The 72,089-nt window shown below is 38.2% G+C and overlaps 1 long non-coding RNA gene across 1 annotated transcript; it reads left to right on the top strand.

Moving 5' to 3' along the window:
* Positions 1-19,881: 19,881 nt before the first annotated feature.
* On the top strand, positions 19,882-52,404 carry LOC113908761. Its single transcript, XR_003515585.1, has 3 exons — positions 19,882-19,950; positions 51,237-51,342; positions 52,306-52,404. It is a non-coding gene; the product is annotated as an uncharacterized LOC113908761 (long non-coding RNA).
* The last annotated feature ends 19,685 nt before the right edge of the window (positions 52,405-72,089 follow it).

Genomic DNA, 72,089 nt, shown 5'->3' with positions numbered 1-72,089 from the left:
AGCAGGAAGCAAAAAGGGGCAAATCCCTCCTTCCTCTACCTTTTGTGCTCTTCAAACCCTCAATAGATTTGATGATGCCCACCCACCCACCTCAATAGTTTTGATGATGAGAGCTATCTACTTTATGGAGCCCACCAATTCAAATGCTAATCTCATCTAAAAACACTCTCTAAGACATACCCCACATAATGTCCAATCTGGGCACCCCAGGGCCAGTCAAGTTGACACATAAAATTAACCATCAGAGATTTCATCCTCTCCACCACTTGTGATTGATTCTATTACTATTGCTATTTCATAAATGAGGACATAAAAGTTAGAGACATTGGATAAGTTTACCCAATGTCACCTAATGAGTAAATGATGGTGGTGGGATTCAAACCCAGGGAGTCTGATCTAAAGACAAATGCTTAATCACTACACAGTACTCTCTCTGTCAGGGAAACAGAGATAAATTTTTATTGTGGATGATTAGCAAAGAGAACTATGTATTCAGTGAATCGTCAGGAAAATTGTTGAATTGGCATGATGTCAATTCAAATAGATAATGTTCCCAGAACTGTTCACCTGACATCATCTTCCCTCCCCATATCCTGCATTCATTGAAAAGATTTTATTCACATTTTCACACTGTCTTACCTCCCTCCCACCACCCACTCCATGATAAAGTCAGGGCAAGAAATAGTTCATGTTTCTTTGAAACGGTACATTGCTTGACACAAGAATTTCTGACACATCTCATTTCTTTGTTTGTTGTGGCTGTTAGGAAACTCAGAAGTAAGTTTTGTGGCCATTTCCTATATTTTTTTTTCTTAGACAGCTCTTAATAAATGATAATGTGTGTTTTGGGGACTTTTAATATCTATGTGTGCCCTTTTGTTTTTCTATCTCCAGTCTTGTGCGGAAAGAAGATAGGGTTGAAGGAATATTTGAACAAATGAACCTCAAATATCCAGAAAAATCTTCCAAGAAGTGAGTTGGGAAACTATTTTTAAGCCACTTCTTTCTGAGGATAGCTAGCTAATGAATCTATAAAATATAAATGACACATTATGTTTTCTAATTATAATAATACATGTCCCTGGTAGAAAGTCTCACCATACAGAAAGAACCACCGCTAGTGTGGCTATCCTATCGTGAATCCATGGTGAATAAATGTCAGTAACTCTATATAACTGTGTGTGAGTGTGTGTGTGTCTGTGTGTACAACCTACATTTTGGCAAATTTTGGGTCATGCTCCATACTCTTTCAGAACTTGTTTTCTCCATGTGACAATATATTTTGAGTATTCCCCACATCGTTATGTATTCTCCCAATTATTTTCAAACAATCTCACAACAGGATTCACTTCGCTGCTGACCTCCTATAAGTAAGAGTTCATCTTGTGCATTTAAATGTTTATTTACATGTAGCACCATAATCCATGCAATCTTGCAAAAATCCAGCTATGTAATTACATTCATGGACTATTATTGAGGGGATTATTTCCCTTTTCCAGCAAATCTAAGCATATCTTGAATATGGAACGTGCATTCTTATAACAAAATTATATCAATAATTTCAAACTCAGTTTATAAAACTCTTTTTCCTTACCTTCCACACCTTTGGCCATGGGGCCACCTGAGACAAGAGCTATGATTTTTTCCTAGGTTTTCATGGGACTCCAAAAGAAACTGAATCTCAGAGATGAAGAGAAACTCTTTATCTGAACTGTGGTCAAAACCCACTTCCTCCCTACCCCCTGCTGCCAGTTCTAAAGGCACACGCTTCAGTGTTCTCACTTCTCAGTCCTCAGAGAACAGGTGCTACATTCATAGCAGTGGTAACTCGTCTAGTCTTTCGGCCCAGCCACAACATATAATCAGCTTAGCAGCCCACTCTTATGTTCCTGGGCAGGAGAACCTTTATTCACTTTACTATCCACTAACTTTAGGACTCTGTTCTCTTTTTAGGTCTCCCTATCCTTTCTAGAAAGTTGCTTCTTATTCCAATTGAGCTTTCCAGTGGTCTCTTAGCCCACACAGATTTCCTATACCACTCCTTCCTAAAGTAAATTCTTGTTCTACACTCTCATTCCTTTATTAGGAAGTATTTATGTTGGTGAAAAGATGCTTAACATCATTCATCATCAGAGAAATACAAATCAAAACCACAATGAGATATTACTTCATACCTTTAAGAACGACTAAAATTAACAACTTAGAAAACAATAGGTGTTGTTTGGTGAAGTGAGGATGTCAGGAAAGGGGAACCCTCTTACACTGTTGGTGGGAATGCAAACTGGTGCAACCACTCTGGAAAACAGTATGGAGCTTCCTCAAAAAGTTAAAAATAGGGGCGCCTGGGTGGCTCTGTCAGTTAAGCATCTGCCTTTGGCTCAGGTCATGATCCCAGGGTCCTGGAATCAAGTCCTTCATTGTACTCCCCGCCCAGAAGGAAGTTTGCTTCTCCCTCTCCCTCTGCCTGCCACTCCCCCTGCTTGTGCGCTCTCTCTCTCTCTGTCAAATAAATAAATAAAAATATTTTTTTAAAGTTAAAAATAGAACTACTCTACAACCCAGCAATTAATTGCACTACTAGGTATTTACCCAAAGGACACAAAAATACTGATTTGAAGGGGCACATGCACCCTGATGTTTATAGCAGCATTATCAACAATAGCCAAATTATGGAAAGAGCCCAAATGTCCATCAACTGATGAATGGATAAAGAAAATGTGGTATATATATATATATATATATATATATATATATATATATATATATATATATACACACACACACACATACAATGGAATATTTTATATATATATATGTATATACATACATACAATGGAATATTATTCAACCATCAAAAAGAATGAAATCTTGCCATTTGCAACAATGTGGATGGAGCCAGAATGTATTATGCTAAGCAAAATAAGTCACTCAGAGAAAGATAAATACCATATGATTTCACTCATACATGGAATTTAAGAAACAAAACAGATGAACATAGGGGAAGGGGGAGAGGAAGAGAGGGATGCAAACCATAAGAGACTCTTAACTATAGAGAACAAACAGGGTTGCTGGAGGGGAGGTTGGTGGGTGGATGGGCTAAATGGGTGATGGACATTAAGGAGGGCACTTGTTGGGATGAGTACTGGGTGTTATATGTGAGTGATGAGTCACTAAATTCTACTCCCCAAACTAATATTACCCTGTATGTTAACTAACTGGAATTTAAATAAAAACTTGAAACACACAAACAAAGAGGAAGTATTTACGTTGGGAAGCTAGATTGACAGAGTTACTTCAACACCACCCAGTTGAAGAAGAATCAGAGTTGAAGCCAGTGTATCACTGAGAACAACTGAGAAGTATGATTAAAATAAGATAATTCGTCCACAATATTTCCAAACGCAGCTATTATCTTAGACTATTTACATCGGCCTGATACAGCCAATGATTTTCTAAGAAAACCTCAAAGTAGGTCTTATGGTATTTTTGGAAAGTATTGGACGTAATGAGAAGTGGGTGGGGGAGTCCATTTTGACTTGTAAAGGAATCTTGATATTGGGAAGAAGGACACAGCCTCATAAAAACTTAAATAAAAAATTGGAATGCTGCAATAATTGTCATTCTAAGGAAAAAATATCCAGTTGAGTATATTTAACACTTACTTCACAGCCAGAGTCTTTAAAAAGCTTCACCATCTCATCATTAATTCCTTGGTTTCTTCCATTTCAGGTCAAGATCTGTCAACACCAAAAGGTGGTTCTGATGCCTGGTGCTCACTCCCATGGTCCTGTTTTTCACAGATCCTTCTGATTAATTGACTTTGTTCTTGAAGAACAGGACTGTGCTTCATCTTCCATAATCGTGTCTACAGGAACACGCCCACTTGTGCCTATACCCGGGGACTAGAGAAATTTTATCCTTAAATATCATCTAAGTCTGGGTAATGCATTTTTTTTTAGTACTGGAATCCAATTTTCAAATGGCATCTGACACTGAACCTCGAAATAAATGCTGATAAAAGAAGGTCAGTGAGGGATTTTTCCACCCACACTTATTCAGGTTCCCCCTTGACCCATTCCCTTGTTTTTGGCAACTCTAGAGAGACAGGAATAGAATCATATGCATTCTGCTGATAACAGTATGAGAATGAGTCATCTCATATAACCTCCTAATTTTTCTTGGGAAACTGAGGGTTCAAGAGATGAAGCCACAGAGCTAGAGTAAAACAACAAGTATTAGATAAAGCTGAGTCTAGAAGTCAGATCTCCTGACAATACCCATTATGCCTTTCCTTTTAGCAGGGGCAAAAAAAAAAAAAAAAAAAAAAAAAAGAGTCTAAATAGGAAAAATAGAAAACCTTGCTGCAAGCTGCAACTTTGAGAAGAGTTTACATAACTTTTTAAGATTTTATTTATTTATTTGAGAAAGCAAGAGAGAGAACATGAGTAGGGGGAGGGGCAGAAGGAGAGGGAGAAGCAGACTGCCTGCTGAGCAGGGAGCCTGACGTGGGGCTTGATCCCAGGACCCTGAGATCATGACTTGAGCCAAAGGCAGACGCTAAACCAACTGAGCCACCCAGGCACCCCAAGAGTTTATATGTTTTAAAGTCCATGTAGACATAAGAATGTTTGGTGCTGAGGGTTTTAGCTATGAGTCCACGTTTCTTAATTTCTCTATTTTACTTAATACTCCTTGAATATACCCATGAATTATATTAGTGGTACTTGAGATCCATAGGTAGATGACTCTGTTGGATACTCAATACTATCAGCATTCTTTTAGGACTCTGCTATTGATATCATTGTGATGATAGACACTAGATTGATAAAGATATAGAACAAATGGATTAGATTTTTTTAAGCATTCTGAAAATGAGAATAGCATTAAATCTCAGAATGTTGCCAAATGTTGTTGTGGACTATATGATATCTCTTCTTTGAACCCCTCTCCTCATGGCAGAGGGAAGCCAACAGAAGAAGAGCGGCCCTCTTCTGAAATACTCTATGAAATGTTGAGAGGAGCATAAACAATTTGAAGTGGAAGAGGTTCTGATACACAGCAGCTTGCTAGGGCTAAATGCTACTTCTGTTTGGGTAAAACTGTGGAGTTCACAAAGATTTCTGGAGTTTCTCATCGTGGTCCATTGTGTCTTTTGCAAGGTGGATAATTAATACTAGTATGTAACAGAATGAGGGTGGCAGGCCATATTCTGCCCCTGACTGCCTGATTATTACTTTTGGGGGTGGAGATTGGTGGCCTGCTTTTTGATAGTTCTATTCGAAGCTAACTATGATTTACTTCTGCTTTACGTGGGCAGGAAAAATCATGTTAGAGAGAGACACACAGTAGAAATATTGAATCATGGAGTATTGCACATGGGCAAAGTCCTAGATTACAGGGGACTGTTGGTGAGGGGAGTAAGCACAGAAGGCATAGGCCTGGCTATAGTTCCTGGTTTCTCTTGAGCTGGAACAGAAGGGAGACATTTAACAATTATTTGTTGTGAGAGAAAATAATCTCTGATTGGTTGTGGGGTAGAGGAGTAGAGTTTAGCAGATACAGACAATCTCAAATGAGAAAGCTTGACCCATGTTTCATGGGGCCATGTGTCCCTGATGAACCTGTTATAACTCCACCCACCCTTACTCCAAGGGAATGCTTTTTCCAATCAAGAAACTAAAATAAAAATTAGAACTAAGTCCTAGCAAATTTAGAGGCGGTGTAACTAGACAGATCTGTAGGAAGGGTCCTTTCTTTAAAAAAAATTTCTTAAAAATCGCTGTTTAAAAGCAAGAAACTTGCTTTCTTCCTGCCTCATCTTTATACCCCAAGAAAAGCTGGGAGACCAATCTTATTAGTACAAATGTGTCATATTCAGCAATGGGTGGAACAAGCTCTCTGATGTGTTGATGACCCTGTTGTTCATTGTGGAACTGTAAATAGGACACATATGAGGCATGGCAGAGACCTTCAATGTCATAGACCTTGGCATCATGGAGACCTGGGTCCAGGTCCTCTCTTACGTCCCTTGTAAGCTGTGTGCCTTTAAGTAGGTTACTCAGTTTTTCTCTGCTTCAGTTTCTTTAGCTGTAAGCAGGGGTAATTGTATCAAGTTCATAGAGCTGCCCTGGTGAGTACAAGGCATAAGGGAAATAAATACAATATGAAGCTTTCCGGAATGATAGCTGTGGTTCCATATCACTTAACCCCCAAATCACCTTTCTCATGATGGCTTTCACCTATAGCCCTATTTCTAAGTTTGTATATTGAGAATCACTTTGTCCCTTTAGACAACTATTTGGAGATTTTTCTCCCCCAAAACTCGGTGAAGAATAACCTACCGTACCTAGATGCCATACGAGTCCTTTCTTGTATCTGCTCTGACAATCTGCAGATTCTGCACCAAAGAGAATTTTGGAAAGGAAAGAGCCACTGCGGGCTCTCCAACCAACTGGGAACCTAAGAGAATTTTGTAGCTTACTGAGGCATCTCTAGGCATCACTAATTTGTAAAATGAGTAACTTCTAGGGCCCAGCCCCTAAGCTGAAGTCTTCAGCTATAATTAAGAAAATATAATAATGAACAATCTCTTATCCTGTTAGGTTATCTATATGGAATCAAGTTTTCTCCTCCATAATTACATCATGTCTAAGTATGGTACACCACTTTATTTCGATGTAGCCTGGGGCTTTAGAAAATTTTAAACATGTATTTTTAACGTGCGCCCTTACATCCAATTTACCAGAAGTTAGTTCTGTCAAGACTTTCTTCAACATACATCCCAAATCTACCCACTTCTCCCCAGCAGCATAGACGATGTCTCTCTGGAGTAGGAGAGGTGTCTTTCACTTGGGCTTCATATTTTCACTCTTCCTACAGTCTTACTACCTCCGAGAAGTGGGAGATCTTTAAAATGGAAATTAGATTTTGTCACTTGCAGACATAAAGACTTCAGGTGATTTTTCATGGCTTTTAATGACATCTACTCCCCTTATTGCATCTAGAGCTTCACATGATCATCCTTTCTACTCACCTTCATTTCCAGTTCTTCCACCACTGACCTTCTTCCCTAGCTGTAGTGAACTCTTGGATTTCTCTCGCACACCAAGCTCTTTTTGGCTTCAGAACTTTGTCTCATACCTCCCTATCTCTGAAAAGGGCTTGCATGTTCTCATCTCTCTAAACATCATACCCCAGAGATGGGTTTCTGGAATATTCTACCAAAAGTAAGCATCTTATTACTCTCTTTTGGTTTCACTATATGACATATCACATCTAAAATTATATTAAAGTAATAAAAATTTTAATAATTCATTAACCATTGAAGAAACTGAGTTGGTCATAGAAAGCCTCTAGGTTCAGATTGATATGTAGGTAATTTTTCTCCAGCTTTATTGAGATATAATTGACATATAACAGTGTGTAAGTTTAAGATATACATTGATGATTTGGCCAACATATATAGTGTGAAATGTTTATCCCAACCAGGTTAGTTAACACGTCCTTCACTTCACATAATTACCATTTTGTTGTATTTCCTGGTATGATGAGAACATTAAAGCTCTACTCTCATAGCAACTTTCAAGTATATGATTACAGTAGTGCTAATCTAGTTACCATACTGTGCATTAGAACCCAGGAACTTACTCGTTTTGTGACTGGAAGTTTGTACCTTTTGACTATCGTCTTCCCATTTTCCCCACAACTCAGTCCATGGAAACTACCATTCTGTTCTCTGTTTCAATAAGTTTGATTTTAGATTCCACCTATAAGTGAGACCCTATAATATTTATCTTTGTCTGTTTGACTTATTGCACTCAGTAAAAATGTCCTCAAAGTTGTCCCACTGTTGCTGCAAATAGCATAATTTTCTTTCTTTTTCATGGCTGAGTAATGTTCCATTCCAATAAAATATATATATTCCATTTAATGTATGTATATCCCATATATATGTATATGTGTATATTTATATCTATCATCTCTCTCTCTCTCTCTCTCTCTCTCTCTGTCATCTATCTATCTACAGATTTCCCTTGCTATCTGAAAGTAGAGTTCTCCTATAAAATCTTTAGTAAGCCGAAAGGTATAAAGGGAAAAGCATCCCCAGCTTTCAAAAAGTTTGCATTATACCATTTCCCTTTTACGAAAGACCTACATTAGTGCCTATTTTCACTAACTGAAAAAAAATTTGAAGAGGATTCTTGCTTTAACAAGAAAAGCTGTTGTCACACTAATATGGGTCATTCATAAAAGTAAGGGGGCATAATGAGAACTTTCTGCTGGGGATAGTTGCATACCACATTTTCTTTATCCATTTATCTGTCCACAGACATTTAGCTTATTTCTGGGACCTGGCTATTGCGAATAATGCTGCAATGAACACAGAAGCACAGAAAACTATTCTTGATACTGCTTTCATCTCCTTTGGATACACACCCAAGAATGGATTTGCTGGATCTATGGTGGTGCTATTTTTAATTTTTTAAAGAATCTCCATACTGTTTTCCCTAATGTCTGTACCAGCTTATGTTCCCATGAACAGTGATGAGGGTTTCCTTTTCCCCACATCCTCCCCAACATTTGTTACATCTTGTCTTTTTGATAACAGCCCTTTTAACAGATGTGAGGAGATATCTCATGTGGTTTTGTTTTGCAGTTCGCTGATGATTAGTAATGTTGAGCACCTTTCCATATACCTCCTGATTATTTGCATATCTTTTTTTGGAATAAAATGTCTATTCAAGTCCTCTATCCATTTTTCAATCTGAATATTTTTTTAAAGATTTTATTTATTCATTTGAGACAGAGAGAGAGAGAGTACATGAGCAGGGGGAGAGGCAGAGGGAGAGGGAGAAGCAGGCTCCCCGCTGAGTCAGGAGCCTGATGTGGGACTCGATCCCAGGACCCCGGGACCATGACCTGAGCAGAAGGCAGACGCTCAACCATTTGAGCCACCCAGGTGCTCCCTCAATCTGAATATTTTTTGCTATTGAGTTTTATGAGTTCCTTACATAGCTTGGATATTAACCCCTTATCAGAGATATAATTGGAAAATATTTTCTCCTATTCTGTCGGTGGCCTTTTCCCTTTTTTGATTGTTCTTTTGCTTTGCAGAAGAAGCTAAGTTTAATACAGTCCCGCTTGTTGATTTCTGCTTTTGTTGCTTGTATTTTTGGTGTCATATACAAAAAAATCATTACCCACACTGATGTGAAGCAGCTTTCCCTCTATGTTTTCTTCTAGGAGTTCCATGGTTTCAGATCTTACTTTTAAATCCCTGGTCCATTTTGAGTTAACTTTTGTGAGTGATGTAAGATAGGAGGTCAGTTTTATTCTTCCAATTTTCCTAACGCCATTTATTGAAGAGACCATTCTTTCCGCATTAGTATTCTTAGCTCCCTTGTCAAATATTAGCTCTTGATTTTGTTTCATTGGCCTATGTGTCAGTTTTTATCCCAATACCATACTGTTTTCATAAGTTATAGCTTTATAATATAGCTTGAAATTAGGAAGTGTGATTCCTCCAGCTTTGTTCTTTCTCTGGACTACTTTGGATACTCAGTGTCTTTTGTGGTTCCATGGAAATTTTAGGATTGTTTTTCTATTTCTGTAAAACATTCCACTGGAATTTTGATAGGGATTTCATTGAATCTATAGATGGCTTTGGGGAGTATGGATGTTTTAACAATACTAATTCTTCCAAACCACTAATACAGGATATCTTTCCATTTATCTGTGCTTCAATTTCTTTCCTCAATATCTTACAGGTTTTTGGTGGATAGATCTTTTACTTCCCTGGTTAAGTTAATCCCTAAGCACTTTATTGTTTTTGAAACCATTACAAATGGGATTGTTTTCTTTGTCTAGTGAAGATGAATTCCTTCAATTTTTGTTTCTTTGGGAAAGTCTTTATCTCACCTTCATTTATGGAGGACAACTTTGCTGGATAAAGCGTTCTTGGTTCGCCATCTTTTAACACTTTGAGTATATCATCTTATTTTCTCTTGGTCTACAAGGTTTCTGCTGAGAAATCTACTGATAGCCTTATGAGGGTTTGCTTGTATGAGGGACACTTTTTTAAAAAAATTGCTACATTTAAAATTCCCTCTTTGTTTTAGGAAATCTTATTATAATGTGTCTTGGAGAAGATTGTTTTTGATTGAGATTTTGGAGTAACTGGTTAGTGCCATGAACTTGGTTGCCCAAATCTCGCTCCAGATTTAGAAAGTTCTTAGCCATTATGTCTTTAAAGAAGCTTTCTACCCTCTTTCCCTCTCTTCTCTTTCTGAGACTTCAGTGATATGTAAATTGTTTCTTGTAATGGTGTCTCATAAGTACTGAAGGCTTTCTTCATTCTTTCTCATTCTTTTTTCTTTTGTATGTTCTCACTGGATAATTTCAAATTCTCTGTCTTTGAGCTTATTCTTTCTTCTGCTTGCTCCAGCCAGCTTTTGAAGGTCCCTATTGAATTCTTCAGTGTAGTCATTGTATTCTTCAGCTGCAAAATTTGTTTGGTTCTTTTATATGTTTTCTCTCTTGTTGAACTTCTCATTTTGTTTTTTTGTATTGTTTTCCTGATTTTGTTAAATTGTTTTATGTGTTCTTTTGTAGCTCTCTGAGACTTATTTAAAATTCTTTGTTGAGCAATTCCTGTATCTCCACTTCTTTTGGGTCAGTTTCTGGAGGTTTGCTGTGTTCTTTTGGTGGAATCATGCCATGTTTCCCTCCTTCTTCATGATCTCTGTAGCCTTATGTAGGTGTCTATACATCTGAAGAAGTTGCCATTTCTTCCAGACTTTATGGATTGACTTCAGTAAGGGAAAATCTTCACTTGCAGGTAGAGGCATGCTAAAGTGTGCCATGACCCTAGGTCTAGCAGTGTAAGGTACTGAGTGGGGATGTATGGCAGCTGGAGATCCAGGGGGGTGTGGTGACTCACTGGCTCAGGCCACAGGGGTACAAAGCCCTGACAACTTCATGGCCTTTGGGGAGTACTGAAGGGATCTGCAGAGACCACAAAGACCCTTGGGGTCCTCAACAGCACCTCCAAGTCCAGTGGCTAGGGACTGGGGCAGGCAGTGGTGGTAGCTGGAATCAGTGGTGTGCATACACTCGGCTGTGGGGGTCAGCTATATGTGTCTGTGTAGTGGCAGAGGCCAGTTGCAAACACACACAGCATTTGGGGGCTAGAGTAAGTAGTTAGTCCTGAAGCTAACCGCAAGCACACAAAATTGTGGGGGCCCAGGCTTTTGGTGTTCATAACTGTGATTACTGTTTCTTGCCATGGCCACATAGCAGTGGAGACCAGAACTGGGAATCAAGTTGAGGGCATGCAGGTGTACAGCTGGAGGGGCTAGCAGCTGCTAATCCCAGTGGTAGAAACCAATGACAATACCTAGTGCTGCATTCACTTGCATGAACAGCTGTGTGGGCCCTGGGTGTCAGCATATCCTCCTGTACCTCCGGAGGGCACGGTCTTCTCTCAGATGTATGCATTGCAGTGGAGACGAGTTTTGATGGGCAGGCTGGGGGCATGCTATTGGATAGCTGGGAGAGGCTAGTTGCAAGTGAGCCCAGTGGTACAGGCCAGTGACAGGAGATAGGGTCAAATCCAGGCCCATCAGCAGCTGTGAGGGCCTTGGTGTCTTGGAGTGGCAAAGCTGCCTGGACTGGCTGCTCCTGCAGGTCACGGGTTCCTACAAGGATGGGGGCAGAGAGGAAGGAAGAACTCAGGCAGCTGGTATCAGGGAAAACATACTTGTGGGACAAAAAAATAAAACTAGTGAAATCTACATGCTGTCCATAGTAGCTATGCTGGCCATTGGTTTCTTAGAGGTAAAAGCTGCTCGGGTCATCTGCAGGACAAGGGTCACTAGGAACTGCAGTTACTCCCGCTGCACACTGATATGGGTAGGCCCTGATTTCCTTCCTTTTACCTAGCCACCTCTATGGGGTTCCTCTTTGTGATTTCTGGTGGAACCAAAAGTGAGACCTTTGTGCTGAGACCCCAAAGATGGGGGAAGCTGGTTGTTCATCCTTTTCAAATTTTTTGTTCTACTATACTGCTGAGGTTTTCAAAGGGTACTCTCCTGGAGCTGTTTTAGTGTGTGGATCATGGTCTCATTGTTGATCTTGGTGGGAGGACCAAGGCTGGGGTTTCCTACTCCACCATCTTGGTGATATCACCCTTACGGGTAACTTTTTATCGTATCACCTAAAATATAGATAATTTCTATAGTACAAAAACCACTAAAAGAATAAAGTGGAGAAGTTACAATAATTATTTTATGAAGTTAACACACACAAAGAATTTGCCAAGTAGTGCATAAGGAAAAAATCACAAACCAATCTCATATATGAGCATAAAAGTAAAAATTCTAAATAAATACTAGCCAATGGAATTTATCTGTGTGTGTACTGATAAATGTGCATCTATTACCTATAGTTCTATCTACTTACTTATCTATCTATCTATCTATCTATCTATCTATCTATCTATCATCAAAACATCATAAGGGTGTTTGGGTAACATAATCCTAAACTAATATTAAAAACCCCCAAAATATGGGGTTTAAAGATGGAAGTTTATATGTCTTACAAGACAGTCAAAGTGGAAGTGGTGTTTTTAGACAGGTGGGGGGTATGCTATTGGATAGCTGGGAGAGGCTAGTTGCAAGTGAGCCCAGTGGTACAGGCCAGTGACAGGAGATAGGGTCCTAGGGATCATTAGGGAACTAGGTTCTCCCCTTCTCCCATAGGCCAGTGGTTCTCAGACTGTGGTCTATGGACTAGCATGGACTAGCATCAGCATCCTCTAGGAACTTGTCAGAAATGTAAAATCTCAGGGCTCACGCCAGACGTACTGAATTGCATGTATTGGTGGGGACACAACTCACTTAAATAAATTCTTCTGGTGATCCTGCCACCCAGTAAAGTTTGAGAATCCATGTTGTAGGGTGGGAACCCACAATCTTCTTTTGTCAAAGACCAAATAGTAAATATTTCAGTCTTTGTGTAGTAAATGCTCTTCGTCACAGCTACTTAATTTTGCTGTTGCAGAATGAAAATAGACATAGACAATGTATAAGCAAATGGAAATTATTGTATTCCAATAAAACTTTATTAATAAAAATCATTGGAGGGCCAAATTTGGCCCTCACCATAGTTTGCTGAATCGACCCTTTGGGCATTGCCTTTAGCTACATGGTCAAAGGTGGGATTTGTTCTTGCTTGTTGAAAGGGATAAGAAAGGAGTTTCAAGAAAATGGTTTGTCTTTTAAGCTGATTTACATGTTGCATATATCACTCATTCTTCCCTTTGGTTGACCTGAATTTAGTTACATAGATCTATCTAGCTGCAATTGCACTGGGAAATGATTCTCTAATGTGAAAGCATGTATCAGTTTATATTCTATTACTACAGAAGAAGGGGAAAACAAGATTTCTTGGAAAAGTAGCCAAATTTGTCCTGATAGACTAGTGGTTGCTCCCCACCCCAGGAGTTCAATGATGGTTTAATATTAGAAAGTCTATGAATATACCTTTCCATAGGACCTGGTACATGACGAAACTCCAAGACACCCCACCCACACTGTAGTTTGTGAGGAAGTAGTTTATAGGGATGATGCTATTTTAAATTCAAGCGGAGCATGGTTTGCACAACCAAACATGGCAGCCCTGATCTTGGATTAACAGATTGAAGGTGAAACTCCACAGGATCAAATCAATAAATGAAGAAAAGGCATTTGATAGAGTTCAACACTTATTCATGTTAAAAAACTGACAGTAAATTTCAGAGAGAAGGTTAGTTTCCTTAACCTGATACAGGATACAGTTCAGAAATCTATAGAAAACATTAGATTTGGTGGTAGAAATTTCAAAACACTCTCATTAAATTCAGTAATAAGATAAGACTGTCCATTATCAATATGTCTATCAAAACTTGAAATTGGATGCTTTAACCAATGATGAGGAGAAAATGAGATAAAAATCAAAAAGAAAGAGAAAAAATTACATTTACTTCTAGGAGATGTAAATTAACTACATAGAAAAACCAACAGACTCTACAAATATTAGAAAAAGTATAAAATTTCACTGTTCACTAGAAAGAATATAATTGTAAACAATAAATTCCTATTTACCAGATGTAACTCCCTACACAATGCAATTCAAAAATGTTCCATTTATAATTGGCATCTGTATGGAAAAATTATAGAATATTAGTATGGGATATAAAAGCAAAAATAAATAAGTGGAGATATATAATATATCCACATAATGTCAACATTATAAAGATTTCCATTTTCTTCAACTAATCAACAAATGCATTTCTCATAAGAATCCCAATTAATTTTTTGTCAGACTGAACAAGCTGATTCTCAAATTTACATAGAGTAGCTAAGGCAATTTTTAAGAGCCAATAGGAGTCTTTCTTGACAAGATTTTAATCTCTTATTATAATGATTACAAACGTAAAACATTGTTACAAAAATAGTATATAGAATGATAGAGTAGAACAGTGAGCTTAGAAACAGATTCACCCATATATAGAAATATGATCAATGATACAGATGATATTATAAATAAATGGTAAAAAGATGGCAACAAATAAATTATTTTAGGACATCAGTTTACCCATAAAATATTGTATCCCTTTTATAATCCATGTATGTATATTCAGAAAGCAAAAGTAAGAAGCAAAAATTTTAAAATGTTAGAAAAAATTTAGGAGTCTAGCTTTATGATATTGGAGTGTGAGAAGTTTTTTAATACAGTGAAAATATACAAATCGTAGATAAATTTGACTATAATAAAATACAAAAAATCCTACCACTTTTTAAAAAAAAGATTTTATTTATTTATTTCTCAGAGAGAGAAAGCACAAGCAGGGGGAGTGTCAGACAGAGGGAAAAGCAAGCTCCCCACTGAGCAAGGAACCCTTGCGGGATTCAATCCCAGGACCCTGGGATCATGACCTGAGCCGAAGTCAGATGCTTAACCAACTGAGCCACCCAGGCATTCCAAAAAAAAATTCTACTACTTTTCAACAAAAAAACATTTTATATATAAAGTTAAGAGGTACAGTTCACAGCCCAGGAGAGCTCATATTAGTATCAGGAATTGACAAAGAACATCTAAAGCTTAATAAGGAAAAGACAAGCAACCAGATAGACACTTGATCAAAAGAAATGAACATGTACACATGCTCATACACATACATAACCAATAATTAGCAGAATCGATTTTTAAACTTACTAACAAACAGGAAAATGCAAGGTAAAACCATTAGATACTATTTCATGGTTTGGAAATATTTCAAAATCTTATAATAAGAATTGGTGAGAATGTGGGGAAATAAATTCATAGATTTCCAGCAAATGAGTAAATTGGTAGTACCACTTTCGAGAGCAGTCTTACAATATCTAGTGAAATTGAAGATGTCCATACACTTTAATTCATGATTTCCAGTTCTACCAGAAACTTGAGTATTTATGTGCAAGGAGACATATATACTAAGGTTCACTGCAACATGGTTGTACAAAGAAAAATTGAAAAATACCTAAATGGTCATCAAAGGCAATCGACAAATATATCTATAAGAAGGAATAAGGAATACAACAGCAGTTATAATTAGTAATTTAGAACTACACTGATCAATGCAGATTTCTTAAAAGAAACAACAATTTTAAACCCAAAGAGAGAAAAAAATACACAATGATAAAAAAGTTAATAATCGGGCGCCTGGGTGGCTCAGTTGGTTAAGCGACTGCCTTTGGCTCAGGTCATGATCCTGGAGTCCCGGGATCGAGTCCCACATCGGGCTCCCTGCTCGGCGGAGAGTCTGCTTCTCCCTCTGACCCTCTTCCCTCTCATGCTCTCTGTTTCTCATTCTCTCTCTCTCAAATAAATAAATAAAATCTTTTTAAAAAAGTTAATAATCACACAATGAAATAGTATATATATATATATTATATTGATATTTACATATGTAAATATGAGGATTATAAATACAGAATTCAGGATAAGAGCTAACATCCCAAGTAAGGAATAAGAGGCTAATGTGTTTAGAAAGAAAACATACAGAGTTTCAACTTTATTTGCAATGTTTTATAATTTAAGACCAGAAACAAATGTAGCAAATGTTAACGAGTGTTAAAGTAAAAGCTGGGAGCTACACACACAAATATTCATTATATTAATATTTATAACATTCTAATGAAGTATTTTATAATACAAATATTTAAAGGTTTTTTTTTTAAGTTTTTATTTAAATTCCAGTTAGTTCACATAACAGTGTAATTTTAGTTTCAGGTGTACAATACAGTGATTCAATGTTTCCATCCGTCACTGGGTGCTCATCACAAGTGCACTCCTAGAAGAAGTAACTTCTCATATTCTCACTTCTATCCCAAGCTGCCTCTTCCCAGGAGATCAGAATTAGTCTGTCAGGCTGAGGTGCAGAGGGGGAAATTGTGGAATGGGGCAAGCACCATGTTATCAGTTTCATGCTCAAGCTTTCTACATTCATCAGCTTAGCCCTGCAAACATACACATACCACCAAGTTTCTTCCTTCCCCTTCAATAAAAAACAGAAGGCTCTTTGAGTTTGGAGAAAGAGAGCTCTCTTTCCTGAAGGAGCCAAATTATAGTTTCAGCCCAACCATGGCAACTAGTATACACATGGTATTTAATTTGTCCACAATGTGACTGTTATTAGTGAAGCCAAAAAAAAAAAAAAAAAGTAGAATCTTCTGATGCATTGAATCTTCATTTACTTGACATTTCATTCTTATCAAAATGACAGCATTTTTATTCTGAAAATCAGAGCAAATGTGAGAGAAAACAAACAAGAGAATACATAATCTTCACAGGTGGGAGCATAGGTCAAAAGAGAGGGTCGCACCACTACCCTCATGTCACGCTGACCCTTGATCAGGGTCAACTTATCAGTTCCCTCTCTAGTTGCTCAACCAACACTCACCAGGCTCTCTGTTGGCACTTTTCATGCCCACATTTATAGCTTGCAGGAACTAAAATGTCTCCTTCCTTTAGGAGGATGAGGCGGGCAGTAGAGAAAATTATAGAGAAGCATGCATGGGTACAATCATAGGAAAATTTTCCTTAACTTTTTCATTAAGATTTGATTGCAGAAAATCTTACTCTGCAAGGACTGTAAGAATAATTGACTAGTAATTCCATGGAATAATTCCACTCCCCAGAAAACATCTTGAACAAACACACTGCCATATTTCATTAACAAGACTATTGGGGAAAATGCAAATATACATCGCTACAGGGACAGATAATATCTTACGAGCAGGGTATTGCTCATCTTTCATTCTGTTCCACCATTGTATAGCTCTATGATCTGTCTCTAATATAATTTTTTTCCCCAGGAAAATACTTTAGTACCTTAAACTGTCCAAAACCCATTTGATGTCTAGACATTCTTTTTCAATCATCAAATAACGAGTCTCTGGGGAAAGACTTTTCCTACTGATGTGCTCAATAGGTTGTTCCTGACTGGCTGGTTTCTGTCCTGGTAGTGCACTCCATCTCACCTGCTCTTTAAAAGACTTCTCAAAGTCACATCTAATTAACACTGGTTCTGGATGTAAAAAGGCTTTGTTACGACTTCTTATACTCAATGCAGGCAATTTCTTTAGATCTTTCCAATCTATTAAATACATTGTAAAAATGACAGAGCCTAATGTCTAAAATACTCACATTACTTAAGTGTCTCTTAAGTGTTCCTTAAGTGTCCCTTTGTCTTGTGTTGTTGTGGTGGTTTTTGTTGTTGTTGTTTTTGTTGTTTTGGTATTTTGCACCACTTACTTGCAGTCCGGGCTCTCTGTGACCAGCTCTTCCCGATTTAAAAATTATACATACAGAGAACAGAACAGTGGTTGCCAGACGGAAGAGGATTGGGGGGGGGTGGGGAAAATGGGTGAAGGGGGTCAGAAAGTAAACTTCCATTTATAAAATCAATAAATTATGAGGGCTAATGTACAGCATGACGACTATAATCAAGAATATTGTAGTATATACTTGAAAGTTGCCAAGAGAATAAATTCTAAATTTTTTATTCCAGCAGAAGAAAAAAACTATCTGTAACTTTGTATGGTGATAGATGGCAACTAGGCTTATTGTGGTGATTGCCTTATAGTGTATACAAATATCAAATCATTATGTGGTATACCCAAAACTAATAGAATGTTATATGTCAATTATACCCCAATGAAAAAAATCAAATACTTATTACAACATAAATTTTCATCACAGGGAGCATATTTTTTAAGTCAGAATCCAATATTAAGGAACCAGATTATATCAGTTTAATATCTTCCTCAGAGTTCTTGTTGAAATGTTTTCTTTATGTATCTGAAAATGTCATTACAGTTCTAAAGAAAACTCTGCAGATGTTTGAATTTGAATAGGTTTCTGAGCAAAACTTGGTGAAATGAAATGAGAAAAAACAATTTAAAAGCTTCCTCTGAGGAACTCCTTATCCAATCGATTGCATGAATAAACCTGGATTCCTTAAGTATCTTATTAACTATTCCTCATTAACCAGATCTTCAAATCTGTCATTCACATGGCTGCCCTAGTTATCTTTCTAAAACCTAAGTAAGTTGACCTTTCTCCCGTTCATCACAGTCTTCAGGGGATGGCAGCCGAAAGAATAAGGCTGAAATGCTTTAAAATGACATTGGAGACCTTCCACCATATTGTCCCAAGCTCTTGTGGCCTCATCGCCCACCAAATATTATCTTACCACTTACACTCTCATTTTTACTCAATAGCGTGCATACTTATAACTCCGTGCCTGTCCTCACGGTGTTCATAAAATTCCCATATGCAAATGCCACTGATTTATAGTCTTCTGACTGCTGGGGTCACAGTCAGCTCTTCCTTATTCTGCTTCCACTGTGAAGATGCGTGATCTCTTTGGAGACAAATTTTATTTTACCTCCTGTTTTAGCTACTGGCTTGTGGTTTCCTCTTTGCAAAGTAAGTGCTGTGAGAGAAATTAGTCTCTTATTCAGCTTTGTATTCTCCCGGTAGCTGGGACAGTGATGTTCAGTTAATAGGTCCTCAGTGCACGTTTGTTGAATCATTCAGAAATGAGACCCCTTACTCAGGTGGAGGGCTGCTTGAAATAGACACCATTTTTTAAAGTGGCATTTTATTTTCATGCCTACGCTCTTTCTTCCTCTGTGTGGAAGAATTTGGTATAATAAACTGTCCAGTTATTTACTGGAACGTTACTGGACTTGACCAAAACTGGGCTAGCATTGACACAATGACTGAAGCACAGAAATGGGTCTAACAGATGGGAATGGGTGTAAGATAAATGTATTAAATACAAAGTTTAACTGTGGTCTCCAAATCAACAGGTATGAGAAGGTGAAAGTGTCCTTCAAATTTTAAGAAACTGAGGGACTAGCTGGTTATCCTTAGGTGCTAGTCAAAAAAACTAATTCTCATAATCTACCTTTTATTTCTAAGACTCAATTCCAAGATTACCGCTCGGGTTATGGATGATTTTTTTCACAGCTTCCTTCCCACCAGTGGAAATGGAGTGAGCCCACTCCAGGCTGTTAAACAGAGGGCTGTCTGCTGAGCTTAGAGAGCCATAAGAATCCTCCTCTGGGAGGGTCCCTACTGATCCGATGGAGATTCACCTCTGATTGGTGAGGAAGACGCTGTTCACCTGCCATTACAACCTGGGATCACTGGGCTCCCCGACGCTATGAACACGGGAAAACACAACGCTCACCAGTGAATGGGGAGAACATGGTGACTGGCCACATTCTCTGGTTCTAGATCAAATGAGTCTGTTCTCTGGTTCCCACAACCACCCACGAAAGCAAACAAACAAAAACACCAACATATCCATAATTTGGCGAGTTTTCTCCTTTCACCTGCTGGGACAATCAATGTTAGCAGGTACTTTTTTTCTTTCATTCTTTTTTAGCATCTTCTATTCCATTTAATGGAAGAACCTGCTAAGGTGAGAAAATGAATTCACAGGGGCTAAGTTTATATATACCTAGGTGTGGAATCTGGGCCACAAGCCATGTAGACGTCCAGCTTTTAAGAGGTTAGTGAAAACTCTTTATCAAAGTGATGGTACATTTTATGCTCCCACGAGCAGGGTGTAACAATGACCATTTCTGAACATCCTTGCAAAAACTTGGAACTTTCAGATTTTTAATCTAATGCCAATAAAGCAAATAAAGTGCTATTTCATTATTTTTGTTATGATTTTAATTTGCTTTTCTCTGATTACAGATGAAGCTGAGTATGAAATACCTGTTCATGTTTTTTGCCTTTTGCTTTTGGAATTTGGGGATATATCTCTATCTCTCTCTCTCTCTCTATCTATCTATAACCATACATAGTATAATATGTAATTTAAATATATGTAATATATATATTATATACATAATAAATTATGTATTAAATAAACATATTAATATATTAAATATACTTATTTATATATTTAAACTACATATTGTACTGTATATGATGTTATTCGCTTGAAATTTGTTAATACTTTTTAATACCTTATCACCTGGTAATATTTTCTATGTTTTAGGTATGATGGAAAGTATTGTGCATTTTTAACATTTTGGAACACATTTGATATGTTAATTAGATTATGGTGCTATTACATCTTTTATCTTCTTGCTGGTTTTATCTGTTTAAACTATCATTTATTGGGGGTGGTATATTACTATGGTGAATTTTCCAAATTCTCATGACAGTTCTGTCATTTCCCCCTCCCCCCATGTCCTGAAGTTATATTGCTAGGTGCTTATGTTATATTCTCTTGTTGAAGATATTATTATATTAGTATTCTTACTACACTTTTTATCTCTAGTCAAACATTTCTTTTAAAGTTCAACTTTCTGGGGTGCCTGGGTGGCTCAGTCAATTAAGCATCTGACTCTTGATTTCAGCTCAGGTTATAATCTCAGGGTTGTGAGCTCAAGCCCCAAGTCAGGCTCCATGCTGGGCATAGAGTTTGCTTAAGACTCTCTCTCTCTCCCTCTGCCCCTCTCCCACTAAAAAAATAAATAAATGAAATAAAGTTCAATTTTCTGATTTTAATATATTCCCATCAGCTGATTTTTTGGCTTTCATTTGCCTGGGACATTTCTCTCAATCCTTTACTTTCATTCTCTCTTTGTCCTTCTTATTTTTATTTTTAAATCTAGACTGTCAATATGTAATTTTTTTTAAGATTTTATTTATTTCTTTGACAGAGGCAGACACAGCGAGAGAGGGAACACAAGCAGGAGGAGTGGGAGAGGGAGAAGCAGGCCTCCTGCTGAGCAGGGAGTCAGATGCCGGGCTCGATCCCAGGACCCTGGGATCATGACCTGAGCTGAAGGCAGATGCCCAACGACTGAGCCACCAAGGCGCCCCTCTCAATATGTAATTTTTAAAGGAAAAGTCCATCAATCACATTTACTATGATTATTGATTATTTGGATTTATTTTGTGCTTTGTATTTATCTCACCTTTTCAGTGGTCCACTTTTTTCCCCTGTCTTAGGCTTTTCTGAATCAATATATATCAATATATATTCTTTTATCTCTCCTTCCACTGGTTTAGATAATATAAATCCACCCCCCGTTTTTTTCCCTTACTGGTCCTACTTAATTTTTAACCTGTAAATGTCATTAACAAAGGCCAATTAAGTATTATCAGCCTTCTCACCAAATGCCTCAGAATATTTTAAATTCAATAACCCTCTCTCTTTACTTACAATATCCATTCATAATCTTTGTGGTTTCTTTTAATACACACATCAACAATTGTTATCATTATTAAATACCAATTTTTAAAATTCACACACATGTTAATATGTTATATCATTATATATTGTATATAATTATATATTTATATAATTACATATAATTATTATTATATAATTATATAATTATATTATATATTGTAATATTCCCACACATGCTATGCTATTCTCTTTTATATCTCTGAATGTCCTTTAGGGCTTACTTTGCTTCATGGGAATTACAACTTTGGTGGCGAATATTTCCAGTTTTTGTGGGATTTTTATATTTTTTGAAGATTATTTCACTAGATTGAATAATTCCAAATTACAGTTATTTACTCCCTGATCTCTAAAATGTAATTCTACATTCTTCAGTCTTTCATTTTTATGTTGGAAAGTTGTCAGCAAAAATGTCACTTTTAAAAGTAATCCATTGTATTTTTTTTCTCTCTGACAGATATTCAATTCACTCCTTTTTCTGAGGGCTTCTCTAGTTTTACTACAATGTATCTGGGTGTGGAATTTTATCGATCTTGCTTGGGATTCCCTGAGATTCCAAAATCTGAGGATTCATGTGTTTAAATTACTGTGGAAAACCCTCAGACATAATATCTTCAAATATTGCCTTCCTCTCATTTTCTGTATTTTCTCCTTCTAGAACTATAATTAGGCATGTATTTGTCTAGACTCTAGCCACCATTATCTCTTTAACATGACTTTTATATTTTCTGTCTTTTTGGAAAATATTACTGACGATTTCTTCAGATCTGACTTTCCTTCTTTATTGTATCTAAACTAATATATAAGCAAATCACTGATTTTCTAATTTCAATAATTACACTTCTCAGTTCTGGAAATTTTCTTTCTTTTTTCCTGCTTGGTCATGCCATGATAGTCATTTGCTCCAAATTCACATTTTGTTAATTTTTTCTTGCTTTTAAAATGTGTTAAATCTGGTAATTCCAATAATTGAAATTATTACAGATCTCATTTTGTTCTCAGTTGCTTCTGCTGACTTCCACTAATTGTGCCTCATTTTCTTTTGCATATTAGGATTTTATTCTGGTTTTGTGTTTTGTTGAACCCACTATGCGTTTTTGACCCCTGCTTTGAGGATGTATTCCTCCAGGGAAGCTGTATATTTATTTCTGCCACGTGTGTAAGGGAACTAGAGATCTGGTTCATTTTGCATTATAGTTTATTTTTAAAGCCATGAAACAAAATTGTAAACCCAGTCTCCAACCAGACATGAAGGGAGGGCATTGGTCATGTTGCTGATGTTGCTGTTTTTTAAATCTTCCAACCAGAGGCAAGACACATTGCTTTGTTGATGGTTCTAAATGGTTGTTTCCTCTGGTTGAATCTTTTTCTGAGGTTGAGGCCTATGTGGAGTTCCACATATAAGTAGAATATTTGAATAAATAATTTCAGGATATTGTCTGCAGTTACCTCTTGCCACTGGTACTCTAACATCTTTGTATTTCCTCAGGATAACAAGCTGCTTTATTGCTAGCTTTTCTCCTAGGTTTATGTTCCTTTTTCACTTGTGACCTCAGATTTCCCTTACTTTCTGTTAGGTACATCCAATCATTTCTTTAAGTTTAAAATATTTTATTTAACCTGTAATGGATTTTTTAGGTGGAGAGTGATTTATATCAGTATCTCTACTGATACCATTCCTTCTCAAAATGGAAGTTTGATTTTTTTTCTTCCCAGAGTAATGGGAGGAGTACCAAACCAGGAAGCTTTCCTTTGGTCTTCCAGGAGGAAAAGATTTTAACGAGTTTAGTTCAGAAGAAGGAACTGTTTTGTTAGGTCTCAACATTGTCAAAATCAAGTGATATAATAAAATGTAGTTCCTTAAATCAACTGGAAAGTCTAAAGTTTCGGTAGTTGTCATCAAAAGGGAGAATTGTCTGCAGGTTGTTATAGAAGCTCACAGCTGGGTATAATGTGGAGTCTACTTTTGGAGGGGTGCCGGGGGGCTCAGTTGGTGGGCTCAGGTCATGATCTCAGGGTCCTGAGATCAAGCCCGGTGTTGGGCTCCTCACTCAGTGCAGAGTCTGCTTGGGATTCTCGTTCCTTCTCCCTCCTCCTGTGCCCTTCTCCCTGCTCATGTGGGCTTTCTCTCTCAAATAAATAAAATCTGTAAAAAAAAAAAAGTCTATTTTTGGAGATAAAAGTGAAAAATAGAGTTGGCAGAGACAGTTTTCCTGGTCACATCCAACTTGGAGAGAGAAACATGGCTGGAAGGGCAAGAATGGACTTTGTGTGTCCAGACTTGGACTTGAATGATGCACTACCAAAGAATTCTATGTATTAGTCATATCATTTAACCTAAGATCCTATTTTTTGTCAATATAATGAGGTCAATAATAAATTGGTTATAAACTTTAAAAGAACCCACCTATGGAAACTGGCAAGTAGGGTATGTATCTGGCACAAAATGGGCACCCAACAACTATTATCTGCTCGTTATTTTGACCAAGAACTTCACCAATGCTCTGCTTGTGAGGGCTTGGAAATGAGCAACAGAGTCACACTTGGGATTTTTTAAATATATTTTATATTTTTGTTTAAACTAATTACTATTAACTATGTTGTATTTGCACCATAGTATTAGTTAAGCCACTCTCAACATTTTTTAATTGAAGTAGAATTCACATAACATAAAATTCACCATATTAAAGTGAACAATTCAATGGCTTTTAGTACATTTACAAATAGTATGTTGTTATTACCACTGTCTAATCCCAGGCTTTGTGTCAACTCAGAGAAACTCTGTACCCCTTAGCAGTCATTTCCCATTTTCCCCTCTTCTGCAACCCTTTTCAATCACTAATCTATTTTCTGTTTTTATGAATTTACCTATTCTGGGCATTTTATGTAAATTCATACAAATAAAACCAGGCACTATGTGGCCTTCCATGCCCTGTTTCTTTCACTTAGCATAATGTTTTCAAGATTCATCCATGTTGTAGCATGTGTCACTACTTCATTTCCTTTTGGGACATAATTTTCCATTCTGTGGATATGCTACATTTTGTTTTTGCCTTCGTCCGTTGATCGGCATTTGAGTTGTACCTGCATTTTAGCCGTTATGAATAATGCTAAAATGTACAAGTTTTTTGTATGAACACCTGTTTTCAATTCTTTTTGGTCTGTAATTTGAAATGGAATTTCTGATTCACATGGTAGTTTATGTTTAACTTTTCGAGAAATTGCCAAATTATTTCCCACAGCAGCTGCATCGTTTTTACATTCACGTTAACAATATTCAAGGGTTCCACTCTTCCATATTCTCACCACCACTTGTTATTTTCCTTTTGAATTAAGTTTTATGTGTGGTGTGAGGTAAGGGACCAACTTCATTCTTTTGCATGTGGATATCTAGCTGTCTGAACTCCATTTGTTGAAAAGTCCTTTTTTCCCCCATGTATTAGTATGGCACCCTTGTTGAACATGAATTAACAATAGACATATGAATTTATTTATGACCTCTCAATTCTATTTTATGGGTCAATATGTTTATCCTTATATCAGTACTATACAGTTTTTCCCTATTTCTAATTTTTTTTATCATGAAGGTGTTTTCAAATGCTTTTTCTGCATCAATGGAGACAAATGTCTGATTTATTTCCTTCATCTTATTAATGTGGTTATTACATTGAATAATTTTTATACATTACTGTTGTATCCCTGGGATAAATCTCCCTTGGTGATAGTGCATGTTTTTAAAGGTGTTGTTGGATTCATTTTGCTGGTATTTCACTGGGGATTTTTGCATGTGTATTGAAAGGAATAATATTGGTATATAGTTTATTTTCTTGCAATATTTTTATTTGGCTTTATTATCAGAGTAATATTGGCCTTATAAGATGAGTTATGAAGTATTCCCCTCTCTTGTATGTTTTGGAAGAGTTTGAGAAGTATTCATATAAATTATTTAAAAAATCTTTGGTAAAATTCACCAGTGAAAACGTATAATGCTGGGCTTTTCTTTGTTGGATGTTTTGATTTTTGTTCAATGTATTTACTTGCTTTAAGTCTATTAAGATTTTCTATTTTTTTTAATACTGAGAAAAGTTAACAGTTTATTATAATTTGTTTTACTTAACAATTTAGGAAGTTTGTAACCATCAGCAATTCCACCGCAACTTCAAGTGCAGTTGGGAATTCAGTTTTGGTAGATTGTATCTAGAAATTTGGAAATTTGATCTATATATATAATATATATATAATATATAATTTTTGGTGTATATTTGTCTACAGTACTTCCTTATAATAGTTTTTTTATTTCTATAAGGCTGTTAGTGATGTGTCCACTTTCACTCCTGATTTTAATACTTTGGTCAATCTTGCTAAGATTTGTCAAATTGTTGATCTGTTCAAAGAACGAAATTTTGGTGTCATTAATTCTATTACTTTTGTACTCTCTATTTTTCTCCATCCTAATCTTTATTTTTTTTTAAGATTTTATTTATTTATTTGACAGAGAGAGACACAGAGAGAGAGGGAACACAAGCAGGGAGAGTGGGAGAGGGAGAAGCAGGCTTCCCGCGGAGCACAGAGCCCGATGCGGGGCTCGATCTCAGGACCCTGGGATCATGACCTGAGCCGAAGGCAGATGCTTGACAACTGAGCTACCCAGGCGCCCCTCCATTCTAATCTTTATTAATCCCTTTCATCAACTTGATTTGTATTTAATTTACTATTATTTTTCTCATTTCTTAAAGTGTGAGGTTAAGTCATTGATATATTGACATAACTTGCTTTCTTTATTATTGTGTTTATAGTTATAAATTTTCCTCTGAACACCACTCTCATTGCAGCCCAGAAGTTTCTTTTTTTTTATTAGTAAAATTTTACTGATTGTCTCAGTGAGCTATTCTTTCTTTTTAATTTTTATTGTTATGTTAATCACCATATATCACATCATTAGTTTTTGATGTAGTGTTCCATGATTCATTGTTTGTGCATAACACCCAGTGCTCCATGCAGAATGTGCCCTCTTTAATACCCATCACCAGGCTAACCCATCCCCCAACACCCCTCCCCTCTAGAACCCTCAGTTTGTTTCTCAGAGTCCATCGCTCTCATGGTTTGTCTCCCCCTCCGACTTACTCCCCTTCATTCTTCCCCTCCTGCTATCTTCTTCTTTTTCTTTTTTCTTAACATATGTTGCATTATTTGTTTCAGAAGTACAGATCTGTGATTCAACAGTCGTGCACAATTCACAGCGCTCACCATAGCACATACCTTCCCCAATGTCTATCACCCAGCCACCCCATCCCTCCCACCCCCCACCACTCCAGCAAAACTCAGTTTGTTTCCTGAGATTAAGAATTCCTCATATCAGTGAGGTCACATGATACATGTCTTTCTCTGATTGACTTATTTCACTCAGCATAACACCCTCCAGTTCCATCGACGTCATTGCAAATGGCAAGATCTCATTCATTTTATGGCTGCATAATATTCCATTGTGTATATATACCACCTCTTCTTTATCCATTCATCTGTCGATGGACATCTCGGCTCTTTCCACAGTTTGGCTGTTGTGGACATTGCTGCTATAAACATTGGGGTGCGCGTACCCCTTCGGATCCCTACATTTGTATCTTTGTGGTAAATACCCAGTAGTGCAATTGCCGGATAGTATGGTAGCTCTATTTTCAACTGTTTGAGGAACCTCCATACTGTTTTCCAGAGGGGTTGCACCAGCTTGCATTCCCACCAACAGTGTAGGAGGGTTCCCCTTTCTCCGCATCCCCGCCAACATCTGTCGTTTCCTGACTTGTTAATTTTAGCCATTCTGACTGGTGTGAGGTGGTATCTCATTGAGATTTTGATTTGGATTTCCCTGATGCCGAGCGATGTTGAGCACTTTTTCATGTGTCTCTTGGCCATTTGGATGTCTTCTTTGGAAAAATGTCTTTTCATGTCTTCTGCCCATTTCTTGATTGGATTATTTGTTCTTTGGGTGTTGAGTTTGAGAAGTTCTTTAGATTTTGGATTCTAGCCCTTTATGTGATATGTCATTTGCAAATATTTTCTCCCATTCTGTCGGTTGTCTTTTGGTTTTGTGGACTGTTTCTTTTGCTGTGCAAAAGCTTTTTATCTTGATGACATCCCAATAGTTCATTTTTGCCCTGGCTTCCCTTGCCTTTGGTGATGTTTCTAGGAAGAAGTTGCTGCAGCTGAGGTCGAAGAGGTTGCTGCCTGTGTTCTCCCTTAGGATTTTGATGGACTCCTGACTCACGTTTAGGTCTTTCAAACATTTGGAATCTATTTTGGGGTGTGGTGTAAGGAAATGGTCCAGTGTTATTCTGCGTGTGGCTGTCCAATTTTCCCAACACCATTTGTTGAAGAGACTGTCTTTTTTCCATTGGACATTCGTTCCTGCTTTGTCAACGATGAGTTGACCATAGAGTTGAGGGTCCATTTCTGGGCTCTCGATTCTGTTCCATTGATCTATGTGTCTGTTTTTGCGCCAGTACGATACTGTCTTGATGATGACAGCTTTGTAATAGAGCTGGAAGTCCGGAATTGTGATGCCGCCAGCTTTGCTTTTCTTTTTCAATATTCCTATGGCTATTTGGGGTCTCTTCTGGTTCCATACAAATTTTAGGATTATTTGTTCCATTTCTTTGAAAAAAGTGGATGGTGTTTTGATGGGGATTGCATTGAATGTGTAGATTGTTCTAGGTAGCATTGACATCTTCACAATGTTTGTTCTTCCAATCCATGAGCATGGAACGTTGTTCCATTTCTTTGTGTCTTCGTCAATTTCTTTCATGAGTATTTTATAGTTTTCTGAGTACAGATCCTTTACCTCTTTGACTAAATTTATTCCTAGGTATCTTATGGTTTTGGGTGCAATTGTAAATGGGATCGACTCCTTGATTTGTCTCTCTTCTGTCTTGTTGGTGTATAGGAATGCCACTGATTTCTGTGCATTGATTTTATAGCCTGCTACTTGTCTGAATTCCTGTATGAGTTCTAGCAGTTTTGGGGTAGAGTCCTTTGGGTTTGTCACATAAATTATCATATCTGCAAAGAGTGAGAGTTTGACTTCCTCTTTGCTGATTTGGATGCCTTTGATTTCTTTTTGTTGTCTGATAGCTGTGGCTAGGACTTCTAATACTATGTTGAATAGCAGTGGTGACAGTGGACATCCCTGCTGCGTTCCTGACCTTAGTGGGAAAGCTCTCAGCTTTTCCCCATTGAGAATGATATTCACTGTAGGTTTTTCATAGATGGCTTTTATGATATTGAGGTATGTACCCTCTATCCCTATACTCTGAAGAGTTTTGTTCAAGAACGGATGCTGTACTTTGTCAAATGCTTTTTCTGCATCTATTGAGAGGATCATATGATTCTTGTTCTTTCTTTTGTTAATGTATTGTAACACGTTGATTGATTTGCGGATGTTGAACCAACCTTGCAGCCCAGGGATAAATCCCACTTGGTCGTGGTGAATAATCCTTTTAATGTACTGTTGGATCCTATTGGCTAGTATTTTGGTGAGAATTTTTGCATCCATGTTCATCAAGGATATTGGTCTGTAATTCTCCTTTTTGATGGGGTCTTCGCCTGGTTTTGGGAGCAAGGTAATGCTGGCCTCATAAAATGATTTTGGAAGTTTTCCTTCCATTTCTATTTTTTGGAACACTTTCAGGAGAATAGGTATTAATTCTTCTTTAAATGTCTCATAGAATTCCCCTGGGAAGCCATCCGGCCCTGGGCTTTTGTTTCTTGGGAGATTTTGGATGACTGCTTCAATTTCCTTAGTGGTTATAGATCTGTTCAGGATTTCTATTTCTTCCTGGTTCAATTTTGGTAGTTGGTACATCTCTAGGAATGCACCCATTTCTTTCAGGTGATCTAATTTGCTGGCATAGAGTTGCTCATAATATGTTCTTATAATTGTTTGTATTTCTTTGGTGTTGGTTGTGATCTCTCCTCTTTCATTAATTTATGTTGATTTGGGTCATTTCTCTTTTCTTTTTGATCAGTCTGGCCAGGGGTTTATCCATCTTGTGAATTCTTTCAAAGAACCAGCTCCTAGTTTCGTTGATCTGTTCTACTGTTCTTTTGGTTTCTAGTTCATTGATTTCTGCTCTGATCTTGATTTTTTCTCTTCTCCTACTGGGTTTTGGCTTTATTTGCTGTTCTTTCTCCAGCTCCTTTAGGTGTAGGGTTAGGTTGTGTATTTGAGACCTTTTTTGTTTCTTGAGGAAGGCTTGTATTGCTATACACTTTCCTCGCAGGACTGCCTTTGCTTATATCCCAAAGATTTTGAACAGTTGTGTTTTCATTTTCATTGGTTTCCATGAATATTTTTAATTCTTCTTTAATTTCCTGGTTGACCCATTCATTCTTTAGTAGGATGCTCTTTAGCCTCCATGTATTTGAGTTCTTTCTTACTTTCCTCTTGTGATTGAATTCTAGTTTCAAACCACTCTGGTCTGAAAATATACACGGAATAATCCCAATTTTTTGGTACCGGTTGAGACCTGATTTGTGACCAAGATGTGATCAATTCTGGAGAATGTTCCATGGGCACTAGAGAAGAATGTGTATTCTGTTGCATTGCGATGGAATGTTCTGAATATGTCTGTGAAGTCCATTTGGTCCAGTGTGTCATTTAAAGTCTTTATTTCCTTGTCGATCTTTTGCTGAGATGATCTGTCCATTTCAGTCAGGGGGGTGTTAAAGTCCCCCACTATTATTGTATTGTTGTCAATGTGTTTCTCTGCTTTTGTTATTAATCGCCTTATATGATTGGCTCCTCCCATGTTAGGGGCATAGATATTTACAATTGTTAGATCTTCTTGTTGGATACACCCTTTAAGTAGCATATAGTGTCCTTCCTCATCTCTTATTACAGTCTTTGCTTTAAAATCTAATTTGTCTGATATAAGGATTGCTACCCCAACTTTCTTTTGGTGGCCACTAGCATGGTTTATGGTTTTCCACCCCCTCACTTTCAATCTGGGGGTGTCTTTGGGTCTCAAATGAGTCTCTTGCAGACGGCATATTGATGGGTCTTGTTTTTTAATCCAATGTGATAGCCCGTGTCTTTTGATTGGGGCATTTAGGCCATTTACATTCAGGGTAACTATTGAAAGGTATGAATTTAGTGCCATTGTTTTGCCTGTAAGGTGACTGTTACTGTATATTGTTTGTGTTCCTTTCTGGTCTATGCTGCTTTTAGGCTCTCTCTTTGCTTAGAGGAGCCCTTTCAATATTTCTTGGAGGGCTGGTTTCGTGTTTGTGAATTCCTTTAGTTTTTGTTTGTCCTGGAAGCTTTTTATCTCTCCTATTTTCAATGACAGCTTAGCTGGATATAGTATTCTTGGCTGCATATTTTTCCTGTTTAGTGCTCTGAGGGTATCATGCCAGTCCTTTCTGGCCTGCCAGGTCTTTGTGGATAGGTCTGTTGGCAATCTATGGTTTCTACCATTGTAGGTTACATATCTCTTCTCCTGAGCTGCTTTCAGGATTTTCTCTTTGTCTCTGAGACTCGTAAGTTTTACTATTAGATGTCAGGGTGTTGACCTATTTTTATTGATTTTTGAGAGGGGTTCTCTGTGCCTCCTGGATTTTGATGCCTGTTTCTTTCCCCACATTAGGGAAGTTCTCTGCTATTATTTGCTCCAATATACCTTCTGCCCCTCTCTCTCTTTCTTCTTCTTCTGGGATCCCAATTATTCTAATGTTGTTTCGTCTTATCATATCGCTTATCTCTCGAATTCTGCCCTCGTGATCCTGTAGTTGTTTCTCTCTCTTTATCTCAGCCTCTTTATTTTCCATCATTTGGTCTTCTATATCACTGATTCTCTCTTCTGCCTCATTTATCCTAGCAGTTAGTGCCCCCATTTTTGATTGCACCTTATCAATAGCCTTTTTGATTTCGACTTGGTTAGATTTTAGTTCTTTTATTTCTCCAGAAAGGGTTTCTCTAATAACTTCCACGCTTTTTTCAAGCCCAGCTAGTATCTTTAAAGTCATGATTCTGAACTCTAGGTCCGACATCATACTAATGTCCGTATTGAGTATGTCCCTGGCTGAGGGTACTACCTCTTGTTCTTTTTGCTGAGTTGATTTTTTCCTCTTGTCATGTTGTCCAGAGGAGAATAGATGAATGAGAGAACAAAATGCTAACAGGTTAACAAAATCCCCAGAAAATATACTCTATACAAATCAGAAAAGACTTGAAACCAGGGGAAAAGAAAGGGAAAGATAGAAAAAAGAAAGAAAAAGAAAAGAAAAAGGTAAAAACAAACAAAAACAGAACAAAACAAAAAAAAAACAGAATATGATCAAATATGATCAGGCTAGTGCATTGATCAGTGCCACACACTACATTTTGGGCGTATTTTGGTCTGTTAGAAAAAAGTGCCTCCTAACATTTTAAAGGGAGAAAGACATATATACAAAATAAGGGTTGATACAATGAAGGGATGGAAGATGACTGTAAAGATGAAAATTATAAAGATTTTATAAAAGGAATTGATAAGATAAGAGATTGTTTGAAAAAAGAAAGAAGAAGATCTAAAAAGAAAAAAAAAAGGGAGAGAATGTGATCAGGCAGGAGCCTAGAACAAAGCCATACACTACTGATTTAGGGTATATTTTGATCTGTTAGAAGAAACTGTATCTCAAAATTTTAAAAAGAGAACAACTTATCTATATATGCCAAAAATAAGTGTAACTACCATGAAGGGATAAAATATGACTCTAAAAATGAAAAATAAAAAATGTTTTTTTTAAAAAGGGATTCATAAGATGTTGGTTGAAAAAGGGAAAAAGAAAAATTAAAAAAAAACAGTTAAAAAATTAACTTTGAAAAACTAATGAATCATGGTAAAAAAAAAAAAAAAAGCCATGAATTCTATGTGCAGTATTCCCCTAGTGCTGGAGTTCTCCCATTCTCCTTGATCGGTAAACTTGGTCTTGGCTTGCTGGTTGTTCTGCTGATCTTCTGGGGGAGGGGTCTGTTGCCGTGGTTCCCACATGTCTTTGCCAGAGGCGGAATTGCCCCGCCCTTGTCGGTCCGGGCTAAGCAAGCTGCTTGGGTTTGCTCTCAGGAGCTTTTGTTCCCTGCACCTCAGCTTTGGAGGACCAGGGTGAAAATGGTGGCCTCCCAGTCTCCACCCGGAGGAGCTGAGAACTCAGGGCCCCACTCCTCAGTGCGCCCCCAGAGAAAAGCAGTCACTCCCGTCTCCCTGGTCTCCGGTCGCACTCCGTGCTCACCCGGCCTGTGACCGCGCATTTCTATCTCTGGCACCCGATCCTGTGTGGAGTCTCCAAACCCAGCAGATCCCTGTGGTGCGCTCCCGTGCCGCTCCTCCCGGGGAGGAAGGGGAGTCTCCCCGGCTCTGCCGCTTGTTAGGTCCCTGCTGGAGGAGCAGTGGCCCGACTGGGCCGCGGATCACAGTTTATGGCCACCCCGAGCTGAGAGCCCGCGCCTCCGCTCTGTCTCTGCAGCCGGCTTCCCCGCTCCGATACCCGGGAGCTCTGCCACACTCAGGCACCCCCGGTCTTTCTGTGACCCCAAGGGTCCTGAGACCACACTGTCCCGTGAGGGTTCCACCCCCCGCTTAGCCACTGGAGCGACGTCCCTCGGCGGAGCCGACTTCTCAAAGTTCCGATTTTGTGCTCCGCGGCTCTAACACTTGCCAGAAGCGGCCGACGGAGGCCCCCTCCCCCGCCTTCTATCCTCCCGAATATCACCTCGGATTCACTTCTCCGCACGTCCTACCTTCCAGAAAGTGGTCGCTTTTCTGTTCAGAGAGTTGTTGCTATTCTTCTCTTCGATCTCCTGTTGAGTTTGTAGGTGTTCAGAATGTTTTCATCCCTATTCAGCTGAATTCCTGAGACCAGATGAAATCCAGGTCTCCTACTCCTCCGCCATCCTGCTCCGCCCCAGCCCAGAAGTTTCTTTATGTTGTCCTTTCCTTTTTATTCATCTCAAAATATTTTCTAATTTCCTTTGTGATTGCTTTTTGACCCATTGCCTATTTAAGAGTATGTTATTTAACATTCACAAATTTGTGAATTTTCATTTTAAGTTTTCCTTTTGTTATTGATTTCTAACTTTATCCCATTGTGGTTGGAGAAGATATTTTGTATTACTTTGATCATTTTAAATTCATCAAGACTTATTTTGTGGCCTAAACATGGTCTTTCTTGGAAATCATTCCATGTACACTTAAAAAGAATGTATATACTGCTCTTATTGGGTGGAACATTCTGCATATGTCTTTTAGGTCTACTTAGGATTTTTCAAATCTTCTATTTTCTTGTTGATTTTCTATTTGGTTGTTCTACCCATTATCAAAAGCCAGTAAATAAAACCCTCAGCTATTATTGGCAAACTGTCTGTTTCTCCCTTCAATTATAATTTTTTGCTTTATGTATTTGGGACTTTACTGTTGTGTGCATATAGGCTAATAATTGTTATATATTCTTAATGGACTGATCCATTTATGTGATGTCCTTCTTTTTCTCTTGTAAGAGTGTTTATCTTGAAGATTCTTTTTCTATTAGCATAGCTACACCAGTTCTCTTATTTTATTTGGATGGAATATCTTTTTTTGCCCTTTTGAACAGCAAACAGCCTCTGCTGTTCATCTGCTGTTTTCTCTTCATGGTTTTGAATGTAAAGTGACTTTCTTATAGATAACCTATAGTTAGATCATGTTTCAAAAATCTATTCTGCTAATCTCTGCCTTTATATTGAACAGTTTTGTCCATTTCTATTTAATAAACAGATAAGGAAGAAATTACTTCTATCATTTTAGTATTTGTTTCTGTAATGCTAAGACATTATTCCATGGTTTCATTTAGTTCTTTGTTTATGATTTCTTTTAGCTCTGCGTGTATTGTACATTGTTGAGTTGAAGTCTTTATCCGATAAAGCCAATCACTGGACTTCCTTAGGGACTGTTTCTATTGCTTTTTCCCTGCTGTGCATGGACCATACTTTCTTCTTTCTTTCCATGCCTCATTATTTTTTGTTCTTGTTGAAAATTAGACATTTGAGAAATTATAATTTGGCAACTCTGGAAATTAGATTCTCTCCTCCTCACAGGGTTTGTTGTTACTGTTTGTCATAGTCATTGTTATTTGTTTACTGATTCTTTTGAACTAATTTTGTGACGTCTATATTTCTTGTTGTGCCATTGATATCTCTGTTTCGTGGTCAGCTAGTAATTTGAAAGAGATTTCCTTAAACACCTGGAGCCAAAGAATCCCACAAATAAAACTAAACATACAAAAGCTCTCAGTCTTTGCAGATCAGCTGTGTGTGTGTTGGAGCATCCTTCAATGCTCAGCCAGGCAGTTTACCACTTTGCCTTAGCCTTCAATTTCTGCTTATACAGATTTCAAAGATTAGCCAGAGATGAGAATTTAGAGCCTTCTCAAATCTTTTCAGAACATGTACACAGCCCCAAGCATGCACAAAACCATTTGGATTACTAGGAATATATGAAAGCTTTTCAAAGTCCTATTCTACAAAGCATCTCATTACCTAGTCTTTCTTCCCAGTCCTTTTGGTTTGTCCACCATTTGCCCAACTGTTCTCCCTTGTTCCAGGTGATAGTGGTTAATGTATCTGTGTGCAGTTTTTCTTCAACAAATAATCCATGGATAATTGCCCTAGGCCTGAGAGAGTTCTGAGTTAGGCGTAATGAAGGCAAGCCCTTTGACCTGGTTCTTCAGGGAGCCACCAGACAGGTCAAAACAACCATAATTCATTGAGAATAAGGTCAATACCGCTTTCTCACATGCTAGGAAACCCTATCAAGAAATTGTGGATTATTATCTTCAAGGCTGACACTGAGCTGTGTACTGGGGGATGGTACTGAGGTAAATTAAAATGTCAAAAGCTCTAAGAACAAGATTTGGCTGATTTTCTTTCTTCTTTCTTCCTTTCTTTTCTTCCTTCCTTCTTTCCTTCCTTTTCTTTCTTTCTTTCTTTCTTTCTTTCTTTCTTTCTTTCTTTCTTTCTTTCTTTCTTTCTTTCTTTCTTTCTTTCTTTCTCTCTCTCTCTCTCTCTCTCTCTCTCTCTCTCTCTTTCTTTCTTTCTTTCTTTTCTTTTCTTTTCTTTCCCTCTCCTGATTAAATGTTTCCATGATCATTTTAAGCTTTTGATTGGATTCCAAAGTTCCCCTTCCCCCTCAGTGGATTCTGACAGTTGTTACCAGGTTTTGGTTGCTTCTGTGGAGGTACAGATTTTGAGGGCCCCTTCTCCACTGTTCTTTGCTGATATCTCAATGAATGTTTTTTTATTTTTTGGCTGTTTTAAAAAACTCCTCAGTGAAAGAATCCTTTCTGGGTTATTTTGTTAATAAGAAAAGCCTGCACCAGACATTTGACAAGATTCAGTTGCATGGAGTGAATAAATTAGGCAAGGACTTCTCCTGACAGAAAAAGGAATCTATAAGACTTAGAAGCAGGCTTAGAAACACTCCAAACTGTCTCTTCAACTAGAAAGACAGACATTAAGTATATGATTTTCATTAACCAATCAAGTATAATAATCCTAATAAAGAAAAACAGTGTTTTTGTGTTTATTATGCTTTGAGTGACTTATGAATTTACCTGTTTAAGTCAGTGCACTTGATGAGAATTTTCTACCAAAGAAATTGCAGTGTGTTCTAATAATTATTTTCCTAGAGTGCATTACAATTTTATCATGTGCTTATGCAGTATTAAGTCAATAGTAAATGTAGAAGAACCATTAAATTTTTATGTTTCAGGCATTTATTTTTCTTTAGGATACATTTAAGTGATAAATTATTTATTGTAAATGGATATTTGGGGAGCTAAGTGCTAATTAGGAAATTTTTGCCCATTGTTCCTCAATTAGTAGATTAGCATTAATAGAAGTATATTTGAATGATATAAATTTAATGGTTTAATTTCATTAATGTGGTTAAAATAATAAATGCATCAGTTCAAAATACAAAAGGAATTTGCTTCCAATAGTGGACATTATTTCACTGGTGGAAGGAACACTAAGGATTTGAACCTATTTATTCCTTTGATTGATAAATCCACCATATCAGAGTAAGTAAAATGGAAGGCCTCACCTCCGACCACAGAGTTTCACACTGCTAGATTCTGTTTCTGTCCATTCCCTGGAAGGTAAGGTTAAGTCAGACATGCAAGATGTTGTTTATTAGGCTGAATGCTCTGATGAGCGTTTTGTATCATAATGGAAGTGTGGTCAACAGAATTCCAAAGATATTCTTCAAGATTCCAATCCCAAGATTATTTACCAAACACTAATCTAGATACTACTGTGAGGGCCTTCACAGAAAAATAAGGTTACTAATCAGCTGAATTTATATTATAGAGATTATTCTGGATTATAGATTACCTCAATGTAATCATATGAATCCATAAAAACAGAAGAAGGCAGAAAAGTTAAAGAGATGAGGCAAAGTGAGGTAGAAGGGGAGGTCAGAGAGATTCTAAGCATGAGAAGAACTCTACTTGCCATTATTGGCTTTAATGATGGAAGAACAGGGCTATGAACTAGAGAATGGGGGGTGACTTCTAAGAAACTAAGAGACATGTCACTGGCCAACATGAAAATGAGAACCCTAGTTCTGTAATCAAATGGACCTGATTTCTGCCAACAACCTGGGAAAACTTGGAAGAGGATCCATCTTTAAAATCTGTAGACGGGAATGCAGCCCTACTAACATCTTGATATCCATCTTGTGAAATCCAGAAGAGAGAACCAGCTCAGCCATGCTGTGCCTAGATTTCTGACCTATAGAACTATGAGATTTTAAACTGTTAAGCTTGTAATCATTTATGATGACAGCAATAGAAAACCAATACAAAAAAACAATGTAAAACAGACACCATTTAGAAAATATTCATGGCAGGGCACCTGGATGACTCAGTTGGTTAAGTGTACAACTCTTGATTTCAGCCCTGCTCATGATCTTGGAGTCGTGAGACAGAGCCCCATGTTGGGCTTTGTGCTCAGTGGGGAGTCTGCTTGAGGTTCTCTTTCTCCCTCTTTTTCTCCTCTGCCCCTCCTCCTGCTCTCTCTGTTTCAAGTAAATAAATAAATCTTTTTCAAAAAAGAAAATATTCATGGCAAGAGGCAATGGTGTTGAAAGTGGAAATGGCATCAAATGTCCAGATGCAGCAGCATCCAGGAGTAGTATCCTACTGAGATCATTCCTGTGCTTTAACTTCTTATGTATTTCTGCTGCACAACTTCCTTTGGTCTCTGACCATTTTTTATAACTAGTTTTGCCACAGACTAGGTCCTAGAAATTCCTATTCTGCTTAAGGCTGGACAGAGTTGGTTTCTGATGCTTGTGATCAAGAAACTTGAAGTGTATAGACATTGAAAATAGAGAATAGTGTAAGCAATGGAACTCAATGGTTAATACCGGTATTTGGAAGGATTTATATTAACTATTTGGAGCTAATATAGTCTTCTAGGTACGGGGATAAGTCCATTGCATATAATGGAATACCTCCAGTGATCACCTGTAGTCACCTACACCACTCAGAAGTGCTTTCTGAGGCAAATATTGAATGACCATTTTGCTGTTGGTATGAACGAAAGAGAGGAGTATGTCAAGGTGGCTGCTGAAAAAGAATGACAACCATAAATCCTGAAAGATTGTTCAAGGCACTAATTGAAATGCAGATATATATATATATATATATATATATATATATATATATATATATATATATTTTTTTTTTTTTTTTTAGATGAGGGGAAGGGCAGAGGGAGAGGGAGAGAGAGAGTGAAACTTAAGCAGGCTCCATGCTGGGCTCAGTCTCACAACCCTGAGACCATGACCTGAGCCAAAATCAAGAGTCAGTCACTTAACTGAATGAGTCACCCACGTGCCCTGAAATCCAGATACTTCCTTGATCTCATCTCATGCTTCAGTAGAGAAGAAGCAGTCAAAGTCTAAGCTTAATGTTTGACTTAAATTACAATATCTACTGAAATCAAAGCTTCTCCATATTTTTTATGTCAAAGATAGAAAACTTATTTGGGAAATATTAGAACCCTAATAATTAAATGGAGGATATATGAGAAAATACAGATTTCTTAAACTTCTCTTGTGGGCCAGAAGAACCTCCACTGAATGATATTATCAGTTAAATTCAAACCTTCACCAGATTTTAGATCAATAGGCAATCATTAGGAAAATATAGAATTTAAAGACGGATATATAGGGGATATTCAGAGGTCTTGTCATTTCCTTGGAAGCTAGAGTAGCCTTCTTTCCTTTTGATGAGACTCTCTCACTGTTGCATGAAAATGTTTTCTTTTCATTTTATTTATTTATTTATTTATTTGTTTGTTTACTTACTTATTTATTTTTGATGTAGTGTTTCATGCTTCATTGTTTGTGTATAACACCCAGTGCTCCATTCAATACATACCCTCTTTAATACCCATCACCAGGCTAACCCATCCCCCCATACCGCTCCCCTCTAGAACCCTCAGTTTGTTTCTCAGAGTCCACAGTCTCTCATGGTTCTTCTCCCCCTCCGATTTCCTCCCCTTCATTTTCCCTTCCTATTATCTTCTTTTTTTTTTTAAACATATAATGTATTATTTGTTTCAGAGATACAGGTCTGTGATTCATCAGTCCTACACAATTCACGGCACTCACCATAGCACATACCCTCCCCAATGTCTATCACCCAGCCACCCCAACCTTCCCACCCCCCACCACTCCAGCAACCCTCAGTTCGTTTCCTGAGTTTAAGAATTCCTCATATCAGTGAGATCATATGATACATGTTTTTCTTTCATGGACTTATTTCACTTAGCATAATACCCTCTAGTTCCATCCACGTTGTTGCAAATGGAAAGATTTCATTTTTTTGATGGCTGCATAAGATTCCATTGTATATATATACCACTTCTTCTTTATCCTTTCATCTGTTGATTGACATCTTGGTTCTTTCCATAGTTTGGCTATTGTGGACATTGCTGCTATAAACATTGGGGTGCACGTGCCCCTTCAGATCACTACACTTGTATCTTTGGGGTAAATACCCAGTAGTGCAATTGCTGGGTCATGCAGTAGCTCTATTTTCAACTTTTTGAGGAACCTCCATACTGTTTTCCAGAGTGGCTGCACCAGCTTGCATTCCCACCAACAGTCTAGGAGGGTTCCCCTTTCTCCACATACACCCCAACATCTGTCGTTCCTGAATTGTTAATTTTAGCCATTCTGACTAGTGTAAGGTGGTATCTCATTGAGGTTTTGATTTGGATTTCCCTGATACCAAGTGATGTTGAGCACTTTTTCATATGTCTGTTGGCCATTTGGATGTCTTCTTTGGAGGTCTTCTTCTGTTCATGTCTTCTGCCCATTTCTTGATTGGACTCTTGTTGAGTTTGATAAGTTCTTTATAGATTTTGGATACTAGCCCTTTATCTGATATGTCATTTGCAAATATCTTCTCCCATTCTGTCAGTTGTCTTTTGGTTTTGTTGACTGTTTGCTATGCAAAAGCTTTTTATCTTAATGAAGTCCCAATTGTTCATTTTTGCCCTTACTTCCCTTGCCTTTGGCGTTGTTTCTAAGAAGAAGTTGCTGCAACTGATGTCGAAGAGGTTGCTGCCTGTGTTCTCCTCTAGGATGTTGATGGATTCCTGTCTCACATTAAGGTCTTTCATCCATTTGGAGTCTATTTTTGGGTGTGGTGTAAGGAAATGGTCCAGGTTCATTCTTCTGCATGTGGCTGTCCAATTTTCCCAACACCATTTGTTGAAGAGACTGTCTGTTTGCCATTGGACATTCTTTCGTGCTTTGTCAAAGTTTAGTTGACCATAGAGTTGAGGGTCCATTTCTGGGCTCTCTATTCTGTTCCATTGATCTATGTGTCTGTTTTTGTGCCAGTACCAAACTGTCCTGATGATGACAGCTTTGTGATAGAGCTGGAAGTCCGGGATTGTGATGCCACCAGCTTTGCTTTGCTTTTTCAACATTCCTCTGGCTATTCGGGGTCTCTTCTGGTTCCATACAAATTTTGGGTTTACTTGTTCCATTTCTTTGAAAAAAGTGGATAGTATTTTCATAGGGATGGCATTGAATGTGTAGATTGCTCTAGGTAGCATTGACATCTTCACAATGTTTGTTCTTCCAATCCATGAGTATGGAACGCTTTTCCATTTGTTTGTGTCTTCCTCAATTACTTTCATGAGTATTTTATAGTTTTCTGAGTACAGATACTTTGCCTCTTTGGTTACCTATTCCTAGGTATCTTATGGTTTTGGGTGCAATTGTAAATGGGATTGACTCCTTAATTTCTCTTTCTTCGGTCTTTTTGTTGGTGTATAGGAATGCCACTGATTTCTGTGCATTGATTTTATATCCTGCCACTTTACTGAATTCTTGTATGAGTTCTAGCAGTTTTGGGGTGGAGTCTTTTGGGTTTTCCACATAAAATATCATATCATCTGCAAAGAGTGAGAGTTTGACTTCTTTGCCAATTTGGATGCCTTTCTTTTTTTTTTGTGGTCCGATTGCTGTGGCTAGGACTTCTAATATTATGTTGAATAGCAGTGGTGATAGTGGACATCCCTGCCGCGTTCCTGACCTTAGGGGGAAAGTTCTCGGTTTTTGCCCATTGAGAATGATATTTGCTGTGGGTTATTCATAGATGGCATTTATGATATTGAGGTATGTACCCTCTATCCCTATACTCTGAAGAGTTTTGATCAAGAACGGATGCTCTACTTTGTCAAATGCTTTTTCTGCATCTATTGAGAGGATCATATGATTCTTGATCTTTCTTTTATTGATGTTTTGTATCACATTGATTTGTGGATGTTGAACCAATCTTGCAGCCCAGGGATAAATCCCACTTGGTCGTGGTGAATAACACTTTTAATGTACTGTTGCATCCTACTGGCTAGTATTTTGGTGAGAATTTTTGCATCCATGTTCATCAAGGATATTGGCCTGTAATTCTCCTTTTTGATGGGGTCTTTGTCTGATTTTTGGATAAAGGTAATGGTGGCCTCATAAAACAAGATTGGAAGTTTTCCTTCCATTTCTATTTTTTGGAACAGTTTCAGAGGAATAGGTATTATGTTTTCTTTAAATGTTTGGTAGAATTCCCCTGGGAAGCCATCAGCCGTGGGCTTTTGTTTGTAGGGAGATTTTTTGATTACTGCTTCAATTTCCTTAGTGGTTATAGGTCTGTTCAGGTTTTCTGAAGGAAAACCTAGGAATGCACCCATTTCTCCTAGATTATCTAATTTTCTGGTATACGGTTGCTCACAATATGTTCCTACAATTGTTTTTATTTCTTTGGTTTTGGTTGTGATCTCTTTCATTCATGATTTTATCTATTTGGGTCATCTCTCTTTTCTTTTTGATAAATCTGGCCAGGGGTTTATCAATCTTAATAATGCTCTCAAAGAACGAGCTCCTAGTTTCGTTGATCTGTTCTACTGTTTTTTGGTTTCTATTTCATTGATTTTTACTCTGAATCTTTATTATTTCTCTTCTCCTGCTGGGTTTAGGCTATATTTGCTCTTCTTTCTCCAGCTCCTTTAAGTCTAGGGTTAGGTTGTGTATTTGAGACCTTTCTTGTTTCTTGAGAAAGGCTTGTATTGCTATATACTTTCTTCTTAGGACTGCCTTTGCAACATCCCAAAGATTTTGAACAGTTGTGTTTTCATTTTCATTGGTTTCCATGAATTTTTTAAATTATTTTTTTAAAGATTATTTATTTATTTATTTATTTGAGAGAGAGAGAATGAGAGACAGAGAGCACCAGAGGGAAGTGGGTCAGAGGGAGAAGCAGACTCCCTGCTGAGCAGGGAGCCCGATGCGGGACTCGATCCTGGGACTCCAGGGTCATGACCTGAGCCGAAGGCAGTCGCTTAACCAACTGAGCCACCCAGGCGCCCTTTTTAATTATTTTTTTATTTTCCTGGTTGACTCATTCATTTTATAGTAGGATGCTATTTAGCCTCCATGCATTTGAGTTCTTTCTGTCTTTCCTCTTGTGATTGAGTTCTAGTTTCAAAGCATTGTGGTCTGAAAATATGCAGGGAATGATCCCAATCTTTTGGTACCAGTTGAGACCTGATTTGTGACCTAGGATGTGATCTATTCTGGAGAATGTTCCATGGGCACTAGAGAAGAATGTGTCTTCTGTTGCTTTGGGATGGAATGTTCTGAATATATCTGTGAAGTCCATTTGGTCCAGTGTGTCATTTAACGTCTTTATTTCCTTGTTGATATTTTGCTTAGATGATCTGTCCATTTCAGTCAGGGAGGTGTTAAAGTCCCCCACTATTAGTGTATTGTTGTCAATGTGTTTCTTTGCTTTTGTTATTAATTGCCTTATATAATTGGCTCCTCCCATGTTAGGGGCATAGATATTTACAATTGTTAGATCTTCTTGTTGGATAGACCCTTTAAGTATGATGTAGTGTCCTTCCTCGTCTCTTATTATAGTCTTTGGTTTGATTTCTAATTTGTCTGATATAAGGATTGCCACCCCAGCTTTCTTTTGGTGTCCATTAACATGGTAAATTGTTTTCCACCCCCTCACTTTCAATCTGGAGGTGTCTTTACGTCTAAAATGAATCTTGCAGACAGCATATCGATGGGTCTTGTTTTTTTATCCAATCCGATAGCCTGTGTCTTTTGATTGGGGCATTTAGGCCATTTACATTCAGGGTAACTATTGAAAGATATGAATTTAGTGCCATTGTATTGCCCGTAAGGTGACTGTTACTGTATATTGTCTGTGTTCCTTTCTGGTCTATGCTGCTTTCAGGCTCTCTCTTTGCTTAGAGGACCCCTTTCAATATTTCTTGTAGGGCTGGTTTCATGTTTGCAAATTCCTTTAGTTTTTGTTTGTCTTGGAAACTTTAATTTCTCCTTCTATTTTCAATGATAGCCTAGCTGGATATAGTATTCTTGGCTGCATATTTTTCTCATTTAGTGCTCTGACTATATCATGCCAGTCCTTTCCTACCTGCCAGGTCTCTGTAGATAAGTCTGTTGCCAATCTAATGTTTCTACAATTGTAGGTTTTAGATCTCTTGTCCTGAGCTGCTTTCAGGATTTTCTCTTTATCTCTGAGACTCATAAGTTTTACTATTAGATGTCTGGGTGTTGACCTATTTTAATTCATTTTGAGGGGGGTTCTCTGTGCCTCTTAGATTTTGATGCCTGTTTCCTTCCCCCAAATTAGGGAAGTTTTCTGCTATAACTTGCTGCAATATACCTTCTGCCCCTCTCTCTCTTTCTTCTTCTGGGATCCCAATTTTCCTAATATTTTTTTTGTCTTATGGTATCACTTATATCTCGAATTATGCCCTTGTGATCCAGTAGTTGTTTATCTCTCTTTTTCTCAGCTTCTTTATTTCCCATCATTTGGCCTTCTATATCACTAATTCTCTCTTCTGCCTCATTTATCCTAGCAGTTAGAGCCTCCATTTTTGATTGCACCTCATTAATAGCCTTTTTGATTTTGACTTGGTTTGATTTTAGTTCTTTTATTTCTCCAGAAAGGGTTTCTCTAATATCTTCCATGCTTTTTTCAAGCCCAGCTAATATCTTTAAAATCATCATTCTGAACTCTAGTTCTGACGTCTTAGTAATCTACGTATTGATTAGGTCCTTGGTAGTCAGTACTGCCTCTTGTTCTTTTTTTTTGAGCTGATTTTTTCCACTTTGTCATTTTGTCCGGGGGACGATAGGTGAATGAGAAAACAAAATGCTAACAGCGTAACAATGACCCCAGAAAAATATACACTGAACAAATCAGAAGAGACCTGTAACTGGGAGGAAAGAATGGGAAAGAAAGAAAAAAGAAAAAAAAAGATAAAAAAAAAAAGAGTATGATCAAATATGATCAGGCTGGTGCATAGATCAGTGCCACACACTACATTTTGGGCGTATATTGATGTATTAGAAGAAAGTGCCTCCCCAATTTTTTAAAGAAAGAAAAACTTATATACGTACAAAAATAAGGGTGAATATGATGAAGGGATGGAATATGACTGTAAAGATGAAAATTATAGAAGATTTTATAAAAGGAATTTAAGATAAGAAGTTGGCTGGAAAAAGAAAGAAGAGAAATTTAAAAAAAAGGAGGGGGAGAGAATGTGATCAGGCAAGAGACCAGAACGAAGCCATACATTAGAGATTTAGGGTATATTTTGGTCTGTTAGAAGAAACTGTATTCCAAAATTTTAAAGAGAGAACAACATATATATATATATATATATATATATATATATACCAAAAATGAGGTTAACTACTATGAAGGGATTGAATATGACTCTAAAAATGAAAAATAAAAAAGATTTTTTAAAAAAGGCATTGAGAAGATGTTGGTTGAAAAAGGGAAAAAGAAAAAGTCAAAAAAAAGAAAAAGAAAAAGAAAAAAAATTTAAAAAACTCTGAATGACTAAAGAATCATGGTAAAAAAGCCATGAATTCTATGTGCAGTATTCCCCTAGCCCTGGAGTTCTGCTGTTCTCATTGATCGGTAAACTTGGTCTTGGCTGGCTGTTCTTGCAGATCTTCTGGGGGAGGGGCCTGTTGCCGTGGTTCCCAAATGTCTTTGCCGGAGGTGGAATTGCCCCGCCCTTGTCAGTCTGGGCTAAGTAATCTGCTCAGGTTTGCCTCGGGAACTTTTGTTCCCTGCAAGCTTTCTGTACAGCGTTGGAGGACGACAGTGAAAATGGTGGCCTCACAATCTCCGCCAGGGAGGAGCTGAGAACTCGGGGCCCCGCTCCTCAGTGCGCCCCCAGAGAAAAGCAGTCACTCCCGTGTCTCCGGTCTCCGGCCGCACTCCGTGCTCACCTGGCCTGTGACCAAGCGTTTCTATCTCTGGCACCCGACCCCCTGTGAAGTCTCCAAACCCAGCAAATCCCTGCGGTGCGCTCCCGCGCCGCTCCTCCCGGGGAAGGAAGGGGAGTCTCCCCGGATCTGCCGCTTGTTGGGTCCCTGCTGGAGGCGCAGTGGCCCGACTGGGCCGCAGATCACAGTTTATGGCAACCCCGAGCTGAGAGCCCGCGCCTCGGCTCCATCTCTGCAGCCGGCTTCCCTGCTCCGATACTTGGGAGCTCTGCCGCACTCAGGCACCCCTGGTCTTTCTGTGACCCCAAGGGTCCTGAGACCACACTGTCCCGTGAGGTTTCCACCCCCCGCTTGGCCACTGGAGCGATGTCCCTCAACGGAGCCGGCTTCTAAAAGTTCCGATTTTGTGCTCTGCGGCTCTAGCACTTGCCAGAAGCGGCCGACGGAGGCCCCCACCCCCGCCGTCTATCCTCCCGAATATCGCCTCGGATTCACTTCTCCGCACGTCTTACCTTCCAGAAAGTCGTCGCTTTTCTGTTCAGTTGTTGCTATTCTTTTCTTCGATCTCCTGTTGAGTTCGTAGGTGTTCAGATGTTTTGATCCGTATTCAGCTGAATTCCTGAGACCAGACCAAATCCAGGTCTCCTACTCCTCCGCCATCTTGCTCCTCCCCCCCAGCATGAAAGTGTTTTAAGTAACTTTCTTGCCAAAACTATTTGCTTTAAATATTAAGTATTTCTTTTCTTCTTAGCCTCTTATCTGAGCATTCCTAAATCCTACTTACCTCCCCAAAGGTCACAAACACTATAATCTACAATACTTCTGGAAAAAATTATAAACTCACCTTCATAAAAATGTTTTCATATTAAAAAATACACTAACAAATTACTAATTCATGTTGACAAAAATCTGGGAAACATGTATAGGGATGGATCTGAGCTTTTTTTTTTAAGATTTTATTTATTTATTTGAGAGAGAGAGAATGAGGGATAGAGAGCACGAGAGGGATGAGGGTCAGAGGGAGAAGCAGACTCTCTGCTGAGCAGGGAGCCCGATGTGGGACTCGATCCTCGGACACCAGAGCTTTTTTTTAATGAGTGATCATTACTTTTGATTTGATCAAATTAATATGATTCCAGTATGCAAGTCAGATTCCCTGGAAGTGATTTTAATTGTTTTCTTGGATGGATGCTGAAAATCTGAAACGTGGAACTCAAAGGTGATAAAAGAACAGAAAAGCCTTGTCATAATACATAGAGGAAGCCCCTAAGACTTTGGGATCAGAAGACCGCAGTGCATTGGTCATGTGTTATTCTAGAGCATTTCTTAATTGTATTTCCTGAGAAATACCAAAAATACTCTAAGACTTTGAGAAAAATATTGTGTCACGAGAGCACCAACATCTATGAAACATGCTTATTAGTAATTTGTTTAGGATTCAAGATGCTTTTGAGAGACTGTACTTGAAATAGGTTTCTGGTTTTGGTGGGCAGCAGGATTGCAGAGGAGGAGAAGACAGGTGGTTGCATTTAATCTCCAGAATAAAAAGGCCAGCATGGTAAACAGACTTTTGAGGGTCTTTGACCTTGGTTAATGATTATGAGATCCTCTAGGACAAAGCAGATTCAGAATTGCTAGACGTTTCCAAATTTCTAAATGGAACAATAGGTTGTATATGTTAGGAGAGAATAGAGCTTCATGTGTGGTAAGCTTAGGCTAATTCTGAGGAATCATGATATGTATTTGCCATCCTAATACCAACACCTGAATCAGTTCCTGGATCTAGTTGTCCTAACTTATTTATTTATTTATTTATTTATTTATTTATTTATTTATTTATTATTTAAGTTTTACTTAGTTAACATACAGTGCAATATTGGTTTCTGGATCCAATTATCCTCAAATTAAATGGAGGCAGATAGCATCAACACCTGACCTTGTAATGATATCAAAGTATGTAACATGATTCTCTCTCCAAGTCCTTCTTTAAGGGATATGAAGCTATTTACCACAAAAGAGGGGAAATATTTAGACATTTTGTGGATTAATAGATACTAACTCAATCCTAAGACTATTGCTCAAAAAACCCTGAAATACCACTGTGCTCCATTAAAGTGGCAGCTTATGGAATATCAGATAATCAGTAGATATTTGGCTTAATGGACTCCAAAATCATTCTCTTTCCCTTTCCTAGTTATATAGTATATATTTGAAATGAAAAATTCTATATTTGAAATACATTACACACACACACACACACACACACAGGGAAATTCCCCACACATTTTTGTGACCCAGAAATAAAGGTTATTTTGGTACCATTGTGTCCCTTGGAACTTCTTTCTCTAAATGAAATGGTAAATGAAAAGTAATACCCCATCCCTAGGGGAATATTTTCCTCCCAAAAGAGATTATTGCTGCCATCAAAGACTCGAAACATGCAGGAGTGGTGATTCTTTTTTTTTTTTTTTAAGATTTATTTATTTATTTTAGAAAGAGAGAGCAGGGAGAGGGAGAGAAAGAGAGAATACTCAAGCAGACTCCCTCCTGAGCATGGAGCCCTGTATGGGGCTTGATCCCAGGACCTGGGGTCATGACCTGAGCTGAAATCAAGAGTCAGATGTTTAACTGACTGTACCACCCAGGTGTCCCAGGGGTGGTGATTCTTAATGTAACTCTACTTATCTCTCTCATTGTGGAGTTGCAGAAAGTGAGGAACCTCATAGAATGAGCATGAATTATCTTAAATGGTATAGATTTAACTCCAACTGTAACGGCTGTTCTGGATGTGATTTCTTTGCTGGAGCAACTCAGCACACTCACTGGCACCTGGACTGCATGTGGATTTGGAAATGCTTCTCCTCTCTCTCCTAATAAATAGAAAAAATAGCAGAAGTTTGCCTGAACAAACAAGAAGAGCAACATGCCCTCTCTGTCTTGTCTCATGGTTTCAACCATGTCCAAATTAGTTTCCAGGACCCTTGACTGCCTCATCAATTGTGGCAATTTGTTTTTCCATGTGGTCAGGACATTGGAGGGGCAAGTTTGGAAAACTGTAACAGAGATTTACAGAGGAGGCATGCAACTTTTCAGAAGACACAGACTGTGAGGCTATTTTGGGTTGCTTACCAAAGGGTCATACCCACGGTGGAGGAGGCTCTTAATAGTCAGTACTGGTTTTCCTGAAGTATCTTTGTGCTAGTTATATATTTCAAGTGGCCATGGAAAAAGGTTAAATGCTCAGGGTGGCTTAAAAACATGGACTTCCCCTTTACCAAGATCGTTTATGCTACTCCCACTAAAGGATGTCCAATTTGCCATCCATATAAGTAACATTAAAATACAGATATATATGACATCTTAGGAGGAGCAGCCAGATGTTTTGTAACAAGATAATAACATTGAAACCTTTCTAAGATAAGTTGCTACTTTTCCTCATTGGAAGACATATTTAATATGGATTTGGATGTGTTGTCTTTGTCCATCAAGCATCTGGAAGGAGTGCTATAAAGGGACTTACTTATTACTCTAACATTGTTGGGTTTCTGCATAACATCACTTCTAAGGGGGGTGGAACTTGAAAGAAAACAAGAAAGGAAAAGAATTGCTTTATTTTGATTCATTAGCCTTACCAATATTTGCCGTAACCCAGAAGTATCTGTCATTATAAGATCTTTGAATGGTCTACTGAAGTCTCAGTTACAGTGCTACTTTTAAAAGTTTTGCTTCTTATTTCCATAAGTCTGGGGTCTGCTAGTTTAGAGATATTAGTCCACCAGGGAAGAATATTTCCATCAGGACATACAACAACGTTTCCATTGCATTGAAAGCTAATGCCACCCGGTCATTTTCAGCATCTATGACTCTCAGAAAAATGGAAACAACAGACATTTTAGCATTGGTTGGTGTTATTGATCCTGACTGTAAAGGAAAAATAAGATGATTAATTCATAATGGAGAAGGAAGATTATGGGTGGAACCCATGTGGTCTCTTAAGACACCTTTTTATCTTACCACTTAGGATAGTAAAATTCGATGAAAAAATAAATAAAACCATACACTGAAAAGACTATGAAAGGCCTGTCTCCAACAACAATAAAAGTTTGAGCAATCAGTTAGGTTAAAAACAGCAACAACCTCCTTGATCAGCTGGGGTGCTAGTTGTAGGCAGATGCAGAATGGGCAACGAGGGAGAGAAGTCCTAAACAGCAACTCTGTTTCATGCATATTTGTCCCGGTGAGGGCAATAACCACTGCGCATGTCTATTTTTGTTGTGTGGTGAGTACATTTACACGCCTCAATTTCTGATTTATTTTCTTCCCCCTTCAGCAGTATTTGGGGTATGCTACTTACCATTTGCTTCAGGAAAGATGAATTTCAATGTGTGATGATGGTGTCTGCATATGAAGAATGAATCCTGGACTTTGATCAGGTTCAAATTAATTGACAAGACTCTGAGTTGCCTCCCTTTGGGGAAAGAGTGAGCACGTTTATTGTGGCATGACTGTCTGATGTGCTGAGTATCCATTTTCTCTTTCCCTTCTGGAGGTGTGAGCAGAGGAAGAATAATTGACATAGATGTCAAATAGTGGTGGACCCTTCTGTAGTCTTGCCTTCTTGTCTATATGCCTTTTGTAGTTTAGCAAGGTCCCCACTGTGTCAGTTTTGGTGGGATTCCATTTTGGAAGTGAGAAGGACCATGTTTTCTCTTTTCTCATTTCATAGTAGCTGGAATGGGATTGTTTTTTAAGATTTATTTTATTTATTCAAAAGAGGGGCGGGCAGAGAGAGAATCCTCAAGCAGATTTCCCACTGAGCACAGAGCCTGATGTGGGGCTCGATCCCAGGACCCCAAGATCATGACCTGACATGAAATCAAGAACTGGCCGCTCAACTCACTGAGCCACCCAGGTGCCCCTGGAATGAGATTTATGTCCTAGGCTCAGCTAACTGGGACTCTATGTTGAAGGAGTGATGCTGAGATACAGGAGCATTTTAGAAATGATTTAATTTGGCTTTAGAACAGTCGAGACCCATGGTGGGGTGTTGCCGTTCCGGAAGCTGAGTGCCAGAGGGGGTAGGGACAGTGGAGCTGGGTTAGGTTCCCATTCAGAGCCTTCCTGTGCCTAGTTCTCATGCCTGTTTCCCACTTGACAACCCCCACATGACACAAAGACCTTGAGCTCTCTGATGTCCTCTGTGGTCGAGTTAATAGAATTGGTTTGTGTACCTCTGACTCCAGCTAATATAATAATACTACTTGTATTTTGTTAATACTTGTGTAGTTTTATTTTATTTATTTATTTATTAAAGATTTTCTTTTTAAGTAATCTTTACACCCAATGTGGGGCTCGAACTTACAACCCTGAGATCAAGAGTCGCATGCTCCACTGACAGCCAGCCAGGCGCCCCACTTGTATAGTTTTATATGTGTGCATGTTTGTATGTATGTATAGTTACATGTGTATATACTTATACATATAGATTTATATGTACATATTCTACATACGAAAATACCAACTTATTGCTAAGTCATCATAATATTTTTTTCATTTTCCTTTCCATTCTTTAGCCTGACATTCACTGTTGATATTCATGAGAAGATAATGGCAAGATATTTTTCCTGTAACCGTATTCTTCCCCTGAATGAGGAGCTACTGTTTATTTCACTTAAACAAGTATAAAATTCATTTTAATTCTACCTTTTACAATTAGATTTCTGATATTGATCACAGAGCACCTTTCTGCATGTGACACTGTGTTAAGTACGATGTAGACTGAATGGACAGCCCTGGGGACCTCCTCGGCAAGGCAGCTCACAGCCCAAGAGAACCAGCGTGATTATAAATAAACATGAACATCCATAGACCAGGACAGACATGGGGGAAATTAATATTTTTATCTATTTATTTGATATGGAGTACAATGGTTGGGTGTCACAAGGAAGATTTGGGAAAGAAATCATATTTTTAAATGAGAAAGAAACACAGAACATTTGGGGACTTTTTTTTTTTTTTCACCAATAGTCAGTATAATTATTCAACTTGCTGGTAAACTTTACAGATTCAAAATGAGTTCTTCCTCTATTCATTAAGATAGCATCACAAATGCTTGGCATAGACAGCATATGTCTGTGCAGGACAATGTGCTATGTCTGACTGCTAATAAGTCCCTTATGAAGTTGAGTCTTCTGTCTTTATGACATTTGAGCTCCTGGCATACTAATTTTATCTGACACAATACAGTCAGATCCTCCGGATGTGTCTTCGTATTGATCAGTGTCATATAAATAGTTAGTCTTTGTTCCTTTTAAGACGTGATCCTAGAAATAGCTGTCGGGCGAATAATGACAGAGAACTGCATTTATTCTCACATTGTTTAACAGATACAGTTTGGGTTGATATTAGAAAATGTTTAGCAATCGAGTGTATTGTACCAGCAATTTAAGACTTCAAAAGGAAGTTGAAATGTTATCACTACAGCTTTGTGTAAAATTTGACAAAAGTGAGAAATAATTAATATTATCTCTGTTAAATACCAATTAGGCGATTACCTGATCTTTATTTAAAAATTTAAAGTAAAAGTGGGCACTGTTTGTTGCTCACGGATGTTAACTCCTTCATATTTGCCTTTTTTCCCAGTAAGCCATCTACTTCAAGAGAAGCTGGGTCCTTCTCCAAAGGAAGGAAGAAAATGCTGATCAGTCTGAGTTAGCCATGGTGATACAATGACCCTTTTGTCAGCAATTAGTTCAGAAATGAACTTGTGACACAGTTCCGGCCAGTGAGACTTAAGTAGAGATTCTAAGAAAGTTTCTCTTGCCGTTAAAATGGGAAGAGACTTTTCTCCCCTACCACCACTGGAAGTATTTTTGTGAGAATACAGTGCTTGGAACTGTTGCAGACGTATTACAACCAACAACAACAACAAGTCACAAGGGCAAAGGCCAGTGTGTCAAGATTTGCAGAGCAGGAAGACAAGAAGAACCTGCCTCATGAATTACATCATTAAGCCAGTGAATTATCGCTCAAATTGCCCTACCCTTAGGCTTATTATTATGTGACATTTCAAAGTCATCATTATGTAAACCACTTTTCTGTTAGGTTTTCTGTACTTGCCACTAAAGCATCCTAACTGATTTAATAAATACCTTTATTATCCAAAGAAGACTAAAATTGCTATTCAAGTATATGTAAGTTAGCGTGACACAGTTATAGGGATAGCATTGATTAGATTCTCTTAGGAAAGCAAAACCTCTACACACTTGAGTATTTTATTATTGGTGTGTTGTTACACCACTGCTGAGAATCACAGAGAACATGCTGGAGTGGATAAGGGAAATTGCACATCGTGGTGGAGTCTGCCATGGATGGAGATGGCTTGGATATTGTCATTATTATCATCATCATCATTAGTACAAGCTCTAGTAAGAATCACCGGTGCTCCCTGGACCTCAGTTTTCTTATCAGTAAGGTGAAGTGATTATATAATTTAGTTTCTTAAAACATTCCTTCCAGTTCTACATTTTTATCTGGTTTATTTATGTTAAAATCAGATTATGTTTCTTGTAAGAAGTAATTTATAAAATTTCCTAGAACACAGGGAAGATTTTTTTTTTTTTTTTTTTTTTTTTGGTGATTTCCTTTCCTTTCTATGAGATGAAAAGTTATGTACTTTGATAAAAGCACTGCACCAGGTACTGGGAACGAAACACCACGATAACAAAGATGTGACCCAAGCCTTCACTGATCAATGGAAGAGAATCATTTAAAAATAATTACCAATATGAATATGCAGTGGAATCTAAAGAGTCTGAGAATATAGAGAGATGAACTTGAAGGTGGGCTTGAGGGATATGTAGGATTTAGGCATTTGAGGGGTTTGGGGATTTAGAGAGGGGAACAGCATGGGTGAATGGCCAGTGTAGAGTGAAAGCTGAATACATCTGAGAAACAGAAAGGATTCCAATGGAGTTGGGGCCATGGGGAGACATGTGTAAGATGAAGCTGGATAGGAAGGCAGGGACTGGTCTTGGAACACTGTTAAAGATTATGTAACTTCATCACAAAGGCAATGGTGATTGTGATTTGGGATATAAAAGGCAAAGTTGGAGGGATCCATGCTTTCATTTTTCCGGACACACTTGCTTTCCTCTGTACTCCAAACATGATTCAGCTACTCTCTGGGCATACCCTATCTTTGTGAAATCTGTATTGTCAGGACCTTCACTTCCAGGGCTAGGGGGCATTACACAGGAAGTTCATCATTTTGGTGGAAGAAACTAAAGTGGAATGAAGAAGAATAGTCGAAGATAAATATTTTCTAGGCGACTGAGTGCCCATCATCTGCTTTTAGTGTGGTAATGACTAGACAACCAGATGGTACAAGAAAAGCTGATTGGAGGAGGGAGCAGTATACTGATGTATAGGCTTTTAACACACTTGAAGACTGTTAATAAGTTGAGATAACTACTCACACCCCTACTAAGCAGCCATCGCCTGTCTTAGGAATTGGAATCAGTGCAATCAATAAGAACATCAAAATGCTTTCTTATACTAGTCATGTTGACTTATTATTATCCCAGATGACACCTCATTAAATTTGAATGTAGATGCATCTATTAAAACAATGTTTATATGGATAAAACATAATTTCTCATATTTTAGAGCATTCAGAAATCAAGTCGTAATAAGATTCCAGTATTCTTTCCTTACTTGGAGAGATTTCCTATAATAACTTATTTTTATTTTTGAGACTATATTTTTTTTCTTAAGATTTACTTTAGGAAGTCTGACTAAAGGGTATTTATAGTCTTCATGGAAAGCATCTATTATTCAAGCCTTGCAATTCACTTATTCTCATTTGTGTAGTGAATTTTTGAGTGTGATATCTTTCCCTTAAGTGTAAGTGTGTGTTTTGATAACTATTGGTTCTGTGGCATATACTTTGGTATCTGTATATTTTACACCAGGGCATCATGTTTTTCAAGGAAAGAATGAGGAGCATGACAATTTTTCAAGTTGTAAAAATTGATATAAGGAATACCTGTGACATTCCAAACTACGGTATAATTTTTTTTTTTTTCTGTACTAACCATGACATATTTGGATCTATTTTAAAAATCAGCAGCATAGATTAAAAAATTGGGATGTCATGGAGCATTACCTTGATGCAGACCAAACCTGATTCCAAATATAACTAGAAGAGCTGAACAAAATAAAACAATAACAAAACCTCTACTGAAGCACTGGAGGGCTACCAAAGTGGGCAGCACTTGGATGCCAGGATGCGGTTAAAGAGGGAAGTACATAGCAGTGAGCCTGAAATTCTGTGCTGCTTTTCCACTTAAGTCATATGACGATTAATAAGTGACACAGGTCCAAGAAACTACAAAGTGAAGTGGCAAGTGGCAAGAAGAAACAAGGACTCTGAACGGAGATTTGGCAGTCATATAGGATAAGGGAGACAGAATCTTGGCATTCCATGCTACCCAGGCAGCCAGGACTTGAGAGACCAAGATGCCAGAAAGAATTAAATCTGTTTAGGTGGGCTCTTTATTCTGTTCCATGTTTCCCATGAAGGTATTTGCTGATTCAGAACTAAGAAGATAAGAAGTCAAATAAGAAGTACCAGTTAATAGTCTAGAAATCCAAACAGAGATTAAGGAAGTCTCATTAAATTGAGAAGATAAAATTGAAGTTAGAAATCTTTAGGAAAAGAGGACATGATAAATACCCCAGAGTTCCAGTTAGGAACATCGGAGGGCTGTAACTTAGGAGTAAGAACTTCATTGTCTAATACAGTAACCCACAAGCTCTAATGAGGCTACTAGGCATGTAAAGTGTCCCAGGCCAAATGTAGATCTACTCTAAGTGTAAAATACACAGCAGATATTGAAGCTTTGTTACAAAAAGAATGCTAATATCTCACTAATAAATTTATAATGATAGCACTTTGAGACAATTATATTTTGGTATATTGGGTTAAATAAAGTAACAATAAAATTACTGTCCTCTTTTGCTTTCTACTTTTTAAATGTGCTATTAGATAATTTGAAATGATAAAGTGGCTCAAGTTACATTTCTATTGAATAGCATTTTGAAAAACTGATTCAGAAATAGACAGGCTCTCAAAAAGACTAAAAGTGAGGTTTTAGTTTGATTATTGCCAGGCAGATTTAAGATGATCTTCACTTTTGCTAACTGCCTACAAAATAGCAAAAGAAAATATTCTCTGGAGAGAGGTGACTATGGCCAAAACCTTAGAAAACTGTTGTATATGTTTTTTTTAATTTGATATTTAACTAACAAGTATCAGGCCTACTAGAAGGTAGGACTAAATAATTATAAAGCATCAGAAAAAGAAAAAAAACAGACAGTAAATATAGAACCATAGGGGATTCAGGTACTGACATTATCAGATGTAGACTTTAAAATAAATGTGATTAATATGTTTAAGAAAATAGATGCCAAAATGGATAATTTTATCCAGTGAGTTACAATGAAAAAAAAAAGAGAAAGCCTAGCATTGAAAAATAAAATAAACAAATTTAAGAAATGAATAGATGGGCTTAACAACATATAAGACACAAAAAAAGAACAGTTAACTGAAAGACAACTTACTAGAAGAGATCCATACTAAAGCAGAGACAGGAAAAGTACAAAATACGTAAAAGAACATAAGCATATTTGTAATGCATTGAAAAGTTAGAATATTCACATAATTTAAATACCTTGAAGGGAGGAGAGAGAGAATGTCTAGAAGTGATATTTGACATGGTATTGGATAAGAATTTTCTAGACATGGTGAAAAGCATCAAGCCCCTGATGTTAAGATTTATAAACATAGATCAGGATAAATACAAAGAAAATTGCATAGAAGCATATCAAAGGTAAAATATTAACAATCAAAAACTTGGAGAAATATCTCAAAATCTCAAAAGCAGCTAAAGAACTTGAGAATATAAACAGTAAGGCTGACAGTTAACTTTACACCAGAAATTATGGGAAAGAGAAGAAAATGGAATGGCATATTTAAAGTGTTTAACTGCTAACTTAGAATTCCATCCACTAAAAATAGTCTTCTAAGATGAAGGTGATAGATATGTTGGCACATACATGCACCAGACAGAATTTATTTCCAGCTGCACACACACACACAAACTATTAAAGGGAGCAATTTAGGAAAGAATAGATTAAGACAAGAAAATGAAGGAAAAACTGAAGAGCAATAAAAGTAGATACTAATAGTACAAATATGTACATATATTTAAATATACTTTGAATATAATAATGATAATAATGATAATAATGTATTCTTTGAAGGATCTTGAACTCTCCAGAAAGTGATGAGGATTAATTTATATTAGACACCCAAATCAAGGATGTATGTGGTTATCTCTATGGTAAAAAAATGAAAGAAAGGAAAATACGTAACTAACAAATGAATAGGGAAGAAAAATGGGATGAAAATCGAAAAAAAATAATAAGATGAGAAATTTAAACTCGAATATATCAGTAGTAAAAACTACATCAAATATAAACAGATGAAAAGATTGGATAAATATAATAAATATAGTGAAAAGATTGGATAACTCTTAAAAGATAGGATAATTTTTTACAAAGATTATCAGACTGCATAAAACTAGCAGAAAATTATACATATATATGAAAAATATAGATGATGTATATGACTTGATGTGTCATATATGTATAAGATATAAAAGCATATATATTTTAGAAAGTTTAGGAAACTAAAATGGAAAATTTAAGCCATGCAAAACCTAACACAAGAATGTGTATAATGTCCACTTATAATAGCAGGCAATGTAGACTTTAAGTCAAAAGAGTTTTATAATGATAAAAGGTTCAATCTAACAGGATGACATAAAAATTCTAAATTTATATGCACCTAAAACTATAGTCTTAAAAGAGAAAGAGAGAGAGAGATTGACAAGACAAATAGGAGAAATAGATAAGGTGCAATTATCATGTGATTTTAACCACACTGTTCAGCAACCAGAAGAAGGAACAGACAAAAATTAGTAAGAGTATAGAGGATTTCAATCACATGATTATCAAACTTGACCTTATTTACGTACATAGAAAGCTGCACTCAATAACTTGTTGAGCCATATGGTTTTGAAAAATTTCTAGGGATTGAAATCACAAAAAGTATATACTCTAGCCACAGTGTAATTACAGTAACAATCAATAGAAACAGAAAACAGAAAAGCTCTGATATTTGAAATTTATCAATACATTTCTAAAGCACTCAGGATGGGTATTAGGATATACTTTCTGCCAATTGACCATGAAAATGCAACTTTTCAAGACACATGGGATGCAACATAAGGAGTGTAGAGGGAAGTGACAGTCTTGAAAGCATATATGAGACAAAAAGAATGGCTGAAAAATTACTGACCTATGTGGCCTCCAAAGAAATTGGGAACATAAGTGCAAATTAAAATTTCAAAAAAGTAAATGACAGAAGCAATGAGTCACAGCAGAATTATATTCACATAATTTAAAAACTATACTATAGAGAAAATAGTAAAGTTAAAAGCTCACTTTTCAAAAGACTGCTAAAATAAAAAGTAAGGACAAACAAATTACTATCATCAGGATGTGGGGAGAGGAGGGAGAAACACCACCCGTAAGATAATAGAATATTATAAACAACTTTATGCCAATGATTTTGAAGAGTTAGATTAAATGCCCAAATTCCTATGAAAATAGTTTTGCAAGACTGATACAAGAAGAATTACAAGCCACACTTATTTCTATATTTATTAAACACATCAAATATATTATTAAAGGCTATTCCCGGGGGATGAGGCAAGATGGCGGAGGAGTAGGAAACCTGGATTTCGTCTGGTCTCAGGAATTCAGCTGAATAGGGATCAAACCATTCTCAACACCTACAAACTCAACAGGAGATTGAAGAAGAGAGTAGCAGCAACGCTCTGAACAGAAAAGCGACCACTTACTGGAAGGTAGGGCGTGTGGAGAAGTGAATCCGAGGCGATATTCGGGAGGATAGACGGCGGGGGAGGGGCCTCCATCGGCCGCTTCTGGCAAGTGCTAGAGCCGCGGAGCACAAAATCGGACCTTTTAGAAGTTGGCTCCGCGGAGGGACGTCGCTCCAGTGGCTAAGCGGGGGGTGGAACCCTTGTAGGACAGTGTGGTCTCAGGACTCTCGGGGTCACAGAAAGACCGGGGGAGCCTGAGTGCGGCAGAGCTCCCAGGTATTAGAACGGGGAAGCCAGCCGCAGAGACGGAGCCGAGGCGCGGGCTCTCAGCTCGGGGTTGCCATAAACTGTGATCGTGACAGTCGGGCCACTGCTCCTGCAGCAGGGACCCAACAAGTGGCAGAGCCGGGGAGACTCCCCTTCCTCCCCCGGGAGGAGCGGTGCGGGAGTGCACCGCAGGGATCTGCTGGGTTTGGAGACTCCACACGGGGTCGGGTGCCAGACATAGAAACGCTCGGTCACAGGCCGGGTGAGCACGGAGTGCGGCCGGAGACCAGGGACACGGGAGTGACTGCTTTTCTCTGGGGGCGCACTAAGGGGCGGGGCCCCGAGTTCTCAGCTCCTCCGGGCGGAGATTGGGAGGCCACCATTTTCACCTTGGTCCTCCAAAGCTCTACCGAGAGCTTGCAGGGAACAAAAGCTCCCGAGAGCAAACCCGAGCAGATTGCGTAGCCCGGACTCACAAGGGCGGGGCAATTCCACCTCCGGCAAAGACATTTGGGAACCACGGCAACAGGCCCCTCCCCCAGAAGATCAGCACGAACAGCCAGCCAGCCAAGACCAAGTTTACCCATCAAGGAGAACGGGAGAACTCCAGCGCTAGGGGAATACTGCACATAGAATTCATGGCTTTTTTAACATGATTCATTAGTCTTTCAAAGTTAATTTTTTTAACTGTTTTTTTTAATTTTTCTTTTTCCCTTTTTCAAACAACATCTTATCAATCCCTTTTTAAATTTTTTTTTTATTTTTCATTTTTAGAGTCATATTTTATCCCTTCATAGTAGTTACCCTTATTTTTGGCATATATATAAGTTGTTCTCTCCTTAAAATTTTGAGATACAGTTTCTTCTAACAGATCAAAATATACCCTAAATCTCTAGTGTATGGCTTTGTTCTAGTCTCCTGCCTGATCACATTCTCTCCCTTTTTTTTTTAAATTTTCTACTTTCTTTTTCCAAACAACTCCTTATCAATTCCTTTTATAAAATCTTTTATAACTTTCATCTTTACAGTCATCTTCTATCCCTTCATTGTATCAACCTTTATTTTGTACATATATAAGTCTTTCTTTCTTTACAATTTTAGGAGGTACTATCTTCTAACAGACCAAAATACACCCAAAATCTACCATGTGGCACTGATCTATGCACTAGCCTCACCATATTTGATCATATTCTGTTTTTTTTATTTTGTTTTGTTGTGTTTTTATTTGTTTTTATCTTTTTCTTTTTCTTTTTTTTTCTCTTTCTTTTTTCTTTCTTTCCCTTTCTTTTCCCCTGGTTTCAGGTCTTTTCTGATTTGTTTAGAGTATATTTTCTGGGGACGTTGTTAACCTGTTAGCATTTTGTTCTCTCATTCATCTATTCTCCTCTGGACAAAATGACAAGATGAAAGAAATCACCTCAGCAAAAAGAACAAGAGGTAGTACCGTCCGCCAGGGACCTACTCAATACGGACATTAGTACGATGTCGGACCTAGAGTTCAGAATCATGATTTTAAAGATACTAGCTGGGCTTGAAAAAAGTATGGAAGTTATTAGAGACACCCTTCCTGGAGAAATAAAAGAACTAAAATCTAACCAAGTCGAAATCAAAATGCCTATTAATGAGGTGCAATCAAAAATGGGGGCACTAACTGCTGGAATAAATGAGGCAGAAGAGAGAATTAGCGGTATAGAAAACCAAATGATGGAAAATAAAGAGGCTGAGAAAAAGAGAGATAAACAACTACTGGATCACGAGGGCAGAATTGGAGAGATAAGCGACATGATAAGACAAAACAACATTAGGATAATTGGGATCCCAGAAGAAGAAGAAAGAGAGAGGGGGGCAGAAGGTATATTGGAGCAAATAATAGCAGAGAACTTCCCTAATTTGGGGAAGGAAACAGGCATCAAAATCCAGGAGGCACAGAGAACCCCTCTCAAAATCAGTAAAAATAGGTCAACACCCCAACATCTAATGGTAAAACTTACGAGTCTTTCAGACAAAGAGAATATCTTGAAAGCAGCTCGGGAGAAGAGATATGACCTATAAAGGTAGAAACATTAGATTGGCAGCAGACCTATCCACAGAGACCTGGCAGGCCAGAAAGGACTGGCATGATATCTTCAGAGTAGTAAACGAGAAAAATACGCAGCCAAGAATACTATATCCAGCTAAGCTCTCATTGAAAATTGAAGGAGAGATAAAAAGCTTCCAAGACAAACAAAAACTAGAGGAATTTGCAAACACAAAACCAGCCCAAAAGAAATATTGAAAGGGGTCCTCTAAGCAAAGAGAGAGCCTAAAAGCAGCATAGACCAGAAAGGAACACAGACAATATAAAGTAACAGTCACCTTACAGGCAATAAAATGGCACTAAATTCATATCTTTCAATAGTTACCCTGAATGTAAATGGGCTAAATGCCCCAATCAAAAGCCCCAGGCTAACAGATTGGATTAAAAAACAAGACCCATCAATATGCTGTCTGCAAGAGACTCATTTGAGACCCAAAGACACCCCCAGATTGAAAGTGAGGGGGTGGAAAACCATTTACCATGCTAATGGACACCAAGAGAAAGCTGGGGTGGCAATCCTTATATCAGACAAATTAGATTTTAAAGCAAAGACAGTAATAAGAGATGAGGAAGGACACTATATCCTACTTAAAGGGTCTATCCAACAAGAAGATCTAACAATTGTAAATATCTATGCCCCTAACATGGGAGCAGCCAATCATATAAAGGAATTAATAACAAAAGCAAAGAAACACATTGACAACAATATAATAATAGAGAGGGACTTTAACACCCCCCTGACTGAAATGGACAGATCATCTAAGCAAAAGATCAACAAGGAAATAAAGACATTAAATGACACACTGGACAAAATGGACTTCACAGACATATTCAGAACATTCCATCCCAAAGCAACGGAATACACATTCTTCTCTAGTGCCCATGGAACATTCTCCAGAACAGATCACATCCTAGGTCACAAACCAGGTCTCAACCAGTACCAAAAGATTGGGATTATTCGCTGCATATTTTCAGACCACAGTGCTTTGAAGCTAGAACTCAATCACAAGAGGAAAGTCGGAAACAACCCAAATACATGGAGGCTAAAGAGCACCCTACTAAAGAATGAATGGGTCAAACAGGAAATTAAAGGAGAATTAAAAATATTCATGGAAACCAATGAAAATGAAAACACAACTGTTCAAAATCTTTGGGATATTGCAAAGGCAGTCCTAAGAGGAAAGTAGATAGCAATACAAGCCTTTCTCAAGGAACAAGAAAGGTCTCAAATACACAACCTAATCCTGCACCTAAAGGAGCTTGAGAAAAAACAGCAAATAAAGCCTAAACCCAGCAGGAGAAAGGAAGTAATCAAGATCAGAGCAGAAATCAATGAACTAGAAACCAAAAGAACAGTAGAACAGATCAACGAAACTAGGAGCTGGTTCTTTGAGAGAATTAATAAGATTGATAAACCCCTGTGCAGACTTATCAAAAAGAAAAGAAAAATGTCCCAAATCAACAAAATCATGAATGAAAGAGGAGAGATCACAACCAACACCAAAGAAATACAATTATAAGAACATATTATGAGCAACTCTATGCCAGCAAATTAAATAACCTGGAAGAAATGGATGCATTCCTAGAGATGTATCAACTACCAAAATTGAACCAGGAAGAAACAGAAAACCTGAACAGACCTATTAACCACTAAGGAAATTGAAGCAGTCATCAAAAATCTCCCAACAACCAAAAGGCCGGGGCCAGATGGCTTCCCAGGGGAATTCTACCAAACATTTCAAGAAGAATTAATACCTATTCACCTGAAACTGTTCCAAAAAATAGAAATGGAAGGAAAACTTCCAAAATCATTTTATGAGGCCACCATTACCTTGATCCCCAAACCAGACAAAGACCCCATCAAAAAGGAGAATTACAGACCAATATCCTTATGAACATGGATGCAAAAATTCTCACCAAAATAGTAGCCAATAGGATCCAACAGTACATTAAAAGGATTATTCACCACGACAAATTGGGATTCATCCCCGGGCTGCAAGGTTGGTTCAACATCCACAAATCAATCAACGTGTTACAATACATTAACAAAAGAAAGAACAAGAATCATATGATCCTCTCAATAGATGCAGAAAAAGCGTTTGACAAAGTACAGCATCCGTTCTTGAACAAAACTCTTCAGAGTATAGGGATAGAGGGTACATACCTCAATATCATAAAAGCCATCTATGAAAAACCTACAGTGAATATCATTCTCAATGGGGAAAAGCTGAGAGCTTTCCCACTAAGGTCAGGAAAGCGGCAGGGATGTCCACTCTCACCACTGCTATTCAACATAGTATTAGAAGTCCTAGCCACAGCTATCAGACAACAAAAAGAATCAAAGGCATCCAAATCGGCAAAGAGGAAGTCAAACTCTCACTCTTTGCAGATGATATGATAATTTATGTGACAAACCCAAAGGACTCCACCCCATAACTGCTAGAACTCATACAGGAATTCAATAAAGTAGCAGGATATAAAATCAATGTATAGAAATCAGTGGCATTCCTATACACCAACAACAAGACAGAAGAGAGACAAATCAAGGAGTCGATCCCATTTACAATTGCACCCAAAACCATTAGATACCTAGGAATAAATTTAATCAAAGAGGCATAGGATCTGTACTCAGAAATCTATAAAATACTCATGAAAGTAATTGAGGAAGACACAAAAAATGGAAAAACGTTCCATGCTCATAGACTGGAAGAACAAACATTGTGAAGATGTCAATGCTACCTAGAGCAATCTACACATTCAATGCAATCCCCATCAAAATACCATCCACTTTTTTCAAAGAAATGGAACAAATAATCCTAAAATTTGTGTGGAACCAGAAGAGACCCCGAATAGCCAAAGGAATTTTGAAAAAGGAAAGCAAAGTTGGTGGCATCACAATTCCGGACTTCTAGCTCTATTACAAAGCTGTCATCATCAAGACAGTATGGTACTGGCACAAAAACAGACACATAGATCAACGGAACAGAATAGAGAGCCCAGAAATGGACCCTCCACTCTATGGTCAACTAATTTTTGACAAAGTAGGAAAGAATGTCCAATGGAAAAAAGACAGTCTCTTCAACAAATGGTGTTGGGAAAATTGGACAGCCACATGGAGAAGAATGAACCTGGACCATTTCCTTACACCACACACAAAAATAGACTCAAAGTGTTTGAAAGACCTAAACGTGAGACAGGAGTCCATCAGAATCCTAAAGGAGACCACAGGCAGCAACCTCTTTGACCTCAGCCGCAGCAACTTCTTCCTAGAAACATCACCAAAGGCAAGGGAAGGCAGGGCAAAAATGAACTATTGGGATGTCATCAAGATAAAAAGCTTTTGCACAGCAAAAGAAACAGTCCACAAAACCAAAAGACAACCGACAGAATGGGAGAAAATATTTGCAAATGACATATCACATAAAGGGCTAGTATCCAAAATCTATGAAGAACTTCTCAAACTCAACACCCAAAGAACAACTAATCCAATCAAGAAATGGGCAGAAGACATGAACAGACATTTTTCCAAAGAAGACATCCAAATGGCCAAGAGACACATGAAAAAGTGCTCAACATCGCTCGGCATCAGGGAAATCCAAATCAATCTTCAATGAGATACCACCTCACACCAGTCAGAATGGCTAAAATTAACAAGTCAGGAAACGACAGATGTTGGCGGGGATGCGGAGAAAGGGGAACCCTCCTACACTGTTGGTGGGAATACAAATTGTTGCCGCCACTCTGGAAAACAGTATGGAGGTTCCTCAAATAGTTGGAAATAGAGCTACCATACGATCCAGCAATTGCACTACGGGGTATTTACCACAAAGTTACAAATGTAGGGATCCGAAGGTGTACGTGCACCCCAATGTTTACAGCAGCAATGTCCACAATAGCCAAACTGTGGAAAGAGCCGAGATGTCCATCGACAAATGAATGGATAAAGAAGATGTCGTATATATACACAATGGAATATTATGGAGCCATCAAAAGCAATGAGATCTTGCCATTTGCAATGATGTGGATGGAACTGGGCGGTGTTACGCTGAGTGAAATAAGTCAATCAGAGAAAGACATGTATCATATGACCTCACTGATATGAGGAATTCTTAACCTCAGGAAACAAAGTGAGGGTTGCTGGAGTGGTGGGGATGTGGGAGGGAGGGGGTGGCTGGGTGATAGTCATTGGGGAGGGTATGTGCTATGGTGAGCGCTGTGAATTGTGCAAGTCTGTTGAATCACAGATCTGTACCTCTGAAACAAATAATGCAGTATATGTTTAAAAAAAAAAGAAGAAAATAGCAGGAGGGGAAGGATGAAGGGGAGTAAATCGGAGCGGGAGATGAACCATGAGAGACGATGGACTCTGAAAAACAAACTGAGGGTTCTAGAGGGGAGGGGTGGGGGGATGGGTTAGCCTCGTGATGGGTATTAAAGGGGGTACGTTCTGCATGGAGCACTGGGTGTTACGCACAAACAATGAACCATGGAACACTACATCAAAAACTAAGGATGTAATGTATGGTGATTAACATAACAATAAAAAAATTTAAAAAAATTGTTCATAACAAAACAAAATGATCTCAGAAAAAAAAAAAAAAAGCCATTCCCCAAAGAAAACTCTAGATCCTATGGCTTCACTGTTATTTTCTGGAACATTTAAGGAAGAAATAATGTTGTACAGAGACCCCCTCCAAAGAACAGAAAATCAAAAAATTATTTTCTTTTAGAAGACCAGCATAATTCTGATATCAAAACAATAGAAAGGAGAAACAATTAATGGCAGTCATGGTATGTATATTCATACAATGGAATACTATACAGCAATTAAAATAAATTAACCACAGGGGCACCCGCGTAGCTCAGTCAGTTAAGCATCCACCTCTGGCTCAGGTCAGGATCCCAGGGTCCTGGGATGGAGTCCCGCATCGGGTTCCCTGCTCAGTGGGGAGCCTGCTTCTCCCTCTGCCTGCTGCACCCCTGATTGTGGGCTCTCTCTGTCAAATAAATAAGTAAATAAAATCTTTAAAAAATAAAATAAAATAAGTTACCGTAGAAGATCCTACCAACATAATATTGAATTAATGGAAGCCAGACAAATTAGAATATATACTTTGTATTATTCAAAAGTGTACATTGAGTACAATTTTATTTGTATAAAATTTTAAAATAAGCAGCATGAATCTCTGGAGTTAGTCACTAGGATATTGGTTATTTTTAGTTGGGAGGATCGGTTGGTAACTGGGAAGGGACATGAGGGTGTATTAATGAAACCTCGTTGTTTGATCTGGATGCTGGTTGCATGGGTGCCCTCCCTTTGTGAAAAGTCATCAAGTTGCACACTTATGATCTGTTTACTTTTATGTAGGTTGCACTTCAGTGAAGATGTTTACTTAAAAATTTACACAATAACAAGTTATAAAGCTGAAAGATACTTTTCTGAACCATCAGTAAGAAAAAAAGAAAGAAGGAAGGAAGGAAAGAAGGAAGAAAGGAAGGAAAGAAGAAAGGAGTGTGTCAAGATCCTCATTGATAAAAGTATTATGTTATTTTTCCTAGAAAAGTTCAGCATGTATCATTTAGCACCATTTTAGTTGTACATAAGAGAAAAGCAGCTTACATTAGTTGAAACAGAAAGGGAAACTGGGAACTCACCTAAGAGGAGGTTCATGGTGAATAGACTTAAGGTTATCTAGATCCAGATTTTTCTCATCTCTCTCTTTGCTCTACCCCAGGTTTAATTTCACCGTGCATCTAGGTATGGCAGTGGCTTGCAATGGTAGTTAGTAGGCTTCATGATTTTTTTTGGTATATGTCCGTGATGGTGAGAGATGAACTGGCTCCTTCTTAAGAGCAGGAACGAATATGTCCCCAACATCTAGCATCTCATTAGCCAGAATTGGATCAAATGACCAATCTTTAAGTAACCTGGAAATGAAATAAAAATATCCTCAGAGCAATCAAACCCATCCTTGAAGGTGGAACTCTGCTTCTCTAAGGCAAAAGGCTGTATGAGCGTGGACTGGGGATTTGATGAAAACTGAAGAGGTGTTAAGGAGTAGAATAGGATAATGAGCTGTGAGCACCTCAAGCAGTCATCAGGGTCCTCTAGGAAATATGGATGCAACATCCATTCAACAATCTCATTCATAGTAGCTCGCCTCATATTTATGTTTTATTCACTAGGATATTTTTGTCTATTTTATTTTATTTTATTTTTTAAAGATTTTATTTATTTATTTGACAGAGACAGAGATAGCAAAGCAGGAACACAAGCAGGGGGAGTGGGAGAGGGAGAAGCAGGCTTCCCGCAGAGCAGGGAGCCCGATGTGGGGCTCGATCCCAGGACCCCGGGATCATGACCTGAGCCGAAGGCAGATGCTTAACAACTGAGCCATCCAGGCGCCCCTTGTCTATTTCTTACTTATCGAGAATAGTGCCTTGAATTATTGTATGCAATTAAACATCTTTGACTAAGACTTGTTTAAAACTAGACACACCTTTGAGTATGTGCTTTTAAAGCCTACATAGTATATTTAAATTCTTGTATTAAATCTTTTTATGAAATGCATTCACTTTTCAAGTTATATGCTAGCTTCAGTCATGTTTGTGTATGCATTTCATGCTGGCCTTTGGTTTCTTAACGCCTTTCCATTGCATTGAGTACTTGGCACAAGTCCTGCCTTCACACACCATACATTTTCTTGGAATAGCTGAGGGCAATGTTCAGAGGGGAGACTTGGGATAAAGTCACCTGGAAGAACAGGCAACAGCCACGGATAAAGGAATGTTTGGATATGGTTTGAACTCTCCTGATAAACTCAGAATCCTGGCATTTTGCATCAATAGGAGTTAGTATTCCCAAAATGGGCTTTAGGACTTTTAAGCAGCTTCTTAGCCATGGAGCAAATATCAGTGTGACTCTGTAACATCATCAGTGCAGGAAACCTTACTCGATCTCAGCGAAAAGATGTAGATACTCATTAACCACGCTGTGATTCAATCAGCAACAGTACAAAGTATCTGACTTCATTTCTAATGTGCAGTAGACAGGAAATATCTTCCAAACTCCCTGACTTTCCTCTTATAGCTTGTTATCCTGTTACCTGCTTATCACAGAGTGTTGTTATGCTATCAAGCCTCACTTATCACAGATAAGTGTATGTACACACACACACACACACACACACACACGGAATTAGAGATACCAAAATGAGATAAAAAACATAATTCTTTCAATTCAAAATGCCCATTTTTACAAAATAATTTAGGTTGTTTAAATAATGAACTTCCTTATACATCTGAAATATAACTTTATTTGCAAAATTTTATTTACATGTAAAAATCAGTGTTCATTGAATTAATGTTCCACACCCCCCCAAAAAATCAAAATTTCACAAGATGAAAGCAAACATACTAATTATATTCTAAAAGCTATTATCATTCAAACCTTCACCATCTGAATATTGTTTAAAAAAATCAAAACAGGTTTTCTTTTTGAGATATTGTTTCAAAACATCCTGTGCTGTCTGGGAATATGATTTTGAGTCACTTAGGAAGTTTCAAAGAGATTTCTAAACACCCCAAAATGGAAAAGACTATATATAAACTCTTCACAAAATGGTGAAGATGAATAAGGCTGGATCTGCAAAATACGAAGTGTAGAACAAAGCCTGAAATTGGATGATGATTTTTCAAATAACAGCTTTGTTGCCTCCCTGTGCTATGGTAGAGAAAGTACATACTCCAGAGCTGGGTAAACCCAGTGCAGATCTTGGCTGCAATTTATTAGCGGGGTGTCTTTGGAAAAGCCATTTCGCCTCTGTTGGCCTCCCTTTTCTCTTTCCCATAACGAGCATCATTTGGCGATTGAACATGCCCTGGGATCAGCCGGACCCACAAGTTTCACCACCACCATCAATTAAGGGGTGACAGGGGTCCAGCTCCTTTACTTTCTCAATGATTTGCCCATCCACAAAATGGGAGCGATGCGTAACTTGCAGAGTTGCTGAGATTAAATGAGATATATATGGTTCTTAGTTCAGTGGAACCCGGAGGCATTTGATGGCGCCAAGTGACTTCTACCCGGTGCCAGGAACTAGCAATACAGAGATGAAAAACCAGCAGCAGAGCCTCTGACCGCAAACAACTCTCCAAAATCGAGCTGTTGCAGAGATTAAATAAGATAGTGTCTGGAAAGATATCTAACACGTGGGAACACTCGATGCATGTTACTTTTTTTTTCCCTTTTTCTATTTCTTTGATGAATGTTAAGTCCTGATGCTCAAAGGATCCATTTAGGGGGGATGTTTAATAAATAAGAGACCCAAATAAGTAATTTTCACAATTTAAAATTTTACTTCCCTTTTTTTTTTTTTTTTTTTTAAACTGTTGCAGGGTGTGTGGGTATCAGTGTAGTTTTCTGGGCATCTCCTTTGGCCCCTGCAGTTTCATTCCTTCCGCATCCCAGGGCGCTCTCCACAGCCTTAGGAGGATATGTCTATCAGCCGCATTTTATCAGTGAAGAGAGAGGTTGAGTGACCTGCCTAAGGGTACGCGCGCACAGCCCCCATCCTACACCTGCAAGTTCGGAGCCGCGGAGCTCACCGAGCACTCCGTCCTGGTTGCGGGTCACAGCGACCGAGGGATGCGGAGGGACACTGTCGGGACACAGTTTCGGGTGCGGGGCAGCTGCGGCGCTTATTTCCCCCCTCCCCGCGGCCTGATTTGGAAACGAAGCTGGTGCAGGGTGGTGACCGCGCGGCTGAGATGAGAAAGGGCCGGGGCTGCTCTCCCGGGGCTCCCTCTGCCCTCGTGCTGTTGCTGGTGGTAGTATTAGCTGGAGAATAGTCGTGGTGGCGTGGTAGTCGGGTTAGCAGTGGCCTTAGCCGTGGCACTGGCAGCGGTAATCACACCACGAGCAGCAACCAGAAGAATATCCTTCTCCAGGGAAGATGGTCTAAAAGGGTTAAGAATCCGAGGACAGCGACAATAGGGACGGGCTGAAAACCCAGAGCGGAGTGGAGGGGTAGCAAGAAGCCGAGGGGGTGGCTGGGGAATAATAAAATAAGAGGGAAGCTAAACCAGTGACCCTTGTCGGCAGTGAAAAGCGGCAGATTAGAAAATGTTTCATGCTAATTTCCATGGAGATTTCTTTAATTTATCGAAGATTGCTTCCCGGCTCGCCGGGCGCGCGCCGGCCGTATCCTCTGCGGTCGCGGCGCCCGGGCTGCTGAGCCCCGCGCGGGTCGCTCGGGCGCCTCGGACGTCTCTATCAGCCGCGCCCGCCGCCCGCGCCCGCGCCCGCGCCCGGCCCCGCGCGCCGCCCCGCTCCGCCGCCGTTTTAGGATGCTTGTCACATGATGGCTTCATCATCGGGCCCCTCGCCTCCTGATCCTTTCAAGCTCTTTCTCCTGCCTGGCATATCAAAGGAGATTTGTGGGTCACCGAGCCGGGATGCGGCGTATAAAGTCATCAGCCTACCCGGCACCACCTAGATCATTTGACACATTGTTCTTGCAACCGGCCGCCGAGGATGGCTGGGGCTCTTTAAGAACTGGATTAGTAGTTAAGCGAAAAAGGTTAGCTTTTAAAGATACAAAAAATATGTACACAGGTAGATAAAGAATACACTTACGATGATGAACACTGAGTAATGTACAGAATTGTTGACTTACACTCTGCTGTACACCGGAAACTAATACGACACTGTATGTTAACTAAACTGCAATTAAAATTTAAACACTTAAACTCCTGAAACCACTCTTGCTCTGTATGTTAACTACGTAGACTATAAATAGAAATTCGAAAAAAATGTATAAAAATGTATAAACTTAATTTAAAAATACAGGTGGAGACAGGCTGACAGTGTGATCATACTCTCCCAAATGACATTTATTAGCAGCATAAGATAAAAGAACACATCAGGTGACTTAACATGTTCTTTTACAGAATCCTTATGAATCCTTATTGATACTATTTTTTTAATTTAATGAACAATTTAAATATCAAACCCTGTGCTAATTTGGCCACAAAATTACAGGCTGCACTATTTTTTTTGTACGTGTATGTCTGCACAAACCTTAAAAAAAACCTATTTTTTTACCAAATAATTGAGATTCAGACGTTTTCACCATAATAGTAAAATACATTTTAAGTGGAAGTGTTATACAAGGTGTGGATAGATCAGTGGTTATGTATATACAGTGTAACACGTCATCTCCAAAATAAGTCCCAGAGATAGGTTTAGTATTTTAATGGGTTTCCAGGTAAAGACTGCTCTTGTTTGCAGAATTATGTAGGACAGATACAATTGCTTCTTCCTACCTTCTCACTCCTTTTTCCTCCTGCTTCATCCAGCTCTCTTAAGGCAGGAAATGGGCACAATTCCCACAGAAGGAAGCTACAATGAAAGCCGGAGGCACGGGTTTCAGTAGAAATTTTCTTGGAGTAAAACAGTCCTGCCAAGTCATTTTTGATCAAAGACTCTCCCGTGGCTCTAGATGCTCATACAGTGTGCATTCCTTGTACTATGTTTCTCCTATACCTAAATTTATACCTTCAAGCCTGCATTTCCACAGTGCCTTTCTTTTTTGCTGTCACGGTTGTTATACTTTAGTTAGTCACATCTTGAAAGGTCAGGGCAAGCTGCTTTGGCACTAATTATCTGTTGCAAAAATTCGCCTATAAAAACTGAAGTGTCCCCTTAAAATCTTGCCCCATGATAAGACATAAATTCCCAATTGGAGAGGTGTGTTTGGGGAAATACAAAGTGGTCTTTGGTTAAAACTCAAAAGGAATTCTTTTTGTAATAAATGTAACTGAATGTAGCAAACAAATAGCGTATCTTATACAATGTATTATATAAGATATATGCATTATCATACACTATACCTGGAGAAAGAGAACTTTCTGTGTCATGCATAGAAAAATTCATCAGTACTATAATTTAGCTAAAGAAAAGTTCTTGAGGCCCCTTTCCAGAACTCTGCTGCTTAGTTACTAGAAATCATTCAGAGCTGAGATGACAATTATGTGACATCCATGTCACCATTTCTTTCTCCTATGCCCATGGCAGAGGTTGGCAAGGAATCCTACTCTGGTTCACCTGA

The sequence above is a fragment of the Zalophus californianus genome, chromosome 6, assembly GCF_009762305.2.
Source record: "Zalophus californianus isolate mZalCal1 chromosome 6, mZalCal1.pri.v2, whole genome shotgun sequence".
In the NCBI taxonomy this organism is placed as follows: Eukaryota; Metazoa; Chordata; class Mammalia; order Carnivora; family Otariidae; genus Zalophus; species Zalophus californianus.
Note: the sequence above shows the minus strand (reverse complement) of the source record. Positions and strands in the feature narration are given on the sequence as shown.